This window comes from Myripristis murdjan, chromosome 14, assembly GCF_902150065.1.
Source record: "Myripristis murdjan chromosome 14, fMyrMur1.1, whole genome shotgun sequence".
Taxonomy (NCBI): Eukaryota; Metazoa; Chordata; class Actinopteri; order Holocentriformes; family Holocentridae; genus Myripristis; species Myripristis murdjan.
Genome location: NC_043993.1, coordinates 562,809 through 627,241, shown reverse-complemented (window position 1 = coordinate 627,241; position 64,433 = coordinate 562,809). Strand labels below are relative to the sequence as shown.

Sequence of the window (64,433 nt, the reverse complement as noted above, 5' to 3'; positions counted from 1 at the left end):
CTTTCAGTGTCCTGAAGCATCTGCCCAAGGGCAGCAGTTCAAAAGGGAGAACGTCCGGGGTGAGATGGGTCCCTGAGAATATTGTGCGCTTTCCTGAAACAGCGGAAACTGTACAGATCTTCCATGGAAGGGAGAGGGTAGCCAGTAATTTTTTGGGCCCTGGTGATGACCCTCTGGAGCATTTTCCTGTCTGCAGCTCTGCAGCTAGAGAATCACACGCAGAATAGAATAGAATAGAATAGAATAGAAGATACTTTATTCATCCCACAGGGAAATTCAGGTATCCAGCAGCTCAAAACATAACATATAATAAATAAATAAATAAATATAAAAAAAAAGAAAAATACATAATAAAAGCAACATAGAAGCAGCACAATTATTGCTCAAGTCCAGTCCAGATGTGGATGTGGCGGGTGGTGGGGGTTTAGGAAGTGTTAAAAGATGCAATAGGTCAGAATGCTCTCTACGGAGCAACGATAAAATGACATGAGCAGGTTTTGTGTGAGGTGGTAATTCCTGAGTACTCTCAGGAAGTGCAGTCTCTGCTGTGCTTTCTTGATGATAGCAGTTGTGTTGATGCTCGTGATCAGGTCATCCTCTATATGAACGCCCAAAAACTGGAAATCTGAGAAGGCAGTGTTCCTCTCCCTGAGCAGGCGAGTTTTGGCGTGGCATATTAGTTCTGCCGTCTGTTATTTAAAAAAAATTAAAAAATAAAAACAGTCAGTAGACTTTATTAGAAGTCCATTAATAGTTAGGTGGCGACTTTTTTTCACAAACAGGGCATGTCCTTTCGACAACGATCCCGTGGATGAAGGCAGGGGCGCCGCCAGGGATTTTGGGCCCCATGAAAAGAAATCTTATTGGGTCCTTGTATAGCCGGCCAATAGGCCGGCGAAAAAGTTTGATGCTGGTTTATATAAAACTATGCATTTTAATGATATTTTTGACCATCATTCCCATATTTGTGAAAAGAACAACATGACAGTTACTTGGTTACTGCTCACTGTCTCCCTTGTAGTCCTGCATGCAGGTCTAATTTATCTCCAAAACTGTAGACTCACAGGTGGTGGCATTGGATTTGGGGTGAAAAAATACATATATGAGGCTATATGGTCGTTGCAATTTAATCTTCTGATTTCCAGAAAATATAAACATTTCTCTGATTGTATTGAGAGCAGTCACTCCGTCTGCATGCACCAGAAATTTTCTCCTCTGTTCCTAATGCAAAGCAGGGGGGTGAGAGTCCCAAACTACTGACCAAACATTCTATTTCAGTGATAGCTGAATTTGAACTATGTCATATATACAAATACATATACATATGTATACAAAGTATACCACACAAATCCTTGTTTATATATATAGAGAGAGAGATATAGATATATAGATATAGATATAGTTATAGTTAGAACAAGGCATTTAAAAAAGGCAAAAAATCAAGGCATAATAATGATAATAATAATAATAATGATAACAATAATAATAATAATAATGATAATAATAATGATAATAACAATAATAATAATAATAACAATAATAATAATAATAATTTAGCACTTGGGTTACAATACAAATTCACAAAAAGAGTACAGAAATGAAAATTACAGAAACCCTAAATGCCACTCTGTGTGTCATCTATGACAGGCAGAATAACAAGAATCACTTCACTGTCATGGTTAACAAAGTGAGGTAATAAAGTAGTGATGCCCTCTTATCCGGTCGGGAAATTGAACCGGTAGTCCTCTACATGGCAGGCGGGGCCACTATCCGCTCTGCCATCGGAGCTTGTGTACTGAAACTCTCGTTGGGCGGATAGTCCATTCATGTTGATAACTCTGGAAATGTTTCAGTGTGTGTGTGTGTGTGTGTGTGTGTGTGTGTTTACTTTGTGGTCAATGGGGATTTTTAACTTTTACTGCCAAAAACAAGTAAAAACAAAGAGATCATAATGATAGTATTATTTCTGAAATATATAGGGGACATCCGGTACGGTTGTAGCAGCGGTACGGTTGTAGCAGCGGTACGGTTGTAGCACGGGCCCTTATTCGTGTTACACACAACACATGAAGTTGTAATTCGGTGAGCAGGTCCCACTTCCTTTCATGCTTGCCGCGGGAAAAAATCTTTGGCATCCGACCTTTTGTTTTCGAGTTTGAGGGGAAAACGTTCTTTTTACATCGGTAAATAAAATATTGAAACCGGAAGTGTTTTTCGATTTTGTCACGGAGCTTGTGTATTTAATACAACAAACCTATATGGTCTGTTAGACCTATCGGTAGACTAAACATTAGCGATCGTTTCATGTAGCATGTTAGCTTACCTTTTCTGCTATGTCCTTTTAAATGTAGGGAGAGCGAGGAGGGACGGTTGTAGCAGAGCCTTACCTATGCATGTAATTTATTTATTTCAGACAGTCCATATGATGATTAAAATTAATAAAACAACAGACAAAAATGAGAGAAAATACATTATATAGTGCTTTACCATTAAAAAAAATATGTATATATACACACATATATACACATTTCACATTTCCTTGATGTTGTGCTTACAGGATATGCCCAGGATTAGGGTGAGGAAGACCGACCGGGGTCGGATCAGCCCTGACATATATGAGAGAGCTTGCCAGGCTGTTTTTGAGGGCCAGTCGATTAGGGCTGCAGCTAAGATTCATGGTCTCTGTAATGTGACCCTAATGCGCTATGTTAGGAGAAAGAGGAGCAACAGCGCAGCACCTTCGCCAGGATATAGAGCGCACAACAAGGTGTTCAGTGGAGAGCAAGAGGCTAGGCTGAAGGAATATCTAATCCAGGCAGCAGATATTTTCTTTGGTGTCAGTCCTAAAGAGGTGAGGCCAGATTCACAAATAATCAGCCATTCTCAATACAGAATATAGCTACAACAGGCTATGGATGACAAATGAAATAAATAGAATTTAATAAATAGCCTAGTCTACATTAACTTAAATACCAAGTTCATAACAGAATGCATATGAGTTCATGGTTAATATAAATACAATAAACATAGTCATACAATAAATAAATACAATATTAAAAAACAAGGTAATAACTTACAATTCTATAGACTATATGATAATTCATGTTAAAAAAAGACTAGGCTATACTACAATAAATAGTTAAAAAAGGCTATACTACAATAAATAGGCTAGTTAAAAACAATAAATAGTTTAAAAAAGGCTATACTACAATAAATAGGCTAGTTAAAAACAACAATAAATAGTTTAAAAAAGGCTATACTACAATAAATAGTTTAAAAAGGCTATACTACAATAAATAGGCTAGTTAAAAAGGCTATACAATACATAATGTTAAAAAGAATATACAATAAATAATGTTAATAAAAAGGCTATACTACAATTAAAATTCATGTTTAAAAACTAAATACATGGTGCTGTTTTGCCATCTTCAGGTTCGAAGGCTTGCCTACCAGCTGGCCAGGCAGCATGGTTTAAAATATCCACCAAGCTGGGATGGCAACCAAATGGCAGGAAAAGACTGGTTTGCCAATTTTATGGACCGGAGCCAAGTTCTGGCCATTCGCCGGCCCCAGGCCACCAGCCTCTCCAGGGCAACCAGCTTCAATCCCACCAATGTGGGATTGTTCTTCTCAAACCTGTCCTCCCTTCTCCAGCGGCACCACTTCCAGGCCAAAGACATCTGGAATGTCGACGAGACCAGCACCGTCACAGTGCAGGTCCCAGACAAGGTCATTGCTGGTCGTGGCCGGAAGCAGGTGGGAGCAATGACATCTGCAGAGAGAGGTGCATTGGTGACACTGGCATTAGCAGTCAACGCACAAGGCAATCACATTCCACCTCACTTTCTCTTCCCGAGGAAGAAATTTCATGACCACTTTGTACGTGATGGGCCTGCAGGTTGCATTGGCTCCTGCAGTGGGTCAGGGTGGATGCAAGAGGCAGATTTTTTAATTTTCCTCAAGCACTTTGTGAGTCATGCCAAGCCATCTCCTGATTCCAAAGTGCTGCTTCTGCTTGACAACCATGCCTCTCACCTGTCTCTTGATGGCATCGAATACTGCCGGGAAAAGGGTGTGGTGCTCCTCTCCTTTCCTCCTCACTGCTCCCACAGGCTCCAGCCACTGGACCGCAGCGTGTTCGGTCCCCTTAAACGGTACATGAACACTGCCATGGACCACTGGATGATGAGCCATCCTGGAAAAACAATGAGCATCTACGATCTGCCATCAATCGTAGCCGCTGCACTGCCATCTGCAGCAACACCGGCAAATATCATTGCAGGATTTAAGTGCACTGGAATCTGGCCCTTTAATCCCAATATTTTTACTGACAAGGATTTCTCACCTGCATTTGTGACAGACCGTCCTAATCCTGCAGGGCCTTCTCCGCCTGTCCCTAACCCAGCTCCAGCACAGACATCCCCCACCAGTGGGCTGCTGGCGTCTCCCTCCACTGGTGAGGCATCTGCAGAGGACTTCAGACCTGAAGTGCTCCGCCCTTTTCCCAAGGCTGGGCCCAGGATAGGGGACAGGAAGGGAAGACGGAAACGGTCGACAGCCATCCTGACAGACACCCCAGTCAAGCAAGCCCTGGAGGAGGAGAAGAAAACAAAGAAGATGCCAAAGGCACGGAGACAGCTCAATAGGGATAAGCCCAGGGAGACATCAAAGCCTGCCAGCAAAACATGCAGTAATGAGGGAAAAACTGAGTGCCTTGTGTGCGGTGAAGACTTTGACTCTTCCAGGCCAGGCGAGATGTGGGTCCAGTGCTTCTTCTGTGAAGAGTGGGCGCATGAAGATTGCACTGAGGGGCACAGCCATTACATCTGCCACAACTGTGACCGTGAATAGATTAGTCCTGCTGTTTTGTTTACTTGTTTTTTTTTTTTTTTTTTAAATCAGCTCATTTAGCACTTTGACCTAAAGCGTTTTATAAATACATTTATTATTATTACTGTTATTATCATTGTTGTTGTTAAATATAGCCAAGTTCGGGCTTACCTTTTACTGTTCTTTGTTTCAGATGCTTGATTTTGTCAGTGTGCCATGTGAGCTGTAAAAACAAAAGGAAATAGGAATTAATTGTAGCCTAAGGCCTACCCTTTTTAAATATGTTTTAAACTTCGGCCTAGGCCTACTGTTCTTGGCTGTTGATATTTTTGTGTGTGTATTGCAGACTAAAATGTTAGGTCTGTGTTATGTATCTGCTGGTTACAGCTTCACTGAAGCTCCCTCACACTGAGTGAAATATTCAAGGCTTAGATGCCACTGTTTTATGGTTTGTTTAAATGTGAATGATTGTTGGTAGGCCTGCTTACCTTTTCTGCACACCTTGAACCTCCTTGTCCGTGCTACATGAAATGAGAGCACAGTAAAAAAAAAATGTCTGAGCAACACTCACCTTTCAAGACTCATTACTTTATTAAATATATTGTATTTCTGTAATTATTAGCCTACTAGCTTGAAAAGTAACGGAGCCACACTCTAACCTTACCCGTAAATGAGGTCTTGCTACTCAGTTCAGCAAACTGAACACCTGTGCCAAGTCATTAATTGAAGCATGCCTGAAAGGCATGACGGCACACGTGATTGTGTGCCGCGTTGAAGTGGAATGCGCATGTAGGCCTAACTAATTAGGCTAAACAGTAAGTATTTAACATGGCAAACCTTTAAAATACAAATTATTTCATGTTAATCTTAACAAGAAATTTGTATTGTGAATAATTTGTATGGGCAAGTCTATTAAGGGATGCAAAACATTGGTCATATCGGTAAAACAGACAGACAAAAGGTCTAACTATATGAATTTGCAACATATAACATAAATTATATTTCACTATTACTTGGAAAGGTTAACTGGTGAAGGAATGAGATGGAAAAGCAAGAAAAAAAATATATTACCTGGCCTCTTCGGTCCGTTTTGACGACTGCTACATTCGCCCCGCGTGTGTGCTACATTCGCCCCGACAGTGCGGGGCGAATGTAGCACTGCGCCGCTTCCGCTTTCGGCCTTATCACACCCGCTGTATTTATCCGCGGGACGAAACTGGAGTTTGGATTGGGGGACTACTTGTGTACCTTGCTTACATTAAAATATTGAAACTGTAGCTGACGCTGTCTTTTTGTAATAAGGAAAAAACAAAAAAGTGCTACAACCGTACCGGATGTCCCCTATAGGCTATATTTACTCAATGATGGTTTAATAATTTTATATTAGTTTTTACCTATTTTTTGGGGCCCCTGTTAGGCAAGGGCCCTTGGAATTGTCCTAACTTTTCCCCCATTTACGGCGCCCCTGGATGAAGGTGCACTGTTACTGTGCAGAGAATTAAATATTCGTCGGGAGATGGTTATAAGACCGCGGATAGATGTTTTAGCATTTCCAGACAATTATCTTTTTAAGCGTTACCATTTCTTCCCCGCGGGATTGCACCTAAATGAAATAAATTAATAGGCTACCATTCAAGCAGTTTTCTCCTGTAATAATAGGGAATTTAAGCAACGGCGGATTGTGCGGCGGCTACAGCCGCCGGAAATTATTATTATTATTATTATTATTAACCTTTATTTAACCAGGTAAATCCCATTGAGATTAAAAATCTCTTTTTCAAGGGCGACCTGGCCAAGACGGTCAGCAGCAAAAACACTAAGTTACAGACAGAGAAACAACAGAAAGAGTTAAAATCACAAGAGAAAATCACTACAAAACAAACAAACAAACAGATAAACAAACAAACAGACAAACAAACAAACAGACAAACAATCAAACAAACAAACAATAAACATTACAACAACACAGCAATACAATACAAGCAAGTCGAAAGATGAATAAAACAGTGCTTTCGGGGAAACTAATATAAACACTGATGTGCTAAAAACAACGACATTCAATGGACCTCAATTCACGATCTCTCATTACTGATTTAAAAACATTAATTGACACCAAGTCCTTTAGTTTCAGTTCACTCTGCAACAAATTCCATGTCGAGGGAGCAGAGTAACTGAAAGCCCTCTTCCCAATTTCAGTCCGGACATTTGGGACAGAGAGCAGAAAGAGTTCCTGTGAACGCAGAGAGTACAATCCGGTGTGTTTCTTTGCAATGAGATCACATAGATAGGACGGAAGCAGCTCAAGAATAGTCTTATAAATAAAAATGCACCAATGTGTGAACCTACGGGTCGCCAGAGCTGGCCAACCTACCCGAGCATATAATTCACAGTGGTGAGTAAGAGCTTTACAGTTTGTAATGAACCTTAAGGATGCATGGTACACTGTGTCAACCATATAAAGACACTGACCAGAGGTATGCATATATAAAACATCTCCATAATCCAGTACAGGTAAGAAAGTAGCAGCGACAAGACGCTTTTTTGCATCAAAAGAGAAACACAGCCTGTTACGAAAATAGAAACCTAATTTTAGCCTTAGCTTCCTGACCAGGTACTGAACATGTGGTTTAAAACTGAGAGAGTCATCAAGTAAGATACCCAGGTATTTGTAAGACTTGACAACCTCAATCTCTTTTCCATTAGCTGTAGTTACCACAGGTACATTGGCGCTTGACTTAGAATTGGTAAACAACATGAGCTTGGTTTTACCAGCATTCAGAACAAGTTTCAGCTCACACAACGTATTTTGCAGAACAGAAAAGGCAGTTTGCAAATGATGAACTGCATGTACAAGAGTTGCTGCACAGCAATAGATGACAGTATCATCAGCATAAAGATGCAAGGTAGCATTGGATACATTTTGACCCAGATTATTTACATAAATCGTAAACAAAAGAGGTCCCAGGACAGACCCTTGTGGCACACCTTTAAGAACAGAAATAGTTTTAGAGCTTAGACCATCAAATCTGATGCACTGAGTTCGATTAGAGAGATAGTTTGAAAACCAAGCAACTGCATCTTCTGAGAGACCGAATTGCAGCAGTCTAAGTTTTAAAACATCATGGTCGACTGTGTCGAAAGCTTTGGACAAATCAATGAAGAGAGCTGCACAATGTTGTCTCCTATCGAGAGCAACAGAAATATCATTTACCACTTTCATTGCAGCAGTGATTGTGCTGTGTCTCTTTCTAAAGCCTGATTGATGTGCTGATAAAATGTCATTGGTGTATAAAAACTCCTTTAGCTGATCACTAACAAGAGACTCTAGAATTTTGGCCAATACTGACAGATTAGATATTGGTCTATAGTTATTCAAGGTGCTTGGGTCTCCCCCTTTCAACAAGGGGAGAACAAAAGCAGATTTCCAGATCATTGGAATTTCGTTTGTCTCCACTGTTAAATTAAAAAGATGTGTAAGTGGCTCAGCAACAAAATCAGCCGCAAGCTTTAAGAAATAAGGATCAATCAAATCAGGTCCCGCACATTTTCTATGATCCAGCTCTGATAAAGCCTTGTGAACTTCCTGCACAGAGAAGGGCATGAAATTAAAAAACTGACCAGAATACAGTGGCACATCAGCGCTGGAATTCACAGATGCAGAGCAAGCAGAGTCAAACAGGTTGCCAGAAGACACAAAATGCTCATTAAAACAATTCAAAATATCCATTTTGTCATGTATGGCAACAGAATCTTTCATGACAACAGAGGGTACCGCAGAAGTGTTGCTGACAGAGAGATTTTTTATTGCTTTCCAAAATCTCCTTGGGTCGTTTAAGTTTTTTGTGGTGACAGATAGAAAATATTCTGATTTGGCCTTCCTAATTATAGAGGAACATTTATTTCTTAATTGTCTATAGGCGGTCCAATCAGTGACAGAACCCGTTGTCCTCGCCTTAGCCCACGCTATGTTCCGTGCATGAACAAGTTCTGCCAAATCAGAGGAGTACCACGGGTTATCACGCCCCTTAACTCTGTACCTCCGAAAAGGAGCATGTCTATTTAAGATCTGAGCAAAACCTTCATTAAAAAAAGTCCATGCTGATTCAACATCAGGGATTTGTTTTATTCTTTTCCAGTTAAAATAAAACAAATCATGAAAAAAACCTTGTTCATTAAAATTTTTAAGATCTCTCTTAAGAATAATCCGTGGTTTTAATTTGGGGATTTTTGTATTTCTATTTGCAGCAACAACACAATGGTCACTCAGATCATTGCAAAAAATACCAATGGCAGAAAACTTATGAGGGACATTGGTCAAGATCAGATCAATTAATGTAGATTTCTCAGGGTGTTTAACGTTTGGACGAGTTGGCAAGTTAATCAGCTGGGTGAGATTGATAGAGTCACAAAAGGACTTAAAATCATCAGATACTGGTTTCAGCCAGTCCCAATTTAGATCACCAGCTAAAACAATTTCAGTGAATTTCAGTTTAGATATAAGGTGCACCAGAGTCTCCAAGGCCTCAGTAGAGGCAGATGGGGGCCTGTAACACCCCACGACAGTTAAGCCAACTCCCTTAGAAATTTCTATACTCACAGCCAAAAACTCTAATTGCTTAGAGATGGATTGAGCCATAATCATCCTGACAAAAAGTTCTGCCTTCACAAAAATGGCCACACCACCACCTTTCTTAGGTCTATCAGCACGATAAACATTATATCCATCAATATGAATATCATTATCAGAAACTGATTTTGTCAGCCATGTTTCAGAAACCACAACAATATCAGCATCTGTTGAATTGACCCAAATTCTAAACATATCCATTTTTACAAGTAAGCTGCGCACATTAAGATGAATGATTTTAAGACCAGACAGCGATTTAAAATCAGATGGCGTCTTAACACACTGCGGCTCAGGGCCAGGATTTGGCTGCACATTTCCAGACATAAGTAACATTAAAACAATCAACCATCTCCGTTTAGCAACATTGCATGGGGATTTACAGGACATGATGTACTTAATGTCTGACAAAGATTTTTCATTGAACACAAAAAAGTCATTCAAGGCCAAAAGGCTTAGATAGCGTACCAAGACTTTCGGCAGCTTCCACAAAATATTTGTGTCCCGTGCCAACCGCTTCGGGGGTTGCACGGAGTTAAAGACGGGTATAGAGCAAGTATGACCATACGCAAAATCCTGAGGGCAAGATACACTTTTAGATGTACTCACCCAGTGTCCAGTCGCTCTGAAGTCCCAGAACAACAACGCGAAAAGAAAAGACACGATAAGAGCCATTGTCCAGCGAGCTCTGCGAAGTATGTGTGTATGCGCGCGTTTGAGCCAGTCACAGGCGCAATGCGTGTAGCGCAAACTGAAGTGAGGAAGAGGAGTAGTTGAAGGCCAGGTAGAGTGAAGACCCTAGCCGGACAGGTGAAAGCCAGAGGGGCTAGGCTTCCCAGCGAAGCCCACAGCGGCTGGACAACAGGAGGGAGGGGATGAGGAGAAGCGGCCAGGTGGAGAGACACAGAAACGCAGTCAAACACAGCCAGGTGGAGAAACAAAGGAGGTCCAGCGTAGTAGGATTTGATTTGGAGGACTGAGGCAGGTTATGTCCAAATAAAAATATCAGAGAGGAGACATCCCCATCTTTTGCACTAATAGTGATTAAAGTTGTGCCATGAAATACCTTTGCTTGACTTGCAGTATGAGTTTTAACAGATTAAGAAAGTTATTAGTAAAAACACAGACACATGTCACAGACACCATCTAGACCTGCTGCCATCTTGTAACTACAAATGGATCTTTGACAACGATGTAACTCAGTACAAATGGATCTGTACTCTGCTGATCGAGACTTCAGCCGTCGTGCCGGCGTTGTCTGCCGTAGCAGCCTGATCCTGATCTACAACTGTGTTAGGATCATTCTCACGTAGTCGCTACAACGCGTGGTACAGGTGAGTCAGTTAAATAGTTTTCCTCGTATTTCTGAAATTAAATGTGTTCTTGCACGTCATGCAGGTCACGCACTGAACTATCCCTTCACACTCCGATCAGATGTGTGCTTATTTGTCAATAATTAATTATTATTATTATTAATATATCATTATTATTATTAATTAAATCTTTCAATTATTGTCCGAAATGCACACTTCTTTCCATTTTGCTCTCTACCTGCACTTGGCATAATGACAATACATTTGAATAGCAAAAAAACTTGAAAGCACTCACTATGAGTGTAACACTTTTAATTAATAAAACTGCACAGCGTTAACGCTGAGGAAAACACTGCCGCGGCAGTTTGCTTAATGACTACTGATTTTATTGTTCCACTATAGTACTATAGGCCAGTATGACTGGGGCAGCCAAGTAATTTGACATATTTGAACAATTTTTAAAAAAGTAACGTAATAGTTGATTTTCCTGGTAATTAATTACTTTGACAACGATGTAACTCAGTTACTTTTTAGTAGAAGTAACCAGTAACTATAATTAATTACTTTTTCAAAGTAATATGCCCAACACTACTGATGATAGCTAACTAATTGCATGGCATTATGGCTTTAAAGAGTTGCACAGTTGGTATACACATTTAAGAGAGCAAAAAGACCGGAAAGGTGTGCCTGATTTAATGTGGTGGGCCGGTCTGGTCCAAAATACCCGGGCTGATTTTTTTGTCCCAGTCCACCCCTGTGCGGGACCTCTGTCACACTGAGATCAGCGCTGCCTTGCTTTATATGTGACCATAATAAATATTGCATCAGAAAATTGAAGACTGACTCCGGTCTGTTCTTGGGCTTTCAACAAAAGAATCGAGAGCTAACAGAACAAACTGGCTTCCTGGCAGGAAGAACAAAGGGCTACCTGAGAGAAAGTGCTCAAGATGACCGACCGAACGAGAGCACAAAATGGTTTCCGGGCAGAAAAAGCAGACTGGCTTCCTGGCAGGAAGAACCAAGGGCTACATGAGAGAGAGTACCCAAAGTGGCCGATAGACCGAGAGAACAAAATGGTTTCTGGGCAGAAAAAACAAACTGTCTCCCTGGCAGAAAGGATAAAGGGCTACCTGAGAGAAACAGGCCAAGTTGGCAAGTTGCAAGTCTGGATGGAAAGGAAGGAAAAAAAGGCTAAAGAGAACCCCTTTTTTTTTTTTTTTTTTTTTTTTTGGGGAGGAAACTGAATGGACACACAGAAACAGAATTGGTTATGGTTAGGGTTAGGGTTAGGTTAGGTTTAGGTTTAACGCTGAGATTAGGGTTAGGTTAGGTTGAAATTTCCCCACTGTGGGACTAATAAAGGAATATCTTATCTTATCTTAGGTTAGGAAATAATACAATCGATATCTCACACCGACCCCATCTCCAATTTCAGTAGTACAAGCGGCTTTTGATGTGAGTTTTTAGTTTAAATGAACTAGACTAAATGAAATGATATTGTTTACAGAAATAGACAGAAATTAAAATTAATACTGAAACTGATAAAAACTAAACTTAAACTAAACATATTTAAACAAGAAAAAACTTTACTGAAACAACAAAACCCACAGGAAACTAAATTGAATTGAAAACAAAAAAATAAAACAAAATAAAAAAAAAAACTGGTGAAAAATACAAAATATAATATCTCTCAACTGTGCAGACAGCTCACGATCTGTGCTCGTGTCAGCATCCAATTTTTTTTTTTTTTTTTTTTTTTTGTGGCATCCAGCTGGAAGGGACCACCTAGGAGGGACATATTAGCATATTTATCTTATTTTCTTTTATCTCAGAAAAAGGTAATTGCTGTTTAGAGCGTTTGGTTTTTTTTTTTTTTTTTTTTTTTAATGAATTGCCTCGCAGGCTGGATCTAATGGTCTCACAGGCTGCACATGCCAGGGGTCAGAGGTTCCTTATCCCAGTCCTAAAAGCTCCTCAATTTTGATATCAGCTCCTGAGCAAGGTTCAAATCAAGTTCCAGGAACTTTACCTGGAACCATGCTGTTGCCAATTGAATTACTTCCTGAACCCACGAAAAAGCCTTCAGTGTAGGGCATGCCTCGCTAAGGTCTTACAGCTGATACAACCAATACTTAAGCTAGAGTTAGTATTAGGTGAGGGCTTTCTGTTAGAGAACCTCGAGCCTTTGAGGAAGCCTTTAACCCTCGAGGATGTCCTGACATCACTGGGAGCCATTTTCAGGTCAATGATGGGGCATGAGCAAACGATGATGATGCAGAACATATTATATAATTTATTTGTCATTGTTAAACTTTCAACTTTCTGGATGACTAGCCGTAGGGTGAAGAACATTGCATCACACACTCACAAAAACTATATAAGCTGCTAATAGAAATGCAAATACTACAAGAGTTCAAAAGACTGTACTCCTGGCCCTGGGGATTATACCGGACTTATTACCAGGCTTATTTTTTAACTAGTTTAACAGCCTATTAATTAATATTATCTAATATATTTTTGGTTGAGACCACATTAAAAAAAACAAAGTTATGTCACTATAGAATGACACTAAAAGTGTGTTTTGCTCAAAAGATGAACACAAGAATGATCAGAGGAAGATTTAAAAAAGACACCTTAGAGCATCAGTTTCACACATTGTATTATTTACCTTGCATACATGCAATAAAGAGCAAATCAATCAGTATAATAATTCAGTCACTATTATTTTCATCAAAGAGGAATGAAACACAGCGGATTAAGGGTAGTGACAGTGTGTGGAGTCACCTCAATGTCCACCAGAGGGCAGTATAGCACTTTGTACATAGGGGAGAGTGGATGATGGCACAATTTTTAGGTGAAAAACAAATACCATCTTTCAATAATAGCAATAAATACAAATATATTTATTTATACAGCATGTTTCTAACCAAAGACACAGAATGATTTAAATCAAACAATCAAACTATACAAAGGAAATGGCAATAAGAGAAGTTAATCAAGTGTATACAGATGTTCCTATATTTCTATGTTGCAAATCAATGCAAACATGTAAAATGACTCTGTGTCTTTGTATCAGTGTAACATATCTAAAAATGTCCCTGTGTTGCCAGGCTTTCTACCAGCAGCCCAGTATGACAAACATCACAGCAGCTTAGCACAACAGATTTTTTTTTCTAAAGGTCGGTAGGAGCAGCTCCAAAACAAGAACATGAGCCAGAAAGTGACAGCTGAAAGCCAAAAATCTCAGCACCCTGTGAGGAAATTGCACGACTACTACTGCTACTGATGAACTACGGTTTCACATGTCTACAAACCATTTAGCAAATCATGTGGTGGAACTTAAGATTCCACAATATAGAATCAAAATGTCAATCAAATTGTTTTTGGTTGAAACAGAAGCCTTATAATGTTTTGCTTCTGCAGCTAGGTCCTAAACATTCAGAAACCACACAACTGATAATTGCAAAAGCAAAATGTTTCCCTGGGGACTATTTTCCCTGGCGGAGGAGGGACCATTTTTTGCACTCTTGCCCTGATTTCAAAAAGTCATTGAAACACAACAGTGCTGGTACTTTGAGGAAAACTAATGTGGAGGACTTTATTCCAGTGATGAAACACTGGTGTGAAGTAAGTTTGAAGTCTCTGCAAGTTTATTTTCATATCGTAGTGGAATGAATCACAAACCAATGTGTTAGTGGCCAGCTGAGATAGGTATGTATCATTCATGTTTTGGGGTTTCCATCCCTTATGTTATTCATGTTCTGGGGTTTCTGCACATGCCCCAGAACCTCTATAAATAGGGTTGATTGCCACACACCTGTTTTGCCACTTCCACCTGAGTTGCCACAGGATGCAGGTTATGTTGGGCAGGGACGGCAAGAAGCACATGTAAGTTTTGATTTGTTTGTTATGCTATTTTATTGATATTAAATGGGGTGTATATTCATGTGGAGTGTGTTTTCTTGTTCTAGTGCAGTTCATGTGCCTGTTGCTACTCACCACTTGTGTGAGGGGAGTTTTGCGCCCTTGGTAGGCGAAGCGAGGTCTGTGGCATTATTCATTTATTTATTTATTTATTTTTTGTTACTTTGATATAATTGTATGCACTAAGTGTAGTTTAATTGTGCTATATTTGACTGTTATTGTTGATCATGATAGTAAAGTGTGTTTTTTAAAATGTAAACTGTTGAAATGAAATTATATATTAAGACCTTTTTTAATATGTGAAATTATTAATATTTTCCTATGTGTTTTTTAGTTTCACGGTGCTCATGAGGAAATAAAATTTGTACCAGTTGAGCTCTACGCCTCCTTATTGATGCCAAGGGTTGCTACACAATGACTGGAGAAAAGGGAGGAAAAATGATATGGCAGTTCTAAAATACCACTGCTTGATTTGGGATAAAATTAGCAGAAACATTTTGTAGATATTACCATAGATTGTAGAGAAAGAGGGAATAGAAATAGAGTTTTATTGTACTGCAACTATGCGCTCTTACAAGAGTACTGATGAGCATTAGTATTGTTTTCTTGAATTAGTTTAGGAAAAGTTAAAGTGTCTTCTTCAGTCCAAACATACTGGGTGCTGTTATCTGCCGCCATTTTTGTCTGTACAGTGCAGTGGAAGTCACGTGATCACAAACATCACCGTTTATTCGCTAAACGTGTTTCCACAGCACTTATTCGCATCTTCCTTTTATCGATACACCAACTTTTCTACCTCCCCCAGTTGTAAAAACGTTTTTGGCAATATTTGGGGATTTTTTCAAATTTTCAGTGTGTCCATTCGGGTTTTTAATATGCAAATTGAAAATGCAAATAAAAACAGGTGGATTGAAACACACACTGGTCTGGTCCTTGAAGACCAAACCTTTAGTGGTTTGATAAATATTGTTTCAGCTCTCAGGTTTATTTAAGACGCGGTTCAGTCGATTGCAGCGTCCCACACTCACATCAACACCTAAACAGCTCCAGGATGTGCGTGTTGTGGGAGCTTGGGCTGCGTGGGGGCTGTCCTGCAGCTCAGTCTCAGGGACAGTCCTCGTAGTCATTGATTCCCTCCAGTTGGTAGATGTTCTCCACCGCTGAAGCCCTGCTGTGCAGCCTCAGACTGGATGACGAGGAGCTGAAACGCATCGTCGAAGCAGACTGCTGAGGCCTGATAGAGAGAGGGAGACACGTAAATGTCCTGTTGAGCCACCAGAACGCACTGCTCACTGTGTGTGTGTGTGTGTGTGTGTGTGTGTGTGTGTGTGTGTTGAATAAATATGGGCAGGTGTTTGGTGGTGAGGGGGACTGATGCAGGATATGTGAAGGATGTTTTTTATTGTCAGCTGTTATACTGGCATCCATAATTTTTATTTATTCATTTATTTATTTCATCTATTTATAACAACAATAACAATAATATTTTTTTCAGAATATTTATGTGCTTGCCTTTAGGAAAGCACATAAAGCACATCTTATTCTCTTGCATATTTAGTATTATGTGCTTGCCTTGAGGCAAAAACATCTTATTCTCTTGTATGATGATTACTCCACCAAATTTCGGCAAATAACTCCACCTGCAGTTTTGTGGCCCAATTGCAAGATGTGCGCTATTACCTGTCTAAGCATGTTGACCAAAAACTTTTTACAATTCCAGTTTAAATGTGATTTTTAGCCCACTGCAAATGAATTGGTGAATTCTGTCCAAGCTCTGTCGCACACATTTTGTGCTATGGACATGCACAAAATAGAAAAATACATGCATCTTATTGAGGAGAAGTGGGGTATCAATTTTCTAAGAGATCAGATTTACCAAATTTTCACAATTGCAGTTTAAGTACAATTATGATAGAATGCTCAAAAGAGGTTGTTAGACACAGGCAAGGGTCAGAAATACACACATAGCTCGCTGCTTAGCAACACCCCAGCAACCATTACGAACACCATGGCAACTGCGTAACAACGCCTCAGCAACCATCATTAACACCTGAGCAGCCACGCTGCAATACCATAACAGCCACCCAGAACACCATAGCAACGGCATAGCAACACCCCCAGACACCACTGCAACCACCAAGCAGCGCCTTAGCAACCATCAGGAGCACCATAGCAACTGCCTTGTAACGCCTTAGCAACCATCATGAACATTATATGAACCAGCTAGCAATGCCCTGGAAACCACCCAGAAAACCCTAGCCACCACCTAGGAACCAGAACACCATAGCAATCACCTACCAACCACCCTGAGCCCCCTAGCCACCGCCTTGGAACTCTTTGGCAACCACCCTGAACACCATAACAACCACCTTGCAACTCCCTAGCAGTCATCAGGAAAACCATGGTAACCTCATAGCAATGCCCTAGCAACCATCAGGAACACCCTAGCAACCATAAAACCAAAGCAACAATTTAGCAAAATATTACATGTAGAATACATCATGATCTATAATCGGCAGAACAAAAGAAAGGCAGTTTGGCACACAGTCATACTTTTGACACAACAGGCAACCACATTTGTTCTTCAGAAACCTTAGCCAATTCTAGTTGTTATTATTATTCTTTTCACTGTTGTTGTTGTTGTTGTTATGGTTACTGTTATTATTATTTAATTATTTTTATTGTTGACATGAATGAACCATGAGTTTGTCTGCTTCCCAGCAGGCTCATTATAGCCACTGTAAGAAACTACCACATGAGGTCATTCATTCATTCATCCTTTATTTAGTTCTCAGAAGACACACTGAGTGCACAAGTGCAGCAAGATTTCATAAAAATAAATAAAATGAATAACTGATCAAATAAAAACAATTCCATAAATACAGTAAACCATAAAAATGGCGCCAGACAATAAAAGATGCATTAAATTGTGGAAATGGGAAATGGGAATTGTGGAAATGAAACTGGAAATAAATGTGCTAAAATGGCATAAATCATTGATTTGAAATAGAATAAAACTGTTAAATACCTGAATTTAGTCAAGACAGTTACATTGAAAATGAGAGGGATTTAAGATGAAGGATTTAAATTGACACACAGGGCAACAACAGAGTTGAGTCTGAGTGTAGCTTTGAGTGTAAGTGAAGGCAGTTTTATTATTCTAAATATTTATTATTATTATTATTATTATTATCGTCGTCATCATCATTATTACTAGGCAATTTTATTATTCAACAGTAGTTTTACTTATTTATTTTTTTAATTTGTAATATTTAAATAATGCAATTATAACATATGTATAATGTAATTTATTATGTAATATTTATTATTTTATTAATAGACAGTAGTTTTTTGAATTAATTATTTTATTTATTTATTTTTATTCTATGTACTTTTGGGGGGAAACATGGGCGTTTGTGGTTTTCTCTAATCTCTCAGTTTCATTTCTGCACAAGTAAGACGCTGTGCACGCTAAGGAACAGTTCTCACTTGATTTAAGTGACACTGGTGGAGCTATGTTCATCATATAATATAAATAGATAAATAAAATAAATGACCTGGCAAACTTTTCCTTAGGGACCATTTTCTTGTGGATTCGATTTTCAACCAGATATTGTGTGAATGCAGCAACAGCTTTGAAATTCCTGATGTCAGTATCTGAACTTTTCAAAAAAAATGCAGGCATTAAACAGAATGACCACATAACTATAAAGTAACACTAAACACAGAAATAAACCAAAGTGGGCTGTTCACTCAAGTTTTAAGTTCCTGCAAATTTATTCTGTACTGAAATAGAATGCAAACAAAAAGACAGATAGCTAAAACGTATCAAGACATCTAAAAAAGTACAGCATGCTTTGGAAAATAGTAGTTTAATAGTATAAAATATATGAGAATAAATGGGCTGAAACAGAATATGAATATTATCCTTTAAGCTGTAATATATGACAGATGGTGCTATGTTGTGGTAACTGGCACTAGTGAGGCTGCAGGACATCTGCACCAGCTTTTAGAGCAGCTCTAAATATTAGCCCCTGGAACCTGAAAGCATACAATACAATACAATACAATACAATACAATAAAGGTGTGTGGGTATGAACAAGGTTGGCTGTGCAGTGATGACAAACCCGCCCATGGGGGTGGCCTGCTCCTCCATGCAATTAAACAGATGATTTGAAGGGAATGGATGAACTCAATGTAAACATGGCAGTGTGATACTGTGTAAGCTATGAATATGTACTGCAGTAATGATAGAAGGCTTCTCTTCCAATCACAATGCAACTGTTGCCATGGCTCCTGCTGTCTACTAATCCAGGACTGGTGCACCCTGGTGCTTTTCTGCAGTGTCTTTTCTGAGACATTGTGTAAAGGTTATGGCAATTTGATCTGCAGCCTTTTCTTCATGTGACATTGTAGTTCATATGTTGGCATTTAAAACGGAAAATGTGATGCGTCCAAACCACTAAAACCAACCCGCGATGTGACTAACAGATGTAGACCTGGTTACACAAAGGAGGGTTTCCCCTGGGGGTTTCTCAGAACTTCTATTGCACATAGATTCTGTTGAAACCTCCTGCTGGCTGACAACTTGGCTTCAACATATGAACATTTCATGTGGAAAAACAAACAAAACAAAACAAAAAAAAAAACGGTTGCATGTGGTTTTTTACACCACACCACAGGGTTTTGTGAGCATGAGCAGTGTAATATATTCCCTTGAGGTGCCATGTAGAAGTTAAATGCAGGTGTTAGAGGTTTAATGCTATACAGTTTGCATTTTAGAAATGAGTATAAACTAACTAATTATCTATCCCTAACACACCTCTAAGAACAAGTGAAAACAACAACAATGAATCCTCAATCCGTCTTGAGATCCGATTGCTCAGGCCACATTTGGAGGCCTGGCACGCTTTTGTCCACATTGCATTAACAACTATCTACCTGCAGGATGAAAACTACAGGGGAGCCAGGAGGAGCTCTGCTCCCCTTAGTCAGTCATGGACTCCCCTAAAAACAGGATGCAAGAAATGCATATTTCACACACATTTTAACCTCCACCTCCACTTTTGAATGGGTGTGTATTGCGTGAGCTAGAGTGTGTGACATCACAGCTAGAGTGTAGCAGCCCTGAAAAATCGTCTAAAACTTTTGTCTTAAACTTGCTCTCGTGGCCACAATTTTCACTCCACATGCATATTTTTTTTTTCGAAAAGTAGTAGGAAAAATAGTTCTGCTTTGAAAAATGTAAATAGAAAAGCAAAGCAATGTATACTTTTTACACACTGACACTTAATGAGGCAGGAGAGCCACCTCTCTCTCTCATAGACTCTGGAGCTGGCAAATAATTTGGACACAGTTTGAAAGCCCAATGCCTTACCTTTCTCATGATACCTTTTATTTTGCTCTCTGACTTACTGTCATTGAGAAAACAGCATTTGTTTGACCACTACTTTCAGGGGATTCTCTCCCAAGCTCCACTGTCACTCAAGCTGTTTGCTTCGGTTTGCTACTCCTCCCACAGTTTGGAGCACACTAATGCCCCTTTTCCACTAGTACCTACTCAGCTCGACTCAGCTCGACTCGGCTCGACTCTACTCGGTTTAAGAGCTTTTCCATTAGGTCGTAGTACCTGCTAGCAGGTCCCATTTTAGCACCTACTCAGCCGGGGTTCCAAGCGAGCTGAGTCGAGCTGAGTCGAGCTGAAAATGTGACGTTAACGCCGTGCACGCAACTGATTGGACAGGGAGTGACGAGAGCGACTCAGCACGAAAACAAAACCCGACATTTAAAAAAAAAAAAAAAAAAAAAAAAAAACCGGCAACAGCGGCCGTGCACATTGATCGTCAGTGAAGTTGTCAAAGTCGGAAAATGGCAAACAAACCGCTACCGCGGTCAAATAAAGACGTGGAGACTTTTCTGAGCTTGGTGGCGGCCCAAAGAATCCAGAGGGAGCTGGACGGTGCGCCGCCTTGCTATGACGACTCCACCCACGGCGAGGTGCGACTCAATTGGAATGGAAAACCACCTAAACCGTGTCAAGGCGAGTAGAGTCGAGCCGAGTCGAGCTGAGTAGATACTAATGGAAAAGGGCCATAACATGCCCACACACAGACACACACATTACTGTCTTTATATCCTTGTGAGGACTTTTATTGACATAATGCACACTCTACACACTCTTACAGAGACACACAACTTCCTGTCTATAATACTTGTGAAGACATTTTTGCATATAATGCACACTTTACACACTCTTACACACACACACACACACACACACACACAATATATATAACTGAGTGCAATTCACTTTGTTCATTGATCACTGTTCATACTTTTTAGTGACACAGACACACACACCACCGTGCAGATACACACTCTTCCAGGCACATACTCTACATAGCTGAATGTAATTGACTTTGTTCATACATCACTATTCTTACTTTTATGTGATTCAGACAGAGGTCAGACACGCACCCCCCAGTAACAGCCCCCCGGTAACAGCCCCCCGGCAACGGCCCCCGAGGCACTCTCAAAATTTCCGCACGGGAATTTTCTGGTTCTCTTTATTATAGAAATTAAAGCTCCATAAAATTCACGGAGGATCTTGTTTAGCTCTTCTTTACTTACAGCTGAGAGATCAGCTGTTTGCCCGGTGTTTGCCAGGTAGTCACTCTCGCTTGTCACTCTCGCGTATCTTGGCTTTTTCTCTTCTGTCTTGTCTTCCTTATTCAGCCATTTATCCAAACTTAGGTCGCCAAATTAAATCAAAATTGACAACAAAATGGTCCATTATGCAGGCGAAGTTGACAGTGGCTTTTGATGTGGGTTTCAGTGAAATGTTTCGTGTTGCCATGGAAACCACACAGACTCGGGCAATAAGATATAGGCAGAGTAATATTTTCAGTGATGAGGTATTTTTCATGTGAGCACAGCTAGCCGTGCTGTCATGCTCATTTGTGATCATTCTAAACGTCTGATTGACCAATCAGATTGCTCGGTCGGATCTACGTGTTGTATAATAATAAGTAATTCATGTCACAGGTGAAAATATCAGCGTTTTTTTTAAACGCACAGTAGGCTACCATAGCCTGAGTTGACCACCTGTGGTGAAGATGAGTGTGTTTGCATTCCTCCGGTCCTGGTCCAAGTTGAATGGACACCTACATGGGCATTCCAACGGCCTCCCCTCCCCCTGACAGGCCGCTCAAGTCGACTCATCACCGCGGAGATGAGTGTTTTCCCAGTCCAAGTCAAATGGGCACAGGCGGTTCAAGTACTACTGCTGCTGTTACTCACGACCAGAGCCTATTCTATTAATATAGGTTGCTATAATATAGGTGGGTCAATAAGTACAAATCTGAAGAATATTGGGCTACTTTTTAATACCCCCGCACGCCCACCCCCACCCCCCCACCCCTCCCGGGCCCTGGCCCCGGCCCCGGCCCCGAATCACTGTACCTATGTATTATATATGACTGTTACTGTATATCTCACAGGACAGATATTTGTAAGGTGTGTGTTTCCTCATGTCTGGGTGAAATGTCACACATGTGGTTGTAACAGTAAAATGCCATGGGAGCCAACTGCTATTTTTGCAAAGTTTGCAGATTTTAAAAATGAGGAAACACATGATTTTTTAAAAGCAATTATATTTGACAAAGCAGAGGGAGTCTTAATCAGTAGAAAATCTCCTTTGTCCCTCTGTCAATCAAAACACTGAACAGCAAGTAGGCTTAGGGACACACTGTAAATGTGTGTATATGTTAAGATACAGACATTTATTTTATTCTGCATTTTCTGGTATGTCTGTTGATTATATTATACACTCAGATTCACACTAATTTGTTTTAGGACAGTATAGTTTTTCTTGTCCTAAAGTGTCCTATATCAGATGATGTCTTTGCAACTTGATTGGGGGAAATTTAAACAACATGTAGACAGAAACAAGTACAAGTCTTAATGACGCTGGGACTCTGACGCTGGTTTTCACCAACCTGTCTACTCACACACTTGCCGTATTCAAGCCAGCAGTCCAGGCGTGTGGTCTGAAATGATTTTGCATTTTGAATTTTATTAGTCATCATCAAGTTTCAGTATTAACATGACTTCCATTCTCCTCAGTTTGAGAGTGTAACGGGTGGTGAAGGTGAATCATGGCGCATAGTATTATGCTATGGTGAGTCATAATTTGTCATTGAAGAGAGAGACAGGCATGTGGGAAATAATCATTTGGGGTTGAAAAGGCTCCGGTGTGTTCTCCAAAAAGCCTGTATAACTGTCAGAACGTCATGTCATAAGTCGACTGACTGAGTGGGGACATAGTGGAGTGTTCACCCACCCAGACTCTGTTTATCCACCCTTGGATTTACCAGAGTAGACTCAACTTTTTAAACCTTAGCTAATTCTTAAGGGCCAAATATTCTCAGTGCTCATAATCATATGTTTATCAAACCAATCAGGGCCGCCCCTGGCCAAATTGGGGCCCTAAGCAGCATTTCATTTTTTTCCTCTTATTTGCTCCAGATTCAAAGTGCCTCTTAGAAGCCATCTCTCTCCTCACGTGCAGTAGTGTCGGTGCATCTGACCACTGATTGGTCAGATGCTGATTGCTGTCAATCATTGCAACGATGTGTGCGGTGAGGTGTCAGATTACAGGTCTCTTTTTTCTCTCCTCCTGGCTTGGACTGACTTGGTGCTCTAGCCTCGCGGGCCTCGCAGGTATCACGGGCCCTGGACTGCTAATCCACAATACTGGATTCACCTCCCCATTCACCTCATAGCAAAACAGCTCCCAAAACAATACTTTTAGCGCAAAAACCTAAACCAACAAAGAGAATTATCACAATATTAAGTCCTAATCCTGAAGGACCCCCAGCAAGGACCCAATCCTATCCAACTACCAGCCATTAACCTGCCTCTGCACAACATGGAAACTCCTATCAGGCATCATTGTGGCTAAGATGAGTAGGCATGTGGCTCAATACATGAGCGGGGCTCAGAAAGGAATTGGCAGTAACACCAGAGGAGCCAAGCACCAGCTACTGGTTGACAGAGCAGTCGCACGAGACTGTAAGAATAGACGGACCAACCTGTTCACTGCCTGGACTGACTACAACAAAGCCTACAATTCAATGCCACACACATGGATACTGGAATGTCTGAAACTGTATAAGATCAACAGGAACCTAAGGACCTTCATTCAGAACTCCATGGGAATGTGGAAGACAACTCTAGTGGCCAACTCAAAGCAGATTGCCCAAGTCAACATCAGAGGCAGTATATACCAAGGAGATGCCCTGTCACCACTGTTGTTCTGCATAGGCCTGAACCCCCTCAGTCAGATCATCACAAAGAGTGGCTACGGATACCAATTCCGAAGTGGGACAACAATCAGCCACCTACTCTACATGGATGACATCATGCTGTATGCCAGGAATGAGCGAGAAATCAACTCACTGATCCACACCACCAGGATCTACAGCAATGACATAGGGATGTCATTCGAATTGGGTAAGTGTGGCCGAATGGTCTCAAAGAGAGGTAAGATGATCAGAACTGAAGGGCAACATAGGAGATATCTGGGACAGCTACAAGTACCCTGGTATCCCACAGGTTAATGGAAACAATGAGGAGGCCACAAGGATGTCAACCACAGCTAAATACCTCCAGAGAGTAAGGCAAGTCCTGAAGAGCCAGCTGAATGGTTAGAACAAGGTCCGAGACATCAACATGTATGCACTGCCAGTCATCAGATACACCGCCGGGATCATAAGCTGGCCACAGGAGGAGATAGATGCCACAGATATTAAGAGAAGAAAGCTCCTCACCATGCACGGAGAGTTTCACCCCAAGTCCATCACCCTGAGACTGTACACTAAGCAGAAAGAGGGAGGCCAAGGACTAGTGAGCGTCAGTACCACGGTCCAGGATGAAACATCGAAAATCCAGGAGTACATCAACTTTTCCTCTGCCTCAGCCACTTCCTCGACTTGATGGTGGTACATGCCATGTAGGGGCTTGTCCCTCCGACAGACAACTTGGAGGGACGAGCCCCTACATAGCATGTACCACCATCAAGTTGAGGAAGTGGCTGATATCAAGAAGACCTACCAATGGCTGGAAAACTCTGTACTGACAGACAGCACAGAGGCACTAATCATGGCAGCACAAGAACAGGCCCTATGCACAAAAGCCATAGAGGTCCCCAAACTGGGAGAGTGGCTCCAGCAGATTCCAGGAACAGTGTGCAGTCTAGGAACAGGGACACAATCCCTGATGGCAGTCTAGTGCCATCAGGGATTGAGTGCAGTCTAGGAACAGCAGTCTAGTGCAGTCTAGGAACAGCTACGATACTGCGCAGAACCCTCAAACTCCCAGGCCTCTGGTAGAGGACCCGAGCTTGAGGATGACACAGATATCACCCCATGAGGGTGAGAGGGACTTTTTTTTTTTTTTTTTTTAAATATGCTATCTGTGTGTGTGTGTGTGTGTGTGTGTGTGTGTGTGTGTGTATAGAGTACAGATATATGTGTACATATAACCTACATATATTATTATATTATATATATATTTACACACCATCTTTATTGAAGAAATTTGTTAATTTATGTAAGTTGATTTTATGCTATTAAAATGTTATTTAATAATATTAATATATAACTATTCCACTGAAAGTTCAAAATGTTTTCAGGCTTGACAGTGAAAGACTAGACATAGCAGGCTATTATGAAAGTGAAAGGGGTCTGAATACTTTCTGAATGCTCTGTGTTCCCACAACCTCATTACAAAAGGAAAACCGTGTGTTTTCCATCAGAGCCCCACAGCTGTGGAATGCCCTACCTGAGGAACTTTTTTATATAGCATATCTGTTGTTTTATCCATCTTTTATTATGTGCTGACCATGAAAAGGCAACACATCTTATTCTTTTGCATACTAATTATTATATGCTTGCCTTGGAAAGGCAACACATCTTATTCTCTTGCATACATACTTATTTTTATTATTATTATTTATTATTATAATGCCACCTTAACGAAAAATTTTGCCCATAGGAAATGAATGGGCAAAATTACACAAAGGTCTAGGTCGCAGAGATTTTGTGTTACACCCACACACAAAATACACTCCTGATCAAAATTTTAAGACCAGTTGAGAAATTGCAAGAATTTACATTTTGCACTGTTGGATCTTAGGAAGATTCTAAGTAGAGCTTCAAAATGCAAAAAGAAGAAATGGGAGTGAGACAAAACAATTTGAGTAAGCAATTTATCGCAAACAACCATTAAACTGAAATAGGCTGTTCATCAGCTGATCAAAAGTTTAAGACCACTGCCTTTAAAAGCCCAAATCTTGGCAAAAATGTGGATTCAGTGTCATTTTCTGTCAGGTATCCACACTGTCATGACCTCCTGATGGCCTCCTTGTTATTGTTTGCTTCCATAAACTACAGAAGCCTTAAATGAAACAGCCATACAGAATACCAGTGATGATATATTGGGGGAAATTGTCATGTTCTGAAGTTGTTTGCATAAATCTGTATCAGGGTGAGCCTTTGTCTTGCCCTCTTGCGTGTGTTGTATTTTTATTTGCGTGTTTAAAAAAAAAAAAAAAAAAAAAAAAAAAACAGAATTGATGATTTGGATTAAATAACTGTAAGAGTGCTGAGAATGTTCCTAAACATTAATTCATGTTATAAGAAAACTTCAACTGGATGAGAATTTATACAGTTAAAATGCTTTATTCACATGATTGTGTCATGTTACTTAACTTACATTTGGAGCATTTTGTTGAGTTTCTTCCACCTCCTTCCTGCAGAAACACAGAAGATACAGAATTACTCAACGATCAACACTGAAATAAGAATAAAATAATTGGTGACTCCAAACAGTAGCAGATTGCTCTAAAGTTAAACTGAAATAGTTATACTGAAGCAAAAAATTATGGATATGCAATGTAGATGCAACAGTTACAGATTTCCTGATGCTGGTTTGGTGCAATGCACTGAACAAATAGTTGAAGTTCATTACACTGCTTCCTGGTTTTTAGCAGAAAAAAAGGAAGGATGAGGGCATACAGCTAACACACCACACTCTCTACAATCCTCTGTACTTATTTAAAACCTAAGTGAGCAGTTTTACTTTAGCTTCTGCTAACAACTTTAGCGAACACTGAAGAATAAAGAATAGTTTTCCCCAATACTTCCCCAATTACTCATTTGACTTTTTTTTTCATTTGACTCAAGACTTTTATTCCTTGACATTTAAGAGACTGATTAATTCTCTTTTTATTTTTTATTTTAGTTTTTGTAACATTGTCGGAGCCATGTATTTGATGTGTAATGACATGTAATATTCCTCCATGGCACTAGGTGGTGCATGGTTAAGGCTGAGGCCGGCCACAGGACATTTTAAGTTCATCACCAGTAATCACGGGCGTTGCTAATTACAGAAAATCAAACTGTTTTTGACTGTGCTCTGTGTGCTATGGCTTTGATATGACTATATTTGATTTTTGATTGTGTTGAAACTCATAGGAAGTGGCTGACACCATGAATATGGACACTGGTGAGAATTATTTCAAGTGTTGGTAAAAGACTTAATATTGTGTTTTCTGAGCACAGGACTGAGTACATGTCCAAATTGTAATCAGAAGCTGGTAGTTCCCAAAGTCTAGGACTTAGTTCTGTAATTTAGACTGCAAATTTTCTACCAGCCTTTGAAATGTTTGTTTCAGAACCTACCAGCATTTCAAAAGCTGGTAGAAAATTCTCTTGGATTGAAGCAAAGCTACAGATGACAAAGTAAGGAGAGCTGCAACAGCAATGATGGTATCAGTGACTCACCAATGATGATAAGGCTGACCACAGTGATCAGAGCGACTAGCACCAGCACAACACACACCAAAACCACAGTGAGACCACTGCTGCTCTCCTCCTATAAAGAACACACACCAACATACACACACACACACATACACACTTTCAGGCACAGGGCTGAGGGCGTAGCCTTCCTTGAAACAGACTCCCTTCCCCAACCACAACCAGTTTGTTCAATCAGTTTCTTCTTTTTTTATTTTTTGAGAGCTCAATGAAACCTTTTAAATCTAAGGAAATTCATTCAAAAATGATTGCTTTCAAAAACATGGAAAATGAGCAAGAAATGACCTGTAATTTAAAATAAAGGTAAATAAATAAAACAATAACAGTAATAAATAAAATAATAAATGTTTAAAATTTTTTAATTTAAAAGAATGAAAATGAAAGAAAATAAAAAAAAAAATCTTGCAAGAAATGATTCAAAAATCACTAGACAAATAAAAATAAAAAGAAACAAAATGAATTTTGTTCAAAGAGTGAAATAAAACTTTTCAAAATAAAAGCCCCACTGCCCACAGGCTCTTTGGTTTCAAAGGGTTATTTAAACAAAAAGGTGAGATCTTTTGTACATGCTGAAGCAAAGACACATTAAAACACTTCAAAACAGAATGCTGCAAAGGCTTGTTCATCTTTTGGATCCACATTGATCAATTCATGGTAAAACACAAGAGCCCCCCAAATGATTTTTTGCCTATAGGGCCCTCAAATGTTTAGGGACAGCACTAGTGAACACAAATAAAAGAAATCAAAAGAAAGAGTATATTATCTTGATAGTGCAGCTGTCTTAATTTAATTACAATCAAAGATATCTGTAATTTAATTACAATCAAAGATATCTCAAAGATATCTGTAGCTTTAACTTCAATATATAATTCATCCCTTGAGTCCAGGTTGTCCTTTAAATTTTCCCTTAAGCAGCTTCAAAGTAAAAAAAAAAAAAAAAAAAAAACAACTTTTTGTTTTCATATATTGGATAGTGTCACATCCATATTGTGTTTCTGCTGGTTGCAGCTTCATTGAAGCTCTATCACACTGACACTGAGTAAAATATTCAAGGCAAAGATGTCGCTGTTTTCCTCCTGCAGCATCACATCAAATAGAAAAGATCTACATGTCTTGGGCAATATTTTAGACACATTTCCCTGAAATTCAGCAGGACATGTTTGGCATCTTTGGAAATGTCAGGATCTCCAATACAATTTATAATATAGTTCTGTGGCTTTGAACAAATGGTGAAAATTATTTTATCCTCCATTTCACACCAGCAGAACCGGATCAACATGTTGGAGTAAACTGTGTCAGAACTTAAACAGGCACATTTAACAGGTTCCCTTAACCCAAATCAATATATTTCAATATCTCTTAAAAACTGTGTACTTTTTATCTTTAGTGTGGATTTATAAATCTTTATTATGGATTATCTTTTTTAATCTCGATTTTTATCTTATCCCCATTATCTGATTTTGCCAATCTTTTACTTTGATGTTAACACTCTTACTGTAGGAACGATGAATTTCCAGCATGTGGATGAATAAAATTGACTTTGAGTCACCTATAAATTAAAGAATGATGAACTTCTGGTCAGGTTTAACTCATCTGAACCTTCAGTAATGGCGAGGGGAAATGGAAAAACATTTGCTGAGGGAAACCATCTCGGTGCTCCTTACCTCATCAGCCTGGACAGCATGTGGACAGGATGTGAGCCAATTGTCTGTGGAGGTCACATGATCTGCTGAGGAGGGGAAGTGAGAGGAGATATTTTAGGAATGAACGGCGGGTCCTGTTGTGTCATCAGCCTAATGTCACAATGAAACTGAACTTCTTTATTTACAGTAGTCAGCACAATTCAATACCTGTCCTTCACCTCCATTACACACATTCAACACTTTGACTTCATATTTTGCTATCATAATGAAGGCGTGAGGTTGTTTTGGATAGGTACCTTCTATGTGATTGGACGGTGTGTGCTGCGTAGATGTCACACTGTCTGATGGTGAAATCGTCGCAGGAGCTTGAAACAGACACAAAGTGGATAAAACATAGCCTTGTTGATGAAGTTTCAGAGCTTTAAAGGGGAATTAAAGAGGAGTTTTACCACTTAACCACCAGCACAAAGTGACCATAATAAATATGTGGAGTTTGATGGAGCTGTTGATCAAAACCAGTGACTCAGTGATTATTTGGCCAGTTGCTTTTGAAAACTCACCTCCCAGCCTGTAATTTACATTATTTATACGTGATTTATACATAATGCACATACTTTTTTTTATAAGTATGATCAATGAACAAGTAGGATTAATGCACACATTTATACATAATGCACATACTTTTTCCAAGTGCATGTATTTTTACATGTCTTATTTCTTTCTCTTTCTTAATTAATTTAATAATTTAATTCTTCCCTTGAGAATGTGAGCAACTGCAGACTCGATTTCCCCTCAAGGATCAATAAAGTATTTCTGATTCTGATTCTGTATTCTGATTGTATATTCCACCATTAAACTAAAAACAAATGACAAAGCAGCATCCTTTAGCATGGCAACAAACTGTATTACCTCTTCATTGTATGCTTCTGCTCTACCTCTGCTCTAATCATCTGGCTTAGACCTATTTGTCCCTGCTGTGACAATGTGAGCTCTATGTAGGGCTGATGAATTTCTTTCACTGTTTCTTTACCCCAAGAGAAATGATTAGGAAAATCCAAAAATAATACTAGGTGAAACGTCTGTGTTCCTTGTGTGAAAATAGAATTCCCTTCATGAAATTTCTAATTCTAATCACTTTTAACATTTGTTTTTTTCAGTGTAAATAACTTGACACTTTAAGAAGTGAAACTATCACTACCTGCAAAATTAAAGAAAAATTAACCCAGCAATGTTTTTTCCTTTGTTCTGTCTGGTAAAAAAGGAACTGACATAGTGTTAAATGTATAACTATTTTGAGTTGCATAGCTCCACACTCTGGTGAATATGGAGCTATGTATACCCTGATAGTGTTGAAATCATCGCAGTTGTTGATGTTGTCCTTCATTGAATTAAAAACTCAGCACCAGCTATACAGACCAACACCTGTAGAAACTGCTGGGTGCTCGCTAACTTGCTAAAGGACACTCCTGCTTTTCAACACAGGCTTCTCTGACTCTTACAGCCTCGGCAACTAGTTCTAGCCTGATACTCAGACTGAAGGACGTTCTGTCTCGACTCTATCATTCAGTCTGATGTTGCCCTCGCATTCACTGATTTCTGCAGGCAGAGGGATTTGGATCCCATTAACCAATCAGCAGTGACTGATGTGTCTAGACACTGTGACATACAATAGTTTGTAGTCGACACCGCAGCTGCTACAGCCAGTTTACAGAGCTGCTGCTGAAAATCACTCTAACTTAACAGTGTATGTCTCCTACTAAAATGTCATTCAGTGCAGTCAGGCTGATTCTAACAAACCAGACCACGTTCTTTCCAAATTACATTAAAATTTTGTCAAAAAAAAACATCTTCCCCTCTCAGAAATGCCTTCAGTCACAACACTGCTCTTCTTTCAGCAGCGTTTTTTAGTTTGAATTTATTTACAACAATGCTGATAGCAGAGTCTATAACTTTATAATCCATTTATTTTCTGGTGTTAGCCAGAGTTAGATAACATGCTATGATCTGTCTGGCTCTGGCACAGCTCGATGACAACAACGTTTGTCCCGCTCTACAAGGACGCTGATTGGCCCACTCAGTTTTTCAGCCAAGGAATGGTGATGGAATTGGGCAACAACTATAATGGCATATTAGGGCCACCAGGGCCACTCAGAATTCATACTCATACATCCATTCATACTTACTGAAAATAATTTTGCATAGCCTTCCCCTTCCCCTCCCAGTTTTCGACTGACTCTTTAGGACAGTGACAATCAACTTTACAGAAGCAAGGTGGCTAGGACTAGATCTGCCCCTTGAGATGAGTAAGGACAGCAAACGTTTTGCAGAAACAAGGGTAATTCTGATCCCATAAATGAGTGTTTCACATTAAGAGCTTAAATTTGCTTTTCATTCTGTCCCTGGTAGGAGCTGTTCATGTTTATGGTTTTTGTTTATGAATCATTCAAAGATTTGAGTGATTACATGATGGAAGAGGCTCCAGCTCTATGTTTAATGTAGAAACTTTTCCAAATGTAACCAAAAGCATTTCAAACTAAAATTCAGCTGCAGCTGTTTAATGCAGTAAAATATGTGATTTATCTGTGCTTGTACCAAGTAAATTTAGTTCATTTAGTCAATAAGTCAGTTAATTTAAAAAAAAAAAAAAAAATCAAAGAAAGATGACTTATGGGTCTTTAATGTTTATTCATTTTATCTGATAAATACTACTCTTGCTTAGCCCCTGTGTAACCCCCACGCAAAGCAAGTTGAGTATCCCTGCTTTATAATTCTAAAAACTAATTTCTTACCTTTTGTGATGGTCAACTCGATGTGATATTTCTCATCATTGAACCATCCAGACACCTGCACCCTGCATCCATATTGTCCGCTGTCTCTCTCTGTAGCGTTCAGTATTGTCAGGGAAACGTCACCATGGTCCAGTTTTCCCAGCAGCTGGTACCTGTTGGACCTTCTAGTTTCCTCTCTCACTTTAGTTCCATCAGTGGCAATTATCTGGTCGCTGCAGCCATAGGTTGGTATTGCTCCTCTCCCCCAGCATACTGCAGATGACCCCTGTGTCTTGAGGTCATATTTACATGGCAGAGTGACACTCTGACCTGCAACGCCATCAATCCTCCGACCTCCACATCGGCCAACTGAGGAGAGAGAGAGGGACAGAGAATGATGGATTTAGTATGGTAAGTAAGTAAGTAAATAAGCAAATAAAGTAAATTTATAGAGAACATTTAAGTTTGAACAATATATCAACAACAATAAACAACAAAGGACACCTATAGAGTTATAGACATGACAACAAATTATAAAGTTAGTGAGCCAAGAATTCCAGTGAATTAAAGTATGTCTTCAGCCTACATTTAAAGACAGAAATGGAGGGAGCACATCTATCTATCTGTGTAAAGCGACTGGTTCCACAGTCAAGGTCCAGTGACTGCAGAGGCCAAAATATTTGGTTTGGTTTGGTTTGGTTTGGTTTGGTTTGGTTTTCCTTTATTGGTGAAATAATGATGTAACAAACAGTGGGTGGCATACAATACATAGTGAGCTACAATATAACAGACGATTGACAGAGTGAGGTGGTGGACATTTGTAGGGAGTGATGTGGGTACTATGTTTGTGTATGTCAGGATGTTGTGATGAGTCTGTACTGCAAGTATAAAGTAATAACAACAATAATGATGATGGTGATAATCATAACAATAATAATAATAATAATAATTTTTATTAATATTATTATTATTAGTAGCAGTAGTAACAATCGTAAAATATATAATAATAATAATAATAATAATATATCCTTAGGTATGTTTTCGATGTTTCGAACACTGGACCAGCTCTATACCCTCTGGAGGGTGCTCGAGGGTTCATGGGAGTTTGCCCAACCAGTTCACTTGTGTTTTGTGGATCTGGAGAAAGCATTCGACCGTGTCCCTCGTGGTATCTTGTGGGGAGTGCTCTGGGAGTATGGGGTCCGAGGCCCTTTGCTAAGGGCTGTTCGGTCCCTGTACGACCGGAGCAGGAGCTTGGTTCGCATTGCCGGCAATAAGTCAGACCTGTTCCCAGTGCATGTTGGACTCCATTTTTAGGCGCAGCCGGGGGCCGGAGGGAGTCCTGTTTGGGAGTCACAGGATTTCATCACTGCTTTTTGCGGATGATGTTGTCCTGTTGGCTTCTTCGAGGCAGGACCTTCAGCAGGCACTGGGGTGGTTTGCAGCCGAGTGTGAAGCGGCTGGGATGAGGATCAGCACCTCCAAGTCGAGGCCATGGTTCTCGACTGGAAAAGGGTGGCATGCCCTCTCCGGGTTGGTGGAGAACTCCTGCCTCAAGTGCAGGAGTTCAAGTATCTCGGGGTCACGAGTGAGGGAAGGATGGAGCGTGAGATTGACAGGCGGATTGGCGCAGCCACCGCAGTGATGCGGTCGGTATACCGATCCGTCGTGGTGAAGAAGGAGCTGAGCCGAAAGGCAAAGCTCTTGATTTACCAGTCAATCTACATTCCTACCCTCACCTATGGTCATGAGCTTTGGGTAATGACTGAAAGGACAAGATCGCGGATACAAGTGGCCGAAATGAGTTTCCTTCGCAGGGTGGCCGGGCACTCCCTTAGAGATAGGGTGAGGAGCTTGGTCACTCGGGAGGAGCTCAGAGTAGAGCCGCTGCTCCTACGCATCGAGAGGAACCAGTTGAGGTGGCTCGGGCATCTGTTTCGGATGCCCCCTGGACGCCTCCCTGGGGAGGTGTTCCAGGCATGCCCCACCAGGAGGCCCAGGACATTCTGGAGGGACTACGTCTCTCAGCTGGCCTGACTTTATGGATGGAGGGGTCGTGTCCCCCCTAACCCCCCGGGATTTCTGCCTATGATGGCACCTGGCCATTAAGAGCCTTGAACATAACATTTTAAACTGAATCCTAAAACAGACAGGCCAATGAAGAGAGGATGAGACTGGGGTGATGTGCTCACGCTTTTTAGTAATGGTCAACATCCCAGCAGCTGCATTTTGGACCATCTGCAGGCAAGATAATGAATACTGGGAAAGGCCAATGTTAAGGGGATTCTAGTATTCTAGTTGTGATGTAATGAATGCATGACTAACTTTTTCCATATGATGGAAAGAGAGAATTGACTTGAGTTTGGAGACTGTTCATAAAGTCCCTGTGAAATGACCTTACGACTTCCACTTCCTGTAAAGTACAGTATCTTAAATAGTGACATCATCCTGCACCAGTAGGTGTAAATTAAAATTTAAACCAATAAAACTCAAATCTAACATTCTCTCCCATCCACCTATCCCTTCAAACAAAATTGTGTTTCTTTCCTAAAGTGCTATCCTATTGGTTTGCACTAATGAATGATCCTTCCCTGAACCATATCCTGTCCAAACATCGTGTTTCAATAGGAAATACATAAAATCAAGAGTAGTAATCAAGTAAGAGTACATTTCACGGGATCTTTAACTGGTAGTGACTAATTTGTTTAGAGCTGATTTGTTTATCAAATGGGGTGATGTGGCTTAGTTTAATGGCGAAATGGTTTCTTGCCTTAGAGGGACCAACGACAATAATTTTAGTTTTTTTTACTGTTTGGCTGAAGGAAATTATTTGCCATCCATCATGAAAAACGTGTCTCAAAGAACTTTTCAGAAGCAAGCCTTTCTAGATCTAACCAATCAATAACAAAAGAAGATGATGTAAAGTGGTATGCAACACATAACCGCTTTCTCCCCCAACAAAGCATTGGTTCCATTCTGGTTCACACAGCAAATCTTGAACTATTCTTTGTATTTCCACAAAACATAGATTGGTTCCCAAACGGAAAGGTTGGTTCTCAGCTAGAACCAGAAAATAGCTGCTCTTAAGTTGTAAAACGAGTGGGGTGTGTTATTCTAGAAGGAAAGCCTGAGACGACAGCCAGGAAACTTTGGGTCTGGTTAAATGTTTTTGCCAACACTAAACAGCCAAGTGGGCATTTTTCAGTTGAAAAGACATTAAAATAACTTTATGTTTATGGTCACTGTTTAAAAAGCTGCCATAACAATGTTCTGGAAGGCACTTGTTGGCAGCCTGCTGGCCATATAATAATATAATTTTATATATGACACTTATTGTTTTATATGAAACACTATAGTTTTATATGAAACATATCATGCTGAATATGATGTTTTGTGTAAATCACATATTGCCTTCCAATGCAATTTGACTTGAAGAAAATATCTTCACACTGGTTAATATCGCCTCTGTTTCACCTACAACTGAATAAATCACACAACTGATTCAACAATGTGTTTTGTGACATGTTGATATTGTAATTGTATTTTAAACGGTTGAAAACAGGGCAACAGAGGTCTTTGACATTCACACTGAATATCACCCAGTTTTCAACTGAAATCATTGTTGAAATTCTGATTGGTGCTCACGGGAAAGAGATTCCCTCACACTGCAAATAAAAAATAAACATTAGGAAAAAAGTTTATAATTTACATTTATACTTCTAATTCCCAATCTGAATCCTATCAGGCTCAGATTATGTAGGTTCATTATTCCAGCAGGTATGAAAGACGTTGAACTCGGTGCTGCAGGTGCCAGGTGAGGGCAGGGGGGTCACCATGACAACAGAGTGCAGTGGCTCCAATCCAAAAACTTATAATAACTTGTTATTTTTACAAATTATGTGACCAACCTTGAATTCTAAATACTGAATGTCAAGGTTGTTTTTTTCAGCTAAATGGAATAAAATGAGAACCATAACTTTTCGGTCTACTGAGCTCAAATCCAGTTTCTCCAGTTAATCCACCATCAGCCAGGAACTTTATCTGCCGGAGTAAAGTGAACCACTGGAAACTTGACTGGAAACTTGCTAAATCTATGCAATCTTTTAAATCAGTTTTGTATATTGCTTTTTTATAACAACTTTTTGTCATATTAGCTCTTCCCCTTATGACTCTTGCCTTACTTTGAATTTTTTTTTTTAACTGTTTTTGCTGTAAATTTTGCATTTTTATCCTATGCAAAGTGCTTTGATAAATTTTGCTGAAACATGTCACTTATTACTATAAGTTTTATCAGCATTATTACCATGCTTGAGATTCCCACTCGTAAAGTCAATTCAACAGTTACTCTTCTTGTGCTCCATTAAAACAAAACAAACTGTAGAATAAAAGTTTTACAGGTTGCATGAAGACAACCGCTGATGGCAAAAGTTAACAGTCTGTTTTGCATAATGGTTATGAAAGCCTTGGTGTGTGGAGGCGTCAGTACCTTTTACACCGAAGAGGAGCAGCAGCCAGCGGGAGCACGTCACAGTCTTCATGATTATGCTCTGTCACACTGACATACACACTTTCTCACACACGCTCTTTAAGTCACACAGGCCAGCCCCCCCTTCATAGAACACACTCACACCACACGCCTAACAGACTACTCTGATACATGAGATTTTTTTTTTCTGCACTGCAAAAAAATTAGCAAGTATTAAATGTATATAAAGGTGTTGTAAATTAAATGATATTATTGTTCAAGGAAGTCTTGTTCATTTCAATAAATAAATAAATATTACTATACTTAGCATTACTATATTACTATATTCATTCAGCATAGCATTCAGAAATTATTCAGAACCCCTTTACTTTTATCACTTTGTCTGTTGCAGCCTGATGCTACAATTATTTAAATTCATTTTTTTTCTCATTAATCTGCACTCAGTACCCCATAATGACAAAGTGAAAACAGAATTTTAGAAATGTTCATATATTTATTTATTAAAAATAAAAAAGTGAAATATCACATTTACAAGTATTCACACCCTTTACTCTTTTGGCAGCAATTACAGTCTCCAGTCTTTTTGGGTATGATGCAACAAGCTTTGTACACCTGGATTGGGGGAGTTTCTGCCATTCTTCTTTGCAAATCCTCTCAAGCTTGGTCAGGTTGGATGGGGGGACTGTCTCTCCAGAGAGACAGTCCCCATGGGTTCAAGTCAGGCTCTGGCTGGGCCACTCTAGCACATTCACAGAGTTGTCCCTAAGCCACTCCTGTGTTGTCTTGGCTGTGTGCTTAGGGTCACTGTCATGTTGAAGGTGAACCTTCAGCCCAGTCTGAGGTCCTGAGTGCTGTGGAACAGGTTTTCATTGAGGATATCTCTGTACTTTGCTCCATTCAGCTTTCCCTCAACCCTGAGCAGTCTCCCAGTCCCTGCTGCTGAAAAACAGCCCACAGCCTGATGCTGCCACCACCATGCTTCACTGCTGGGATGGTATTGGGCAGGTGATGAGCGGTGCCTGGTTTCCTCCAGACATAACGTTTGGAATTGAGGCCAAACAGTTCAATCTTGGTTTCATCAGACCAGAGAATCTTGTTTCTCACAGTCTGAGATTCCTTCAGGTGCCTTTTGCAAACTCCAAGCAGCTTTCATGTGTTTTGCACTGAGGAGGGGCTTCCGTCTAGCCACTCTGCCATAAAGCCCAGATGGGTGGAGGGCCACAGTGATGGTTGTCCTTCTGGAAATTTGTCCCGTCTCCACACAGGATCTCTGGAGCTCAGTCAGAGTGACCATCGGGTTCTTGGAAACCTTTCTTACTAAGGCCCTTCTCCCACGACTTCTTAGTTTGGCCGGGGCGACCAGCTCTTGGAAGAGTCCTGGTTGTGCCAAACTTCTTTGATTTGAGAATTATGGAAGCCACTGTGCTCTTGGGAACCTTCAGTGCAACAGAAATTTTTTGTAGCCTTCCCCAGATCTGTACCTTGCAACAACCCTGTCTCTGAGCTCTGCAGGCAGTTCCTTTGACCTCATGGTTTGGTTTTTGCTCTGATATGCATTGTCTGCTGTGATGCCTTCTATAGAGAGGAGTGTGCCTTTCCAAATCATGTCCAATCAATTTAACTGACCACAGGTGGACTCTAATCAAAGTGTAGAAACATCTCAGCAACCATCAAGAGAAATGGGAGGCACCTGAGCTAAATTTCAAGAGTTGTTGCAAAGGGTCTGAATAGTTATGTCAATGTGATATTTCAGTTTTTCCTTTTTAATAAATTGTCATTATGGGGTACTGAGTGTAGATTAATGAGAGAAACTCCTACTTTTTTTTTTTTCAACAGTGTCATGAGAGTTTGGTTTTTCAAGGCCCATGTGGTCTGCAGGATGTATGAGCATATGACTTCCTGTTCTCAGCATCTGGTGTCTTGCATTTCCTCAACTCAGAGATTGGAGGGGGGAACTCCCCCCTTATCGCTCAGTTTCACTTCACTAAAGGTTGAAGACGGACAGAGGAGTGAAAACAAATCTTAAAAAGAAAAAAAGAAAGGTATTTGGCTTACCATTAGCCACTGCAGGCGGTTGGTTATCATGTTTCTTTTTCTAGAGTTCATAAAAAATAGAAAGCATGACTTTTGACACAAGCATCAATATCTTGAATAGACAGAGAAAGTAACAAACAAACAAACAAAAAAAATCTCCACCAGTGTTGAGAAATGTCACTTTATTCAATAAAATTCCTGAAGATGTTACGAATGTTTTGCACTGGAAACAAATGGATTTGTGCCACCTAATCGGTATAAGTTTTCACTTGTTCTGAGAAAAATAAGATGTTAGTGACATGAGACGAGAGAGAGTGAAAATAGAAAGAGACAGAGATGCCCTGCTGAGCCACTAGGAGGTGCTACCCAGTGTGTGTGTGTGTGTGTGTGTGTGTGTGTGTCTGTTTCTAGACAGAGAGCCTCTGTTTGTTAGATAGTGCACTCAGTGAACTGAACTGAAAAATTAATTTGTTAAATAAATTAATTAAGGCAACAAAACCACTTGGTTAAGGTGAGGCAAATGTTAGGGATAGGCAACTAAATGGCAACTGGACACAGTCCTGGGGCCTCATTTATAAAACTTTGCGTAGGATCCATACTAAAAGTGTACATACGCCCAAAAGCCGAAAATGGCGTATGCCCAAAAAAATCCAGACTTATAAAACCATGCATACGCACACCTGTAAGCAATTTCCCTTTATAAATCACAGTCCACCTGAAAGTTTGCGGACAAGATTGCATCTCATCCACCGCCCGCTACACGCCCACATTCAACCATAAATGGCCAATGCAAAGCACCGCTTACCAAAAAGAAGTAAACTTCTAGTTTACCTTTCCAAGTATACTTAAGTGGAGTTTGAGTATACTTTAATCAGTAAGGGCGGGCCCGCTGAGGATGTATCTTCTCTGGTGAGTTCTATCTTTGCTCAGCCTTTTGAAGAAATGTACGGTCTCTTGATTTTAGCCTAGATGGCTGGATGTAAGCTAGTAGGCTCAGCTGAGCAGCTTGGAGTCCCAGCAGCTCTTGTGAGTGAACTTGCCCGATCCAAGCATCCAGTTCTTCTAAAATCGCATTGACTGTTGGAATGTAACATAAACGACCGTATTCTCAGGGAACTAAGTAATAAAAAGATTTAAAAGGTTAAAAAATAAGCTTAAAATTTGCCAGGAAAGAAGGCTTGACCGGCACAGCAGCGTGGCGCGTGCGCAGTTTTCTTCAATGGGCCTCATTCACTAATATGTGGATATGTTCTTACTTTGCGCACAAAGTAAGTGCGTACGCAAAATCACCGTGGGATTCATGACACCTGCGTACCAACCAATTTTGTTCTCACCACCTTGCGTATGTTTGAATCTGAATCATTCTAAATTGACAGGCGTGTGCTTGCAATTTGTGATTAGTATAATACCACATAATACCACACCATTTCTCCATATAAGGATATAAGCCTAGAATTGACTCATGAATGAAGGAAGCGGTTACGTGAGGAGAGACGTAGTAAATTTCACAGTTTGTTAGAAGCGAAGGCAAAAAACAAAAGAACTTTACAACCACAGAAATCGAAACAATTGTGTCCGAGGTGGAAGGCAGAAAAGGAATACTTTTAGTATCCCCAAGTATTTCCTCGGGGGTGACACGGTAAAAAAAAAAAAAAAAATGATGCTTGAACTGCAATAACCGAGGCTGTCAACATAGCATCCCCGGAGAAGCGCACTGTGTCCCAGGTGAAAAAAGTGGTTTGACATAAAAGGAGACTGGTGGAGGACAAGGTCCACCTGATCTGATGCCACAGGATGAGAGACGAGCAGAAATACATCAAACAACCAAAACATCCATTCATGGAATATGTCCATGAAATGAAGGTGAAAGTGATGACATCCAAGGAGAACCCCAAGGTAACTGTACTGTTATATTTGCAATTATGTGTGTTCCTAATTAACAGGCACAAGTCAATCCAAAAAACATTTTATTCAAATGAAAATGGCAAATCCGTTTGCAACAATTTAACAACTTAATATGAATCGTAGGCCCAGACGATGCAGTGGATGAACCAGTGCCGTCGACCTCTCACTCTCAGGTGCCAGCCCCACAGTCAGCACCTCAAAGCACACCTCAGGAGTCTCGTCGGCATGCCCACGTCCTGACTGACGAGCTTGTCCAAAATCAACTGGCTCTTCTGGATGCAGTGAAGGAAATAGCAACAGACATGAATAACAAACCAAACACTGAAACAATTATTGAATGTCCTCGCCAATAAATAAGTGCATGTGTATTGAAGTGCTGTGTGTTTAATTTACGTAATGAAAATGTAGACAAAGCCGAAGGAAGAATGATAACTTATTCAGTTTGCATTTTGAAATTACACATTTTAACTAACCATCGTTAAAGACGCTGCATCAATTCATGTCTTGAGGGGTTTCAGGGTTTGCGTATGGTGTCATCAGCCATGTTTTAAGGCCATATCCCTGGTCACCTAAACAATATAACATTTTAGCATTAATGGAATAGAGACTTACTAAAAATACTAACTAAAAACAATAGAAATAAAAGACTAGAACAAAAGATGCTCACCAACAGGCCATCCACTTCTCACAGCCCCTGCCTCCAAACACATTCCCACTGTACTGTTTTGCAAAATAAATGAGTTGTGGGTGCCTCCTGGCTAGTGGGCCACAGTGTTTAGGATATGGCAGTCAGCATTACAGATCATCAGCACGTTGATGGAGTGATAGTTTTTTCTGTTCATGTATTGCATTGAGTCAACCCATGGAGCTTTAAAGCGCACATGGGTGCAGTCTATTGTATTTGGCATTCCAGCTATGCCATGGAACCCCCTCTTTACATCAGTCTGATTATTTTCATCATATAGGAACTTACTCAGGTGAATCAGAATCATTTATATACCCTGCATGCCCTTTAAAATGCTACCAATTAACCAATTGCCTTTGGCCACAGATGCATAATTTCATGGCACAAGAAATTGTTGGGAGTGGGTGATCATTATAGGCCAAAACAATTAAATGAAAGCAAAAACTGTTAAGCCTACATTTTGAAATGTACATTCTCATATATTCCTTTGTAAACTAGGGCTGTTGTTATCATTGAATATTTTAATTGTCACAATGATGAGGGTGAACGTGTGTCAATTCCATGGTTATTTAATACATTTGGCCAATATATTAGAATATTAATGATTTTAAAAAATGTTAATTAAATCTCTTTAATGAATGTGGTTTTATATACTTTGCATGCACTTAAAAGGTGCGTATTTGCATTTTCTAAGTCAGTTCGGCCTTCAATTCAATTCAGTTCAATTCAATTTGCTTTATTAGCATGGCTGCATATTATACAACATTGCTAAAGCATATTTACACAAAATACGATCATAGCAGACATATATGATCATAGCCTTCCTCATTTGTGCGTATGCATGGTCTGAGGCAGTTCTAAATTTGTTCGCAGAGTAAGAACAAATTCGGGTAAGAAATTTGTGTGTCGAACGATCGTAAGGAACGATCGTAAGGAAAGTTTAAGCACAGATTTGTGCATACACACTGTGAATGAGGCCCAATGACCCTAAGCACATAGCCAAGACAACTCTGTGAATGTCCTAGAGCGACCCAGCCAGAGCCCTGACTTGAACCCGAACCAACATCACTGGAGAGACCTGAAAATGGCTGTCCACTGACTGTCCCCATCCAACCTGACCGAGCTTGAGGATTTGCAAAAAAGAATGGCTGACAATCCCCCAATCCAGGTGTGCAAAGCTACTTGCGTCATACCCAAAAAGACTGGAGGCTGCAATTGTTGCCAAAGGTGCTTCAACTAAGTACTGAGTAAAGGGTCTGAATACTTGAAACTAATTTCAGTTTTTTCTTTTTAATAAATTTACAAACATTTCTAAAATTCTGTTTTCACTTTGCCATTATGGGGTACTGAGTGGAGATTACTGAGGAAAATGGAAAGGGAGGTTTCCATTTAATAGATGGTATTCATCAGTGCACACACATCAGATTGAATGCTCGTAATGCTGACAGAAAGTTATGTTTTAACTGCTTGTAGCTCAGTTTTGATTAAAGATAGATTCTCGCTCAAAGCCACTTGGACCTCGCTTTTGAAAATAACCACCATCTCGCTATGCAGGAAAGAGAGCAGTTTGGCTTTGAAATCAGAGCCGTCAGTGACACCTGTTGGCAAGGCAGGTTCATCAGAGCAGGGAAGAGTGTCACTTCAAGGCTACGTTTACATGTAGTCGGGTATTTTGAGAAACGAATATTTCCCTCCCTCCGTTTTCCAAAATAACAGCGTGCACACGGCATCGTGTAGTTTTCCGTTTACATCAACCCGCATAAATACGCCGTTGAGACTGCTACTGTGAATGCATCCATGATCATCACCATCATAGACATAATATACGTATATCATGTCTATGATCACCATAGCCAAATGTAAACATTGGGCGCACTTTTGGCGCATAATGTGACGTCGGCTGCCTGAAACTCTGTATTTTTCTCAGTTTACATGCAAACATGAAACAGGAGTTTTCCTAAATCTCCACTTTTGCCGGAGTTTTTAGAAAGAATCGTTTTCAGAGGCGAATTCGCCGTTTGCGTGTAAACGAAGGGCACAAACGAAGGGAAATGTCGCCGTTTTTAAAAATACCCGTGTACGTGTAAACGTAGCCTAAGTCGAGGATGCGGAATGCGGAGCAGGCTGCTGAGGTTGTGAAGATGAAATTGTAGGGGAGCGAGGGGTACAACCTAACGTTTCAGGCCAAAGGTAAAAAAATGTAGGATATGTAGGAGTTAGAGAACTCATTTTTTAATACAAGCATCATACACATCTCTGCTACAAATGAACACTTTAACTTTGTTTCTAGAACCTACCATTTCCGTGGAATTTCACCCTAAGTGGAAGAAGAGAAATGTTACAATTTACCCCACAGGTGGGGTTAATTGTAACGAAGGGAGTCTTGGTTGTAACCCTTATAGAAAGGTTTGGTTTAACAGTTTAATACAATCTCATCTACATTCTACTGGGGGATACTGATTGTGTAGGCCATCAGTGGCGTAGCAGAGTCCCCTGCCCCATAAAAGTCTTATGGCCAATATAAACGCAGGCCTACAGTACCACAAGTACGCTATGAGTCCCATTTAGGATATTACAAGAATACTATACGCCTACCATAGGAAATAAAAAAATAGGCCTATAGTAATAGTAAAAACCCACACAGATGTGCAGTGTTGTGCAGACTGCAGGGGTAATATCATTCTGTGGATGAATGAATGAATGAATGAATGAATGAATGAATAAAGACAATCAACCCATCCCACATGGGGTTATTCTGACACCTCATAAATCATAACTCTGGCTTGTAAGCCTCACAGAAGAAAAAAATGTGTTAATACACTAGTTGGAGTATCTGTTTCAATATACACTAGCTACTAGAAAGAATACAGCAGAAATCCCATGATGATAGGGGCTCACATATGGGAGGCCGTTAAGGCAGTAATACATACTTGCTTTCACATCTACCATCATACTCTCTCACACATACTACTATACTCTCATAGACATACGATCATACTCTCTCACAAATACTACTATACTGAAAGTATAATAGTATCTGTGAGAGAGTATGATCGTATGTGTGAGAGAGTATGATAGTGTGTGTGTGAGAGAGTATAGTGGTATGTGTGAGAGAGTATGATAGTGTGTGTAAGAGAGTTTGATTGAAATGGATACGAGTTTGATTGAAACGTTTGAGTTTAAATTCTCAGTTCCTGATTGGTTGTGTCACGGCTATGACCCGCCTTCACACAGACATGAGAAAATGGCGGATCGTGAGAGGCTCACAGAAGCCATTGGATTATTAAATAATATTTTAAACACTCCAACTGCTGTCACAATGATGGCCGAAATGTTGGATCAAAGTTGGCAGACATCCAGAGGAGCTTCTTCTAATTCCACCGTCGAGGAGGAAATGCGGCAGATCTTCCGAGCTGGATCAGGTTCATCAAGCAGCGCTACTGGTGCTGCCTCCGGAGCCACGTGTACGGGGGCCAAGTACTGGGACCACATATCACACACGACATCAATTTGGTGGATGAGCTTTCAACACAAAGAGAAGGTAAATGCATTTAATTGAAGGTTAAACATTTATTTACTGCTGGTACGGCTAATTAATTAAGTGAATTGAATGAAAAGTGTGTGAGAGCGCCAAAGTACGTAGTGGGCGATGGGGGTACTGCAGCCAGTGTATTGTATTCCCTCCAGTTTTTCGCGATTTTGAGATCGCGTGAATTCCCGCAAAATCAGCAATATGCCACATATTTTCGCGGGGCCGCATATTTCCTAATATGTCGCATAATTATTGCAAAATAACCCAACATGCAGTGCGCAGCGGAGGGGCGGAGTGGGACAACGACCGGCCCACAACGTCGGGGGAGGAGAGGGAAGGAGGAAGGGAGGGGGGTTGCGGCCGGCCGATGGTCCGATGGAGGTGTAGCAGGGGGTGCTAGCGTCGGTGCGTCATCCCGCTGGTGCGGCCGCGTCAAGATGCAAGCGGCCGTGTCTACTTCTCTCGGCTTGATCGTTAAAATCCTAACGATGCCCAACCCTACTAATAAGTAATCAAAAGAGCCAGACTTACATATAAACTATCCACAGATCCTCGACCCTACTACCATTAACCTCGTACAGTAATGGCTTTGTTGTCTCCCAGCCGCAGCTGGACAACTAGGTGCTTCAGCTTTGAGGAAAACAAGAAATAAAAAAACAAGAAAAGAGTTAACAAGAAATGCAAAGGAAACATATTCATATTCAGACTTTCGTTCCATATATTCAAGTTTCATTCCATATATTCAGACTTTCGTTCCATATATTCAAGTTTCATTCCATATATTCAGACTTTCATTCAAAATATTCAAGTTTCATTCCATATATTCAAGTTTCATTCAAAATATTAAAGTTTCATTCCATATATTCAGACTTTCATTCCATATATTCAAGTTTCATTCCATACATTCAGACTTTCATTCAAAATATTCAAACTTTCATGAACTTTCATTCCATATATCTACGTTTTGGCGTTGGTTTGGTCTTTCTAACACATTCCTGTGGGCCGTAGCGGCTGCCTTTGCGTCCCTAGGTGGCGCTACCGAGCCCATTTTTTTTTGCACTTAGGGGGTCCGATTTTTGATTTTATCGAATTTTTCGCCAGACCTGGTGTACGTGCCGAATTTGGTGAGTTTTTGAGCATGTTTAGGGGCTGCAAAGTTCCTCCACACAAGTTAAAATCACAGCATTTTGTAAAGGAGATTAAGTAGAAAAAGGATAGGTTTGAGCTGTTCACTTACAAAACAAAAGAACTGACCATTAACTAGTTTTTTTTTTTCTTTTGACTGTGAACTTAGTTCAGATTTCAAGATTGTGAACTATGAATTTGAACCAGTTCATTTTAATCAGTGTGGACTGGATGTTGAGCTCTTGTCAAGTGTGAACTTGTGCAACACAATAGTCCATGTAAGACTACATAATTAGGTTATGGCATTAGCCAATTAGATTCTGTGGTTTTAGTCTTAGATAACATAAAACAGTGTATGTTATAGGTTACAGTCAGCGAGTCCTAAACTCCGGAAATAGGTTAGTATTTTTTTTTTTTTTTTTAGTTTATTTTTTAAAATGTATTTATTTATTTTACCACAGGGTTATATTGTCTCCCAAAAAAAGAAAAAAAAAATTAATAGTGTACTTTGGTAAGATACAAATGTTGACTCAACCACAAAAATAAATAAATAACTACAATTTAAAATAAATTCACTGCTAACACAGTTGCCTGTTTGTAAACAGAAAAAATAAGTGAATAAACAGAATGTGCATAAATGTTTAACATCATTGAATACAGTTTGATTTTCTTTCTTGTTTCTAACGTTTCAGGCACAATTTAACAGTTCGCGTTCTGTGGCCCAGTCTTTCACCAAAGAGGTCATTCTTCTGCCAGACCATGAATCTACACATGTACCAAGGTGTGCCAGGAAAGCTTGGCTCTTTGAAAACGGCCATATAAAATCTGCCTTGGAACTTCGCTGTGACTGGGATGCCGATAAAATAATGCAGGCAATAACAGCAGCCTTCCAGCCAGTTGTGGAGGGATGCAGGTAAGTTTTTGATCTGTTTTGTCACATTTGTTACTTGTTATTGGGTATTTGTATTTTTGCAATACAGTGCTCACTCGTTTATCGCGGGAGTTACGTTCTAAAAATAACCCGCAATAGGCGAAATCCGCAAAGTAGTCAGCTTTATTTTTTACAATTATTATAGATGTTTTAAGGCTGTAAAACCCCTCACTACACACTTAATACACTTTTCTCAGACAGGCATTAACATTTTCTCACTTTTCTCTTTTACAAATGATGTACTGAAATTAAAACCTTTCCATGCACTGAAGTGTAGTCTTTCAGCTATAACAGAAGCTTCATGGACAGTGTTCTTTTCATTCCCTCAGGTTACAAATCTTGCTGCCATGCCACAACAAGTTAGTTGAGCCATCCCTTACCTCCCAACAGACGTTGAATGGACATCTCATCAAAACACTTTTTCATCAGAAGTCCATTTATGTCAGACCTGACAAGGTCATTTTAAGTCAGGACAGAGAAACTGTAAGTTGTGCTGAAGATTTCAAGAAATGCATATGACAGAGGGGCGAGCGGTCATAATAAGCTATAAATGCAGCGCATGCCCAAGCCCTTCAATTAAAATCTTTAAAATGTTGGTCTCCTAGTGTGTCCTTTTATAATATACCTTATTTCTATCATTTTGGTTGCAAACCGCTGCCTATATACACGTATCTATCTCAATTTGCTAGTGAAATGCTGGCAAGTTGACAGCTTGACGCACACATGCTCCCTGTGATACGAGTATTTACAGTAGTTTTGTAGCCGGTGTTTCTGTACGTGGTGTTTTGAATGGAAAATAAGCTGTCTGCCAATCAGCTTTTCAGAAGACGCATGCGCAACACGAGTAGCTACGTAGCAGCTCGCTTGAAATGTTCAGCGGCAACAGCAAGTCATTCACTTGACAGCTAGCTACCGCTAACGTCGTTAGCTGGCTAGCTAGTACGGGAACGTTAACATTAGTTTGTTCTTTCATCTGCATCGTGCCAATCAAAATGGGTGAAAATACAACTTCAGTTGAGTAACCTGGCATGTTTCATCGATTTAGGCTATTGCAGGTGTTATGAAAAAGAGGTGTTCTCTGACGTTTATCACTTTGGTGCGTAGCCTGATGGGCAGCTGGGCATGTTTGTGTGTCATTTCATTGACCATGTAGGCTAGCTGGAGACATTGCTGTGTGTTGGCATCGCCCCGTGGCACGTCCAAATAGTTCCGATCTCAGGGTAAATTCCAACATTGGGGCAAAATGCGCACGCGTGTCTATCAAAATCGAGTTGTCGAGTTGATATAGTATAGTTAAAAACCATATTATGTGTTTTTATTAATAAATAAATGCCCAAAAATTTTTGATCTCGCGCCCCCACGGGCGCTCACATAAAATTGGAACCACAGCATGACTACACAAAAACGTCTCCGCTCGCCACTGATATGACAGTAACAATGGCAGTACTGTATTTTACAGTGGATGTCTTTGAACACTGTTACTTGTATGCTCTGACATAATACAAAAGTTTGTTACCTTGCTTTGTTATTAGTCTGCTGTATTGGATATGTAAACATGGTTGTGTTTATCTGCTTCAATTGACAGTCATGGTCTGATGGAGACAGTAGCCATACAAACAGCAGTGACTTCACAGAGATATCGGACACTGACAAATGTGGTAAATGTTTTTATCTACATGCATCTGCAAAGAAATTTAAAATGATGTTGGTGCTGTCGTTCTTTTTGTGTTTACAGTAGTAATGCTAAGTCTTTTTTAAACCAGATCAAATTTACTTGAAGTAATATTTTGTGCAGAAAACAATACAGTTGATAGTTTTTTTACAAGCCCAAAATGTGTTGTGATGTTTAAGTTAAATGTTACTTAAAAGTTAATCTACTATTTTTTCATGTTCTTAAAGTTAGCGATAGTGTGCCTGGTATTTCCCAAGAAGGTGTCTCAGCCATCTCCACTGTTGAGGCCCAGTCCTTCTCCAGTGGTGATCCACTTATCTGGTCTGTTGCCACCAAAGACATTTGTACTGATGTACCTTCAATCTCAGCAGACACCCACATGTCCATGAATGCTCCTGCCATCATTATTGATGAAGCTCCCATCTCGTCCAGTGGAACTCCTGCCATATCCAGTGGCAGCACCCATGGCTTGTCAATTGATCCCACTGCTAGTGCTAGCGGTGACAGGCATTGCATCTCTGCTAACACCTCTGGTGTGTCTCATGGTCCCACCCAACCCAGTGCATGTGGCAATAGTTCATCTGGCACATCCTACAGGTTTGTCTCTTGTACATGTCATACAGTATTTTCATGGTCTGGGCTTTATAACAGTGGGCCTTATTTACAATACAAGCTTTTATTAGAATAGATTTACTTGATACTAGGTTTTAAAAAAAACAGATTGAAGAATAAGCCGAAGTGATACCTCTTCTCTGAATAGACAAGCTAAGCCAGTGTGCTGCTGTTAGCCAGTGAAAATACAGTGGAGTGGCACCTCTTCACTTTGTTACACAATCTATGTCAGTGCGCTGCGGTAGCTGGAGAGTTTCTCTGCCCTTTGGCTCATGCGGTGTCGGTGCAGTTGTTATGTCAAATTCCGCGTTAGATTCTGTTTTATTTGGCTAATCTGCACGCTTCACACATGTCACCCAAATGGCCAATGGATCACTGGTATTTGCGAGCGCTTGTGTTTTTTGCGCTAGGCGATTCATACATTCTACCACCGCCTAGCCTACAGCGGATGTGTTGCGGCTGAAAGCCATCCTCTCAGCGTTCAAGCAGAAACTATTCGTTGCAGTGATTGGTTAATTCCGTTGTCAGTATTTCATGACGTATGGCCCAGTACCCGCCTAACTCCCTCCGGACAATCCAAGCTAGCATCAACAACAAAGGAGCCGCAGATTGAATATGTCGATGTGCGTTTTTTCCCCCTTTCCTCGTTCATTTGATCCAGGCGGTCGGTGAAAATGTCTAGGTGGTGCGCCTAAGAAATTATGAGGCAGGGAAAACCCTGTGTATATATATATATATATATATACATACATATATATATCTCACATGCATTGTGTGCATCCTGCAGAGCCAGAGCCAGGACAAGTGTGAAGGTAGAGGAAGAATTGAAAGAAAGACAGGTGGAAGAAGACAGACAGTGTCCCGAAAAGGATGTTGACCCAGGTTTGTGGCCAGCACATTTAACTGTCATTTATTGGTGTATGGCATATTTTAATATATGTACTGTATATATCACAGTATGTATATATCACATGCATTGTGTGCATCCTACAGAGCCAGGGCCCACTCAGACAGAAAGAGGAACAAGTATGGAAGTAGAGGAAGAAGGGAAAGAGAGACAGTTGGAAGAAGACAGTGTCATGTAATAGATGTTGACCCAGGTTTGTGGCCAGCACATTTAACTGATAAAGACAGAGAAGCTCTTGTGAAAGCACTGGCCACCAGAGATGATGAAGATGTACTGCCACATGATTCTGAGGGAAAACCATTCCCAGAATACTTATTGTACAGTAAGGCAGCCAATGGGAGGGAAAAGGTGAAGAGAGACTGGATAACGTACAGCAAATCCTCTAATGCACTGTATTGCATCCCATGTGTGCTTTTCTCTCATTTACTAAAAAGACCTACTCTGAGTGCACTAAACAGCCAAAAGGGATATAAATTGTCTGATGTAAAGTGGCGTCTGATGTATGATAAATTCCCTGACCAGGAGAAGACTACGGCACACAGAGAGTGCTACTTGAAATGGAAGAACTTGCAACAGTCAGTAATGGCAGTTAGTGGCATTGACTCTCAGTTGCAAAAGCAGATCCAAACAGAAACTGAGAAACTGTGGTGCTAATCAGATATGTGAGTTATAACAAAGAAACAGACGACTGGAAGATCACGGAATGCTTCTTAGAATTTAAAGACTTTCATAAAAAAACAGGAAGTGAGATAGCAGAAATGATTGAAAATGTGCTTGATGACAAAGGAAGGCAAGATGGCGCCAGGGTGCTTGGCTGGCCGTCTGTCGCTCTGCTCTGTGTTTGCTGTATGTCTTGTTATTTACCTGATATGTCAAGAAGTTTCATCTCTCGTCATTTATGACCGTCAAACTCTGCTTGAGATCGGAGGTTGCTTCGATCGGCTTACATTTGACAAGTTGATGAGCTCTCCTCCATGCCTCGAGGAAATACCGGCGTTTCTTAGGCGCGCTCCCCTCCACCTCATCCCCCGGAGACGCCGGAGAAGATGTGGGAAACGCGGAGGCCTCCGGGTCCGGCTCAAGGCTCACCTGAGGTCGATCCGTGTGTCTGATCGCTGCGGAAATCTGCATTTTTTGGACGTTAGGAGGAGGACGAGAGACCGATGGATCCGACCGGTGCTCCCGGACGTCGGCAGCTTTGACAGCATCAGCTGTTCGTTGGACCCCGATCAGCTGTTGCTGCCTCCCTCCAGCTGGCGTGTTCACACCGGGAGACGCAGTGTGAACTTTCGGAATCTCCGTTCACTGAAGCGTGCTCCGTCCTCATCCGACACTATTAATCTTCAGTTGGCTTTATGGAATGTGAGATCTGTCACCAACAAAACTTTTTTACTGAAGGATTTCTTTACCTCACGCAAATTGGATTTTATGTTTTTAACGGAAACCTGGCTCCGGGAAGGTGAACTTGCTCCTTTTTCGGAGCTCCTTCCCCCTGGATGTAGCTTCTTCAGCTCCCCTCACATCACCGGCAAAGGTGGAGGATTGGCATCCGTGTTCAAATCCACCTTTCGCTGCTGGCAGTCTCCAGCTGTTAATCGCTGCACCTTCGAGCTCCAACTCTTCGAGGTAAACTTCCCTGTGACTGTTCTCTGTGCTATGGTCTATCGTCCTCCGAAATTTAACAAAGACTTTATTCGGGATTTTGCTGACTTTGTATCGGGTGTCACTCTTAATTATGATCACTTTCTAATTGTTGGCGATTTTAACGTGCATGTCTGCTGTGAGGCTAGACCTCTGGTCAGAGACTTCCTCAATCTCATTGACTCTTTTAATCTCACGCAGTCTGTTTCGGAGCCGGCACATGACAAGGGCCACATTTTGGATCTTGTATTGTCATATGGATTAGATGTACAGATAACCGAAATCTGTCACACTCCCTTGTCCGACCATCATCCTGTTTTATTTTCTCTCTCACTACCTGTTGCCTCAAACTCCGCCCCTGCTCGCCGTCTTCGTGTTTTTAACTCTTCAACTCCCGCGCAGTTCTCTGCTGCTTTTAAAGACTCTTTCCTATATTCTCTGGATGATCTTGGCGATCTTGTGTGTGAGTGTGGATGTGTGTATGTCTATGTTTGATTCACTCTGCACTGAGATTTTGGACTCTATCGCTCCCGTGACTGTTAGGCGTGTTAAGCCACAGACTGAGCCTTGGCTGAATGAGTCCACTCGTGCACTCAGACGTGCATGTAGACAGGCGGAAAGAAAGTGGAAGAAGGACAAGCTACAAATTAATTGGGATCTCCTCCATGACTGTCTCCTAACCTATCAGAATGCGGTGAAAGCTGCAAAAAATTAATATTTTTCAACACTTGTCTCTGCTAATGCTCACAAACCTCAGGTTCTTTTTAATGTATTTGATTCTCTTGTTAATCCGTGTGATGCTGCTTGTGTTGAGCCTTCTTCCTTGCTGTGTGAGGATTTTCTGCAGTTTTTTATTAATAAGATTGCTGTCCTCAGGTCCCCACTAACTCAGTCTGTTCAGGATCCCTCAGTTCCTACAGCAGGCTCTGCTGTCTTTCAGCAGTTTGAGCCTGTTACTCTCTCCACAGTCACTGAAATAGTGCAACACTTACGTCCTGCTAACTGTCCCTCTGACAGCATTCCAACCCGTTTGTTTAAGGATGTTTTTACCTCAGTTCAGTCTTTTATTCTGCTTCTTTTAAATCAGTGTCTGAGCTCTGGATGTGTTCCATCTTCCTTCAAACATGCTATGGTGCAGCCCCTTTTGAAGAAGAAAAATCTGGACCCCTTGGTTTTGTCTAATTTTAGGCCTATTTCTAAACTTCCTTTTATTTCCAAGGTTTTAGAGAAAGTTGTTTTTAACCAACTCAAAGAATTTTTACAGAGGGCTAATGTTTCAGAATTGTTTCAGTCTGGTTTTAAGCGTCTTCACAGCACAGAAACTGCTCTTTTAAAGGTTTTTAATGATCTCTTCTTAAACCTTGACTCTGGTAACTGTGTCGTTCTAATTCTTCTCGACCTGACAGCGGCGTTTGATACAGTGGATCACTCAATCCTCCTATCGCGCCTTGAACACTGTGTAGGCATCAAAGATCTTTCTCTGTGCACATGGGACAGTTTTCCTCCTCCGTGGCCCCTCTGACATGCGGTGTCCCCCAGGGGTCAGTTCTGGCCCCTCTATTGTTCTCCCTCTATATGCTACCCCTGGGGTCCATCTTTAGGAAGCATGGTATTCCTTTTCATTGTTTTGCAGATGACATACAGGTGTATTTGCCGCTGAAGGCGCCTACTAAAGACTCTCTTCAGGCTGTGCTGAACTGCATGACTGACATAAAAACTTGGATGGACCTAAACTTTTTAAAATTAAACGAAAACAAAACAGAGGTTGTAGCTGCGGTTAGAAGCAGTTATTAAAATAATGATTTAAGTTGGTAATATGTCAAATTAATTTTGTTTTGATTAAAATAAAACAATAAATAATTTGACGATATTATATTTCTGTTAAAAGTATTAAAACATGGTTCTAGGAGGGTCTAATTACAGGCGGAACTTATGTTAAGGCGCTGCGATGGTACGACCTTTTTTATCGCTACACCGCTATTCACCTGAGAGAGCACAGCACACACACCTGTTGGAGCCACGGGGGAAGTTTTAAGTTTGTTGCTGTTTTTTGTTTGTTTTTTCCCGAAGATATGTTGTAAGCTGCCAACACAAGAATTGTAAAAGCGGAAGAAAGCTGAAGCTGATTTTTTTGTTGTTCACTCCCGCGAGTTAATGTGGCCAATGAGGTAGGGGAGAGTGGGGTAAGTAGTGCCAATTTTTACTTAAAGTGCCTTTAAAGCAAGGGGATTACAGTAATGCCTCCAACTAAAATATGCACATATAGTTTAGGATGTTGTGCATCCCTAGGAACAATCACTTTGGATCTTAAATAAACTGTTTGAGAAATATAGCTTTCGAAAAAAAAGTGGTTTTGTGGCACAACTTGCCCCCAGTTCGGGGTAAATTGTGCCATTAGAGAGAATACACTGGGGTAAATTGTGCCCTTGATAATTGAAGTAAAACAGATCATTTTATTCTCACAAATGATAATTCTATATAAAAGCAAAACAAATTCAATACAAATTATTTATTTAACATTTATTTATTATTCTAACAAGATCACAGGCCACTTTTCTATAACAAGGCCTAGTGCCACATGAACACATACCCAGAACAAAATAAAAATTCCAAAATGAGCACCTGAAAATCATCTTCATCTGAATCTGAATAGTTTTAGTGATCAAAGGTAAGAAGACAATGTAGGATAACAATAAAATACAATAAAGTAATATATAGTATATAATCACAAGTTGTGCTCCTGGCACAACTTACCCCAGGCCCTTTGGCACAAATTACCCCAAGCCCACCATCTTGAAAAAAATGCATCCTCCAGCTGTTTTGAGCTAACATCATGCTAACTGTATAGACTCATAGTGTAGCTTATTAAAGTACTAAAACCTGTGTGAACTGTTTTCAAAGTTTTCTATAATTGTTCAAACACAGCAATCAAAAAACCTTGATCATAGAAATTTTACTTTGGAGGGCAAAAAAAATGTTTTTTGAACTGAAATGTGCTTTCCTCTCAAGCCATGTGTCTCCCTTCTTTGCAGGACGAGTGAAATGGATGCCTCTTCAAAAATATGTGGTCACATGACCAACTTCTTCTACGGTTTTCTAGATAACAGGGGTGGCACTACTTGCCCCTTGGCACAAATTACCCCACTCTCCCCTACGCTGTTAGCTCTATGCTCTCTGTCAACTTATTGTTTATGTATTCTGCTAACAAGCTAGCACGCCATGATCTGTCATGGTCAGTAATTGAATGATTTATGTTGCGGTGAACTTGTATATTATATGGGGACTAATTTAAGTTTGTATGTATTCATTTACTCAGTTCTCACGGCATCGGAAGTAAAGTGCATGCCTGTTAAAACCCAAAGAACGCCTCGTGTCCGTGAGTTAACTCCGGGGAGTTACAGAGGTTGTCCTGTTTGGCCGCACTGACCTGGTTCAGGTCGTTGCCAGCTCCCTTGGCCCGCTAGCACCGTATATAAAATCCCATGCCAGGAACCTTGGTTTTATTATTGATGGTGCTTTCAAACTGGACAAGCAGGTCAGTGCTGTGGTCAAGTCCAGCTTCTTTCAATTAAGGCTTTTAGCTAAGATTAAACCATATCTCAACCAGAGAGACCTTGAAACAGTAATCCATTCTTTTATTACGTCTCTTTTAGATTACTGTAATTCACTGTATTTTGGCATTGACAAGTCTGAGCTCAACCGCCTGCAGCTCGTTCAAAATGCGGCAGCTCGCCTCCTAACTGGCACTAAGAAGCGTGAGCACATAACCCCAGTGCTCTCTTCTCTGCACTGGCTTCCAGTTAGGTACAGGATCAATTTTAAGATTCTTTTATTTGTTTTTAAATCTTTGAATGGGCTGGCCCCAGAGTACCTGTCTGACCTTGTTAAATTGCACCAACCCTACAGAGCCCTTAGGTCTACTAACCAAGTGGTCTTAGACGTGCCTCGATCCTTTTTAAAATCCAGAGGGGATCGAGCGTTTGCGGTCGCAGCTCCCACTTTGTGGAATGCGCTGCCCCTCAATGTGCGTACTGCAAATAGCCTCTCCACTGTTAAAGCCCAACTGAAGACGCACTTGTTCACCTTAGCCTTTGGCAGAGTATAAGGACTTTTTGGGGCTTGTTTTCCTCATACTTCTTATGTTGTTTTTATGTCTTTTATATGTTACATGTCTTTTGTTTCTGTTTTTTTTTTTTTTATCATTATTATTATTATTTATTTATTTATTTATTTTTTATTATTGCCTGCTATTGCCTTTTGTTGCTTCTGTTTCTCTACTGTAAAGCACTTTGGTAGGCCACTGGCTGTTTTAAATGTGCTATACAAATAAAACTGACATTGACATTGACATTGACAAAGGAATAGACATTGGAGACTGCAGAGGGCAAGGATATGACAACGGGGCAAACATGTCAGGAAGGGTCAAGGGAGTCCAAGCTCAGATATTAAAGAAAAATCATCTAGCTACATTTTCACCCTGTGCCTCCCACAGCTTAAATCTTGTGGGTGTGCATGCTGCACAGACAAGCCCTGAAGTAGCAACATTTTTTGGCTGCATCAATTGCCTTTACTCACTTTTTAGTGCCAGCCCAGAACGCTGGGCCATCTACAAAGAGAAAACAGGTTGCTCTTTACATCACCTCTCAGATACCCGCTGGAGTGCCCGAATCATAGCTGTTAAACCTGTAGCACAACACCTTCCTTCAGTCATTGAGGCCCTTGACAGTATACTCACTGCATGTAGTCTCACCAGCGAGGCCAGATCAGAGGCTAGTGGTCTGAAGAACTACTTCATGTCATTTAATGCTATTGTTCTGCTCACTGTCTGGTTCAAAGTACTGCAGTGCATTGATGACAGGAATGTGGTTATGCAGTCTGGAAAAATCTCTCTTGACACAGAGGTAGCCAATATCAGTGCCTTAACAAAAGAGATGCAGACTCTTAGAGATGGATGGGAGTCACTCCTGGCTGAGGCAACACTGATTGCAACACAGCTAGATGTCATACCTCAGTTTAGCAAGGAACACAGTCGGCAAAAGAAAAGGAAGAGATTCCATGATGAGACCTCTCAGGAGGAGACAGCTCAGGACAGTGCAGCAACAGTGTTTCAACTGTTACTGCTATGGACAGCATCATAAGTGATCTGGAGACCAGGTTCCACACCACTGCCGAAATAGTTGAGGAATTCTCTGCTGTTTTAAAAGTTGGGCAGATCAGTGAGGATGAAGTCCCTTCTGTGTGCCAACCACTTATCAAGAAGTATGCCAAAGATCTCACGTCCGAGTTTGAAAATGAAATAAGACACCTGAACCCAGTATATGCTGCCACTTTCCCTCCAGAACTTGTCCCCTCTTGGCCTCTTGAATGCAATTAACAAGATGCAGCTACACAGCATTTTTGGGGAAGTCTGTATCGCTTTACGTATATTTTGTACATTGCCTGTGACTGTTGCTGGTGGGGAGAGAGCTTTCAGTAAGCTAAAACTGATTTAAAAAAAAAAAAAAACTATTTGAGGTCCACTATGTCTCAGGACAAGCTTTGCAGTCTTGCCATGTTGTCAATTGAAAGTCAGTTGGCTAGAAAGCTAGACTTCAGAGACTTGATCAGTGACTTTGCTAGCCAGAAGGCTCGGCGCTGGGCTCTTGGTGAGTCAGGCTGAACAAGGGCCAGTTGTGACAACTGGCATGGCTAGATGGAGAAATTCCCTGTCAACTTTATTTTCTTGTGTGCAGTTATGTTCAACAATCTGCTGTTTTCATTGCTTTAAGATGATGCTTTAATTTATTTTGATTGAAAAGTTGATATATATTTAAGTTTGTTTGCTTTTCTTTTTTAAAAAATCCTTCATAAATGTTAAGAGAGTTTGCCATTTGGAGAGTTGACAATAAAAATACATTGAGACTGTAAAGGATGGACTTGAGCACATTTTTATGGTGGCTTTTCAAATAGTGAACTGCATACTGTATGCGGACTTGCATGTACAAATCACCTGCAGTAAATATTGTGCTTGCACTATTAACTACAAAAAGCAAGACAGTTGAAAGCCTTTCATTTGAGTGATGTAAAGCTTTTGATGGGACACTTAGGTCCTGGAGATGTGGTGACAATCGCCGAGGGGGCCCAATTGATTTTTTTTTCATGGGGCCCAAAATTCCTGGCAGTGCCCCTGCCTGGCACCATTTATCAAAAAGCGCCCCTTTCTCCCTCGCAAACTCCACAAATGTCTGGGTGGCAGTTTTTTCACATTTCCTAAATTTTTGCCTATAAGCTTCAGGCACTAATTCATAGGCACGTAGAACTGTGGCTTTCACAATATCATAATTTAGGCTGTCCTCTCTTGACAGAGAGTTACAGACCTCCTAATCTTTCCCCACCAGTTTACATTGTAACAAAAGCGGCCACACCTCTTTTGGTCACAGACAAAAGAAGACAATCGGACAAGCCCCCAAATCATGTTATGTCCCTGGCCTAGGGGAAACCTGGACACACAACATGATTAGAGCCCCCGCTCTTCTCATCTCCAAGAATGCTGGACCAAACCATGGTGGAAGTTCACAGAGCAACTTTTTTATTATTAGTTACTTCAGACAGGAGAAATTTGCCAAAACAACAAACAAAACTAAATACAACCCTTCCCTAACCAGAGGGCTGTACTACGAAGGAGGCTCAACATCCCCAGGCTTTGTGTTCACTATCAGGCTCAACAAAACCTAAAGCTCCATTCAAAGTTAAGTGGTATCACGACGTTGGTTCTCATCAAGGTTTGTTAAGCCCGGCTGTCAGCTTTGTGCTCTGTGCGCGTTCACAGAAAAGGGGGCGTTTTGGCCTCATATGATTCTACTTCTGTGAAAAATGGACCGTTCACGGGCTGCATATTTCACGCAAGAGGAGCAGCTTGTCCTCATGGAAAGCTATGAAAATTTCAAAAATAAAATTAACGCTAAGAGCAACACTGTGGCTGCAAATAAGGCGAGAGAGGAGTGCTGGCAGAAAATGACCGAGTGAATGCGCAAGTCAACACTGACTCATTATATTCTATATATTCATTCAGTATTATGAATTTTAGTCTAGAAATATGTAACTTCAGTAGCTTTATGGGAGTGTTGCCTAGGAATTGGAGGTAAAGCCTGAGGTTAAATCAGGTGACTGAAGGTGTGTGTGGGTGAGTCTAGCAGTGTCGGACGGAGCAGGCGGTGGTTACCATGGTTACATGATGATTTTGACCACTATTTAGGCCTATGCTGCTTTGAGCTACTCGTCAGTAGTTTCAGATAATTGTTTGTTACATTTGAAGTTTAACTAGAATTATGGAGCCTTTTCTGTTGATGTTTGTTAAATGTGTTTGTTTGTTAAATCTTTTTTTTCTAAAACGGAGTAAGTGGCGTTTGGAGTGCGTTTGAATCACCACGGGCTGCTCCCGTCCAATCATCACCTTCGGATGCTGTGACAGTCACCGTTATAATATAAGGGGTTTCCTTTAAAAAAAAAAGTAGGCTACTATAACAAAGTCTGTGATACAACGGAATATTTCTAACAAACGTGAAGTTTGTGCACCACTAATAGTATACCTGCATTGTGCAGGTATACTATTAGCGCCATGCACACTGTTTGCCCTACTGTGAGCGCACAACTTCTATCCGTGGCATTCCTGACACTTGGCTCAACAAGTGAGCCAATGTAGCATATTCCCTCAGATGAAAATCTGTACCGCTCATGGAGAATATCAGGAAATGCCAGCAGATCCCTAAATCCTCTTTGTCTCCATAATGAGCCACGGACAGTCCTGGCTCCCAGCTCCACAGGATCATCAGTGAACGGTGACGCCATCTCCGAAAGAGTTAAATGTTGAGATAGCGCCGCTTTTATAGCCGGATGGGGTTACACTTAGCATAAGTTACCATGGTGATCTAGCCGGGTTAAAAGAGAGCCACCTTCATGATACAGGAAAGCCTGGCTTTAGACTCAACATACCTCGCTAACCCACTGAACCTGCTTCGTAGTACACCCCTCTGCTTCGTAGTACACCCCTCTGCTTCGTAGTACACCCCTCTGGCGTGGAAAACAAAGAAAACAAAAGATAAAAGTTTATCTTACCCCCTAACTTTAAAACAGGAGAAAGCGTAGCAAACAAAACAGGGCTTCTCCTTGCTACTGTGTGCTACTCTGTACTCCTTTTCAAAAGATATTTACAATATTTACAATTAAACTGATCTACAAACACTATCTACACATGAAGCATATAACTAACAGTAGTCATCCTACTCGCTGACAAACAAAAGGCAAATCACAGCATGGCCTCCATCGTCAAGAGTACCTTGCTGCAGGCAAGATGGCGGACATGGGCGCCGCCATACATCCAATCCATACCGGAAGTCCATACCGGAAGTTTCTTCTTCGTGTAATTTATGGTCCATACCGATGCCGGAAGTCTCAAGCGGAAGTCTCAAGTGGAAGTTAGTTAATCGCTACTCCGACCAAAAATTTTTAAAAAAGCATAAAAAACGAACGTTTACAAATAATTCTACGGATTTTTTGGCAGTTACATGTTTATCGTAAACGTATAATTGACTAGTTGTTGTTGTTTTTATTACTTTATTTAGTCATCTGAAAAATACAACATTTAAGGCACCATTTGTGTATCCATTATCCAAAGCTGAAACAGCTTTCAGACAAAGAAAATAGAACAATAATAATTTAAAAAAACAACAACAGAAAAGGAAAGCCAAAGATGTGAGAGTCTTAATCTAATACCCCTTTTCCACCAGGGCTGGTTCGGAGCCGGTGCCTGACTTAGCACCAGTTTTTTGGTTTTCCACCGCGCAAGCAGGGGCCAAACTGGTGCCAAACTGGTTCCAAACTGGTGCTAGGCAAGCACCGACTCCGAGCAGGGGCTAAACAGGAGCCAGAGAAAGAACCGATGACACGACCCATCACGTCATTGGTGGGCGGGGTTACAAAACAAAACAGGAACTGCGAACGCTATAAACATAAACAATAATCCCCGAGAAGCCGCGGGTTATACTGATTTTACAACGGCATGGAACGCAGCTCAGCAAATTACATTTAAGGATGAGAAGCACCCGTTTTATAACTAAACATAGCTGTCATTCGTTCCGATCACGAATCCGACAGGTAGCCGGCAATAATTGTGTTTTTCGCCTCTGTATTGAAGTGTAGGCTTGTAAAGACACAAGCAGTATTTGCATCGCTAATAAATCCAGATCCTGCTCCACCCGGGGCCAGAAACTGTATCGGGAAAGCAGCATTATGTGCTTGACTGAGACGCGGCTCACAAACATCATCCCCGACTCACTGATCAGTTTCATCGGCTTCAGGACGGGCGGAGAGAGACAGAGACGCTGCAGCCGCTGGATTGCATGAGTGTGCAGTTTGATGTGTGTTGAAGTGATGAAGCTGCCGTGACAATGTAATTTCCTGCAAAGGATTAATAAAGTATCATTCATTCATTCATTCATGATGGTTATTGTGATTCTGAGCGAGCGTCTCGCGCACCCGTCATCACGTTTTCCGATGACGTCATGACGTGGCTCTGACTTAGCTCCACTTGGCTCTTGACCGGTGGAAATGCAAACCGGTTCTTCGTTGGCACCAGTTAAGCACCGGCTCTAGCACCAGCTCCGAACTAGCACCAGGTTTTTTCTGGTGGAAAAGGGGCATAGGAGGATAAACAAATCCATTAAAGAAAAGAGTGTTCGGGCATTTTTGTTAGACATGTAATATACAGATTTTTAGAATAATTTGAGATTATTTATCCATCCACTGATGTGGGGAATTGACTATAATTTTAATAACAACGTTATAAATACAAATGTGAATATTATGTTTGTGTGGTGGTGGTGGTAGGGGGGGTCCACCCTCACACACACACACACACACACACTCTCTCTCTCTCTCTCTCTCTCTCTCTCAATAGGACTGAATAATAGCTAATATTGAATAGACTGAATTCTCATATTAAATAAACTGAGGATTAATAAAATGAGAATTTACACAACCAAATTAACTGAAGACTTTCAGATTAGGCAGCAGTTGGGGAACTGTGCTGTCTGAGCCACCTCTTTTTCTTAAGGAAGCTCAGATCTCTTGACGTGTACTAAGATGCTGCAGATGTTTCATCAGTCTGTGCAGTCTTTTGTGCTGCAGACTGCTGGGGAGGAAGGAAAGTTGTTGTAGATTCCTGGTGTATTAATCTGCCTCCGGAGCAAATATCATTCAAACACTGTACAGACACAGCTCCCCATACATTGTTTGTTCAAAGGCAGAGAAGAGCAGCTTAGCAAAATGACTTCAGTCCTACTGGTCATATTTTCACCCACCAGGGATCTTCAGGGATGAGCGGGGGCATCATGGGCAACACAATGCCCCAGACATTTGTTACTGCAACAGAACAGGTATTTCCTGGGTCTATAAATGTGTTCATGATCAGGTTTAGCTATTAAATGAATGCAACAATTATATTTTCCTATTGTCAGTCTTCTGTTAATGCTATTTTATTTTTGGAATCCAATAAAACACAATATTACACTATCATACTGGCAATAATGACTTGGAGTTCTCTTTTTTGTAAACATCTTTATTCAATTAAATGCTTAATCAAAAAAACAAAGCAAGCAAAAAAACAGAACAGACACAAATAAATGAACATAAAACAATGACAGCCAAGTGTTCATCTTTTCCTTCTTTGCTTCTGTCATTTTTTAGTGACACTATGTACAGATATTAAAATAGTAAATGGTGTTAGACCTAGGTTGATCACTGAAATCTGTGCATCCACAGTTGAATGAGTCATTGCTGATATACTTTCCCGCACATTCTTTGTGCAGCCAACCCCTGCACATCTGGCACTGGACCGATTCCAGAGACTCAGCATCTGGGTATAACAGTCTAACCACATAAGAGACATCTTTGAAATGAAACACACATATATTATCCAATTGCTATCCTTATACAGTGCATGTGAATGCATAAATCATTTTTCTCCCAGATTTATCTATAAAACCTAAACAAAGTCCAAGTCACTTCTTAAAAACACTGAATAGGCCTAGAGGTTTTCATTTATTAAATTAAGTCTCAAACCAACCTCTGTCCTGTGTTTCTTGATGTCTGGAAAACACAGAGGGCTCTATTTTCGCAGACCAGGTGAGGCGGAGGCGGAGGCGCAGCGCAGCTGCGCTGCGCCAACTGGGTGTGGCCAAGTGGATTTTGCTATTTTGGCACGCCGTGCGCCTTGGCGCAACTACTGCGCCGTTCCTCCTACCGGCGCAAGGGAGGAGAGAAGGCGTGGAGTGGGTTTGATACAGCCGATTCACATTTAACCAATCAAATGAGCCCCTGTCCTCGCCTTTAAAATGCGCTGCGCGAAGGCGTAATGAACTTCACACAATTGAAATGGAGAAAGAGAGCAGCCGCGACACACACTCAGGACAAAGAGACCAGTCTTGGCTGCTGGAATGTCACTGGAGCTACCTGCCATCCATCTGTCCACCCATCCATCCATCCATGCATCTATCCTTAAATTCGTCTTTCTGAGTCCCCTGTCTTTCCATTACCTACCTGCCTTGCATCTCTTTTTCCAGCTCTGTCACCGTCTGTTAAAGTTATTGATTTTTACAAGCAAATATAAATTTAACTGTGAAGCCCCCATTTTTAATGAATGTTTTTACCTCAAAGGATAATCCTCGCAGTATTCATATAAATACATGTTTGTTTTGCAACTTTTGACTCCCGTCACTTACTCATGCAACGATATACTAGAGATTAAAACAAAATCTGGTTCATGAAAGCTTTTACATTTGCTGTTCTAAACGCCCAGTGTCTGGCAAGGAACCGATGCATTTTACATTTTCTATATGTGTGGAATCAGGGTTTCCACTAGAAAAAAAAATTGGCACCGGACAATGTGACCGGCAGGTTTTCAATTTACCGGACAAATGTTTGAAATTCCGGTCAAATATTATCTGAATTTATTGAGCTTAAAATTATATGCAGGCTATATAAGAATGATATCAAGGCATGTCAATTTATAGCGTAATCTTTTTATTGAAAAGTAGGCTATATCAAATAAAATGAGTGCCGTCAATTGACTCAAGTGCGTAACGTCTAAAATAAATAAATAAATAAATAAATATTGCACAAGCCTGTGCTCTTTTAACATGAACATTGCATACAATTGCAAACAAATGCAACTTCAATTTGCAAACAAAAAAACTGGCTCATACCATTTTAATAACGCGGCGTGCTGCCAACTTGAAATCAAATAGATGCAATAAAAACTAAATTCAGCAGCTGAAATAAAATCAAAAGTCTCAAGTGTCTCTCCGCAACTTGCAATGCACATCAGTCTTGTGACCTTGTTCTCCCCCAGGTGACTTCGCTGCGCTGTTTTGATCCGGTTCTGCAGAGAAAAACCTCTCTCTCTCTCTCTCTCTCTCTGGTACACTGGAGACAGGGATCACGCAGGCTATTTTTTTTTTAAATAAATAAATGAATAAAATTACGTGAAAATTGACTGTTTTAATAAAATTCAAATTGTGCTTAGAGGGAATATTTTCACCGGGCATTTAAAAATTACCGGACTTAGGCTGATTTTAGGCTACCAGTCATAGTCCGGTGATTACCGGATAACGGAAACCCAGTGTGGAATATTTATATATATGGAAGAAGAACTGTGTAGTTAACAGGAGCAGCGCCAGACACCATGACTGGAAAAAAGACATCACCGTACTGGACATATTGTTTGACTGACAGGTGATCAGGTTGGATTTTCATTACGCTGCCAAACGATGACAATCTCCTTTGATCTGACATCAGTTGTGTCGGGACAGTCGATATGGGGATACATTTATGTGCTGATTGAGATTATAGCATTGAATTGTGTTTTTTGTGGGTACTTACTGCA

At 40.6% G+C, this 64,433-nt stretch overlaps 1 protein-coding gene and 1 long non-coding RNA gene across 2 annotated transcripts; both read right to left on the bottom strand.

The window, feature by feature from the left end:
• Positions 1–14,856: 14,856 nt before the first annotated feature.
• On the bottom strand, positions 14,857–36,524 carry havcr1 (hepatitis A virus cellular receptor 1). The gene is made up of 7 exons (XM_030068062.1): positions 36,471–36,524; positions 32,006–32,353; positions 29,513–29,581; positions 29,238–29,302; positions 27,538–27,628; positions 26,468–26,504; positions 14,857–15,925 (listed from the first exon to the last, which is right to left on the bottom strand). The coding sequence occupies exons 1-7, from the start codon at positions 36,520–36,522 to the stop codon at positions 15,796–15,798; spliced, it is 792 nt and encodes a 263-aa protein (XP_029923922.1). The 5' UTR covers positions 36,523–36,524; the 3' UTR covers positions 14,857–15,795.
• Positions 36,525–40,344: 3,820 nt separating this feature from the next.
• On the bottom strand, positions 40,345–58,004 carry LOC115371811 (uncharacterized). Its single transcript, XR_003929393.1, has 4 exons — positions 57,994–58,004; positions 46,902–46,907; positions 40,883–40,978; positions 40,345–40,681 (listed from the first exon to the last, which is right to left on the bottom strand). It is a non-coding gene; the product is annotated as an uncharacterized LOC115371811 (long non-coding RNA).
• Between the last annotated feature and the right edge of the window lie 6,429 nt (positions 58,005–64,433).

Coding starts and splice junctions, on each gene's coding strand:
- havcr1 (XM_030068062.1), bottom strand. CDS start 36,522: ATGAAGACTGTGACGTGCTCCCGCTGGCTGCTGCTCCTCTTCGGTGTA. Junction 27,629..29,237: donor ATGCTGTCCAGGCTGATGAG/GTAAGGAGCACC, acceptor TGTTCTTTATAG/GAGGAGAGCAGCAGTGGTCT. Junction 15,926..26,467: donor CTCAACAAAATGCTCCAAAT/GTAAGTTAAGTA, acceptor TCTCTCTATCAG/GCCTCAGCAGTCTGCTTCGA.